At 46.0% G+C, this 72,089-nt stretch overlaps 1 protein-coding gene across 1 annotated transcript; it reads left to right on the top strand.

Annotated features, from left to right (window-relative positions):
* Nucleotides 1–32,645: 32,645 nt before the first annotated feature.
* On the top strand, nt 32,646–37,809 carry LOC103654070 (UPF0481 protein At3g47200). Its single transcript, XM_008680872.2, has 3 exons — nt 32,646–32,737; nt 35,846–35,962; nt 36,068–37,809. The coding sequence occupies exons 1-3, from the start codon at nt 32,692–32,694 to the stop codon at nt 37,597–37,599; spliced, it is 1,695 nt and encodes a 564-aa protein (XP_008679094.1). The 5' UTR covers nt 32,646–32,691; the 3' UTR covers nt 37,600–37,809.
* Nucleotides 37,810–72,089: the final 34,280 nt, after the last annotated feature.

The following is a 72,089-nucleotide window of genomic DNA, read 5'->3' as shown; positions in this document are numbered from 1 at the left end:
AGATAACCTTGTTTAAATCTTCAATACTGGGGTGCTTAGTATTTTTAAACAGTGTCTAAGTGGGGTTTGAACTTCTACAAATTTTCTTAAGTTCAGCACAGAAGCATAACTAATTTTCTTCCTTTTAATAAGGTTTGACCAGTTTCTTTAATTAATTTCAAACTCTAAAATTTAAAATAGAAAGCATAGGGTTCAGTATTTTTATGTGATAGTTCATAATATTTTGAATCCAGTAAAATTGGTTTGGCTAAATTTGGTGGAATATTTCTCAAGATATGAAATCTCTAAGTTTTCTGCTGAATTTAAAAAGATTAATTAGAAATGGATAAAGGAAAAGGGGTTTTGCACTGGGGTCCCTGGCGAAAGGTTTTAAATGAATTACAGACAGGTACTCGGTTCACTATTCATCTGAGTCTATGACTCTGCAGAAAACCCCCTAGGGTTTCACGAAATCGAACCCGCGATCCTTCCCCTAATGGAACAGTGATCGCGGCGGAGAATAGGGCTGAGGGGCTTACCGGTGGCGAGGTTGCTCCGGTGAGGGGTCGGGTGAGGTCCGGGAGTCTCTGGCGATCACGTCGAGGTACGGATCGTCGGCTGCGGTGGTCGAAGGAGGTCGGTCCACGTACGCAGGCGGGGGAGCTCGTCAGCGGCGAGGAATCCGGCCTAACCAGGGCGCGATAGATCAATTAAATGGCCAGGGAGCTTCACTAGAGATCAAGGAAGATGTGTGCGCGAGGAATTTGAGAATGGCTCACCGGATTGCTCGGTCTACACGCGGTCGCGGGCGACCGAAGTCCAGCGAAGGCGGTCTCGGGTCTCCGGTGAAGTTATGCTGGGTCCGAGAGCTTGGAAAGCTCCACGGGCTACTGGCGAAGCTATCCGAGTGACTGGCGCGGCTTGGAAGTGATTGGAGGGAGCTGGCCACGGTGGTCGATGCTCGGGTGGTGATGGCGGGCGGAGGGAGGCTCACCGGAGCTAAGGGAGGGGTGTCTGGCCAGCGAGGGTGAGCGCGGGGTGAGGTGAGGCACACCCGAGGGTGGTTTTAAAGGCGCGGGCGAGCGCGGCCGAGGGGAGGCTCTGACAAGCACTCGGGGCGTGCGCTGACGAGCGCCAGTGCGGGCTCTGGCGTCTGGCACAGCGTCGAGCACGAGGCAGCGCAGAGAGAGGTCGTGTTCAAGCGCGGATTGGCTCCAAATCTTGAGATTATGGCCATGATCCCGTTGAGATATCTCTTCCCCTGACATTCCATTGTCGCTTGTGTGTGGAGGCTTGCAGGTTTCGCTGACTGGATCAAGAGATATGGAGGGGTGAAGTTGGGTTTGTCTCACTACCAAACACAGAGAGAAGATCCCGGGTTTGACGTGTCCAGAGCACGCGTCCCGATGCCATCTTCTGGTATGAGGTAGAGGGGTTAGTTAGACACATTTTTGTCAATGGGAGCTTAGAGTTTTGAGATGGAGATCAAGGTGAACGCGCTCGGTTTTGGTTCAAAGGCTGAAAATTCAGAAATCTGAATTTCAGATTTTCCCATTAAACCTCCACTTGAGTGGCTTGTTTGGAGTTTTTAACAAACTATTTTGGCCAAACTTTTATAATCTTTATTGTAGCTTAGTTAGTGTGTTTCAATTTTTATAATTGGCCTAAGCCATGATTTCATGTTTTTCATGGTCTTTCATCCCTTTTCTCCCTCTCTACTTAAATGGCTTATTTAGGGTTGGTATTAGGGTTTCAACATTTTTCCCTTTTTTTGAAAACCTCATTTGTTTTAGACATGATTCTTTAGATGTAACTTAGTGGACCTTTTATTCTTAAGTTGATTTGATGCTTCTTGCTCAATTTGGCTTACATGAAATGATGGTACTTGAGCTAGTACTGAGAAGAACCCTAGGTGACACTGGGGTGTCACAGCCTTCCCCCTTAAAGGAATCTCATCCCGAGATTCAGGTCGAAGTCCTCCCGGGGTGAAGCAAAGGGTGAGACTTACTTGAAGTGGGTGCTTTATTTATTTGTTAAAGTTCTTCTTGGTAAACTGCTCTTCGAATGTCATTATCTTTGCAACTTCAGAAGGAAGTCCTTTTAATTCTTGTCTTACAATTAACTCTCTTTATATTAAGATCATTTTTCTGAAATTTAGATTCGAAGGGTAGGAGGAGGGGTTGGGCATGATCACGTACCAATTTCCTTAGGTAGGCAATCGGGGAAGTTGGAACGCAGATATTCCTCCGTCTCCCAAGTAGCCTCTTCTTCTGAGTGATTACTCCATTGGATTTTATACATCTTGATCGATTTAGCCCGAGTTGATCTTTCTTTACAATCCAGAACCTTGGAAGGGTACTCTTGGTACGATAGATCTGGCTCTATCTCCAATTCTGGTTCTGCTATGATCTCAGTCGGCAATCGAACACACTTCTTTAGTTGGGATACATGGAATACATTGTGGATGGCAGACATTTTTAGAGGTAACTTCAATTTGTATGCCACGGGTCCACATGCTTCTATGATCTCATAAGGTCCAATGTAACGAGGGGCTAACTTGCCTTTGTTTCTGAATCTCTACACTCCCTTGGTGGGTGATACCTTCAAATATACAAAATCTCCCACCTCGAACTGGAGAGGTTTCCTTCTCTTATCATGGTAACTCTTCTGCCTGGCCTGAGCAGCTTCTAGATTCTTCCTGATTAGTTTGACCTTCCTTTCAGCTTCAGTCACTAAGTAAGGTTCGAAAACTTCTCTTTCTCCAGGCTGAGACCAATTGAGGGGTGTTCGACACCTTCTTCCATATAGAGCTTCAAAGGGTGCCATCTTTAGGCTAGATTGACAACTGTTATTATAAGCAAACTCTGCCAAGGAGAGGTGCTTATCCCAGTTCTTGCCACAATCGATCGCACAAGCCCTCAGCATATCTTCAAGAATTTGATTTACCCTCTCGGTCTGACCATTAGTCTGCGGGTGGTAAGCTAAACTTCTGATTAGCTTGGTTCCCAAAGACTCTTGCAGTTGTTCCCAAAATCTGGCAACAAATTGGGCTCCTCGGTCAGAGATAATGGTCCGGGGCAATCCGTGCAAACACACGATTCTGTCAATGTACAACTCTGCATACTTTTGAGCCTTATCAGTGGTGTGCACTGGAAGAAAATGTGCCACTTTCGTCAATCGGTCCACAATAACCCAAATTGAATCATGATGACGAGAGGTGTTGGGCAGACCCACATTGAAATCCATGCTGATGTCATCCCATTTCCACGAAGGTATGGATAGGGGTTGCAAAGCTCCAGCTGATTTCAAATGGCTTACCTTTATCCTCTGACAGGTGTCACATTCTGATACATATTGGGCTATCTCCCTCTTCATTCTGGTCCACCAATACAAGGGCTTCAGATCATGGTACATTTTGGTGCTCCCTGGATGCATGGAGAATTTGGAGAGATGGGCCTCATCCAAGATTTTCTTCTTGAGATCCTTATTTTTAGGAACCACCAATCTGCTTTCAAACCACAATATACCCTTTCCATCTTGGCGGAAACATTTATACTTCTCGGTCTTCTGATGGAGGTTCTCCTTAATAATTTGCACTCCCTTGTCACTGAGCTGGGCCATGATGATCTGGTCTTGCAAAGTTGGCTCAACGGAAATGTGAGACAAAGCACCAGAAGGAATCACTTCAATCTTCATTTTGCTCAACTCATCACACACGGTGTTAAAGCGAGAATCCATCCTAACACAGTTGCATTGCAATTTCCGACTCAAGGCATCTGCCACTATATTGGCCTTTCCTGGGTGATAATGTACCTCCAGGTCATAGTCCTTGATCAGCTCTAGCCATCTTCTCTGCCTCATGTTGAGATCAGCCTGAGTAAATATGTACTTAAGGCTCTTATGATCAGTGAAGATGTTGCAGTGGGTTCCCATCAAATAGTGTCTCCACATTTTCAATGCATGGACCACGGCTGCTAACTCCAGGTCATGAGTGGGATAATTTTGCTCATGAGGCCTGAGTGCTCTTGATGCGTAAGCAATGACTCGGTTGTCTTGCATCAAGACACAACCCAGTCCAGTGCCAGAGGCATCACAATACACATCAAATGGCTTGCTGCTGTCGGGTTGCGCTAACACCGGTGCGGTGGTCAGATGTTGCCTTAATGTATGGAAGGCATCTTCGCACTTCTGACCCCAAACAAACTTGGCTTCTTTCTTTAGCAATTCAGTTATGGGCTTCGCAATTCGAGAGAAATCCGGAATGAATCTTCGGTAATAACCAGCCAATCCCAGAAAACTTCGAATCTGACGGACAGTCGTTGGTGGCTTCCAGTTCATCACCTCTTGCACTTTATCAGGATCAACAGCTATGCCTGCCTGAGAGATAGTGTGACCCAAGAATTTGATTTCCTTCAGCCAAAAATCACATTTTGACAATTTGGCATAAAGACGATGCTCTCGCAGACGTTGAAGCACTACATGCAAATGACAGACATGCTCTTCTTCGTTCTTCGAGTACACCAAGATATCATCGATGAAAACCACTACGAATTTGTCCAGTTCAGGCATGAAAACAGAATTCATCAGATACATGAAATATACTGGTGCATTGGTCAGCCCAAATGACATCACCAAGAATTCATACAACCCATATCTGGTTGAGAAGGCGGTCTCCGGAATATCACTTGCTCGTATCTTGATCTGATGATAGCCGGAGCGAAAGTCTATCTTGGAAAACACTTTGGCTCCGACCAACTGATCGAAAAGAACATCAATACGAGGCAATGGATATTTGTTCTTGATAGTTACTGCATTAAGTGGGCGGTAATCTATGCACAGCCTCAAGCTTTCATCCTTCTTCTTTACAAACAAGGCTGGACATCCCCAAGGCGAAGTACTTGGGCGAATAAAACCTTTGTCCAACAATTCTTGCAATTGTTTCTTTAATTCTGCCAACTCAGCGGGTGGCATCTGGTAAGGCCTCTTGGAAATAGGCGCCATTCCCGGTTGCAACTCGATGGCAAATTCGATGTCCCGGTCTGGGGGCATTCCTGGTAATTCATTAGGAAAAACATCTGCATACTCACAGACCACTGGAATCTTCTTCACAAGTGACTCCATCATAGCAAAAGCACATGATTGAGTAGAATCTTAGCGGGGTAGATACAACAAAAGGTCTTCGGATGTAGGAGAACGGATCTCCAGAGCTCTGGCAGCTACATCCAACACTACTCGGTGTTGAGTCATCCAGTCGGCTCCGAGAATGATGTCCATACCCTCTAATCCCAAAATTAGGAGTGTGGTTTTGAAGATTCTACTTCCCATTGAGATAGGCACACTTCGGTTTAATTGGTTGGTTGCATTTTTACCTCCAGGTGTGGCTATCATGAATGACCCTTTTGTATGATAGAAAGGCAATTGACATTTAGCACTGAACTTCTGGCTAATGAAACTACGAGATGCACCAGAATCAAACAAAATTAATGCAGGTTGATTAAAAACTTAAAAGATATCAGTCATGATGGGGCTCCCTCAGGTAACTCCTCCAGAGTAGTGAGGTTGAGCTTCCCTTGCCTGACTTGCACCTTCTGCTTTCTTCCCTTGTCTTGATTTGGTGCTGGCATCTGCCTCTGCTGATTTCTTGGGCAATTCTTGGCATAGTGGCCCACATTGCCACAAGTGAAGCACTTGTTCCCATTACCCTAGTGGAACTGCTGCTGCTGCGGAGGCTGATTGTTCTTTGGAGCGGGAGCTAGAAAACGAGTGGGTGTCGGCTGCTGCTGCTTAGGAGGCCTGATCACCCATCTACCTACCTGCTGCTGAAATCCCCTGCTCTGGTTGTGAGAAACAATCCTGAACCTCTGGGCCTGAGTGGATGGTGTTGCCATTGGTGTCTTTCTCTTCTTCTCTGCCCGGTGAGCTACAATATAGTCCTCCTGGGAGATGGCCAGGTTGACCAACTCATTGAAGCTATCAGCCCAGACAGTGTTGAGACACTCACACAACTTGGTATTGAGACCCCTGCGGAAGCGGTCTCTCTTCTTCTCATCGGAATCGTCATGATATCCTGCGTACTGGCACAAGTCGTTGAAGGCCTGAGCATACTGCAATACCGTGCGGGTTCCTTGATTGAGTGCCAGAAATTCATTTAACTTGCGATCAAGAATTCTAGCTGGGATATGGTGCCCTCTGAAAGCAGTCTTGAATTCCTCCCAAGACACTTCATGACCAGCAGGTAGCATAGCACGGAAGTGGTCCCACCAAGTCCGAGCAGGGCCGCGAAGCTGCTACGCGGCGAAGCGGGCCTAGGTATCATCAGGGCAGTCTCCTGTGAGGAGGGGAAACTTGGACTCCACAACGCGTAACCACACGTTAGCGTCCAACGGATCCTCTGCCTTGGTGAACAAGGGCGGCTGCATGCTCAGGAACTCCTGGTAGGTTGCCGCTGCCGGAGGTCGCTGTGGCTGGCCTCCACCATGCCGCTGAGGGTGGGGCTGGCGCTGCAAAAGCTGTCCCAGAATCTTGTTCTGTTGGGCCATCAACTCCTGCACTGTGGGAGCTGGAGGAGGTGGCGGGGGAACTTGCTCGTTTTGCCCGCGACGCTGCCTAGCTGCCATCTGAAAATAGAGATTGTCGCCATTGTTATCCCAATTCACAATTTCGAATGATATGTTATTATCTCATATGGAAAGAAATTGTCATAATCATAATATTAGGTTCGATTGAAGATAACATGGTTACAAACGTCCCACAGATCTCAAAAGTTCACAAGGGTTACGTCATTTAGGGGAAAGTACCCGTAAGCCTAGTCCAAAATCTGTCATTACTAAGCTTGCGTAGGTTTCTATCCGCCTAAAGCGTCAAAAGACTGATCAACCCTAAGTGGTGGAAGCGACACTGGATGCGGGTGAAGGGGGCATCGCGGAGGCAGTCACATTGGTACCAGGGGCTGGTCCTAACTCCTCAGGAGCCTATTCTCCCTCGCTTCCGACCTCATTGGCCTCCATCTCTAGGTGGTGCATGTCTAGGTGGTCATTAGCTTCTTCAAGTTCCCGCTGCACATCATGGAGCTGGTTCTCCAAGACATCAGTAGTGTTGTCTCGGATCTCCACCTGCTGCTCCAAGGTGGTGATGCGCTGGCTCAGCCTTTCCACCTGTAGGTCCTTCTCCACCAACTCGGAGGACAAGTCGACCACAAAGTCTTCTCGGCTGTCGAGGGTGAGCTTGGTGGTTTGAGCGAGGTTAGCAAGATGTGCCATAGCGTCGCTCTGTAGGGCCTGAAGGCGGTACAGCGCACTCATGCACTGAACAGTGACCCTCCCAACCAAGTCAGGATACATCGCCCATATGTCCTTCACATGGCTCACACGGTTGGACCACATGGGTCATCCTTCTTCTCAACAGGGAAGAGTCCCAATGGGTGCATCACCATCTCCAGGGGATGGTAGCCACAGAAAGTCGTCAGAGTCTTCATGGCTGCTGCTTGAGTGGTATCGTCTGTCCTGAATCCAATCGTCTCAGAGTCAAGAGAACACCAACCCGGCTGAAGGGGATGAGCCTCCAAAGTCAGCCTGACTCAGCAACATGGTACCAGATGCTCCTCGTACAGCTGCATCGTGTACAAAGGGGGCGTAGGGTAATCGGCGGAGTTAAGCACTTCCCACAAGATGGAAGGAAAGCCATCATGAGAAAGGAAGTCAGAGCTGAAACGAGTGTCTCCTCCACTGGTGGGGGTGGGTGAAGTCATCTGCGGAAGGGTATCAGATGTAAATATTATGGTGGAAGAGGGAAAATAAAAGAACCTGGGTGGTTTAAGAGGAAGCGTGTTAGCTAATTTTTTTTACTTCTTTAGTGTCTAATCCCTTTTATTTAGTTTTTTTGTGATGCATGCATGATGAAAATAACGTCTCCTCTCCGAAATAAAGGGTGCTCCTAGGGCATCCTTTAAAAAGCTAAGGACTGGCCCATAGGGCCTACTTACTTAGCCACCTAATTCTCCCTCTATTCCTAAGGCCTTTCGTCCTAAGTCTAGCAGTCTAGTCCTGACGATTCATACTAGTTTCTAAGCAAGCTTTAGATTTTTGAAAATTGGTATTCATGGTTTATTGTGCTTCTCTGTGGTGGTATTTGCTCCGATACCAGCTGTGGCAGAACCGCCCGAATTATTCCAGCTTAAGTGCCCAAGTCACGCCTCAAGGGGCGCAACACATTTAAATCGGAATAACCTGTCAGTCCCTCAGATCTAGTCTGATAAAGCCACTTAACCAGGATCAAATACCATAATCTCACTCGAAGGTGAGTCACAGAAGAAATACAATAAAATAGGAAACCTCAAATTAAAGTACTGGAGTTATTACATAAACCGGAGTTTTCAAGTAGCTGATATAAGTTCACAAAATAAAATGCAGTGGATAATCGATATCGTCGATAGCGAGGAATTGGGCAAGGCCTAGCCCACTACTCCTCCTGCTCCTCTCCTGCCGGAGTAGCATTCCACTCCACCGTCCAACCCGGTGGCAGGGTTGTAGGCCAAGTCACACCATCAACCATAACCTGAAGCGTACCTGCAAAAATTATGCCACAAGCAAGGCTGAGTATACTAATACTCAGCTAGACTTACCCGGTGTGAGGAAACTACTCCTCTACCTCTAGACCATGCAGTTGTTTGGTTGAGGGGTTTGGTTTGCCAAAAGCACTAGCTGAATCTAAAATCAATTTTTAGCTTTTCAAATTCTAGCATCGTTATCTTAGCTATGTTTGCTCCTTCTAAGCATACATGGTAACAAGCATTTAGTACAATCAACAAGTTATCTCATGTAATCCTCATTTCACTTCTTACTCAATGTAGTACAAGGGGTTAAGCAGTCTCATTAGCTGCGAGAAGCAGACGATTCGAATCGAGTTTAAACCTTGCAAGGTAAACCTAAACACGCGACATGTAAGGGCACTCCATCCCCACACACGTCAACTGTCCCCATCGATTCCTCGTTCGAGGCCAGGGCTCATCGCCTTGGCATACAGTGCTCCACTGACCCCGGCTGCCGCCGTGCAGTGACTGCACTTGTACCCACCATAGCTAGCATGGAAGACCCAGTCTCAGGACAAGTGAGGGGAAAAGTTCACGCCCGGCTTCACTCAGGTACTAGGTTTACCGGTTACTATATTTCCCGACATGTGTTTAGTACGTTCAAACGCTTGACTCAGGTATCCACACATTAATCCTTAATTCCCTTTCCCGTCTCATGGAAGAGGCATCCACCCTAGATCCAAGTCCATAGACCATCATAGATCATGTTATCAAGATGAACACAATCAATTCCTGACCTCGCGCGAGTGCTAGAAAAAACACTCGACTTCTACCGAGATCCTGATTAGCATAGCAGCTACTCGACCTAGCATACTAGTATCCATCTCAAAAAGAAATCCTGAGTTCATGCAACTAGGTTTTCAGGCAACTCCTACAATTAAGTGCACAGTACAAGCCTACAAACATTAAGTGTAGTAAAATAGCATATATAACGGTTATGCATAAAACCGGGTCTTGCCTTCAATTGCTGGGGCTGCGGGGAGATCCTCGATGGCAGTCTCGGGAGCTTGCTCCTGGTCTTCCTCGTGGACAGCTCCTTGCTCGGGGATGAGCACGTACTCTCCGTCAGAAAGATTGCAATCTAATGAATGCAATGAGTAAGATACATGCATGGCATGATATGCAATTTAGCAATTAAACTTTGATGGTGAATGATCAAATTAATAAGGTAGAGCTTAACCTTACTACTAAAGGTTTTTGTGGTACACTTAGCAAATTAGGGTCAAGCTTGGTTAAGCCAAATGGGTAAGTTTATTTTGATGTTCTACTGATTTCTCTTTAATGTAGTAGTGAGAGTTTAGTAAGGTTTCTAGCTGAAATCATTAGAGTGAGATTTATTATTCTCTCTCGTCCTTTTTATTTCTTTTATGCTTTTAAGGTGGGTTTGAACTACAAGATAGCTTAATAAATTTCCACAAATTATGCAAAATTACAGTGGCTTCTTACTGGTGTATAAGTCTCTGTCTCAAAATTTGGGGTTTAAAAAGTGAGTGGTTTTCTCTTTATAAAATTATTAAATATTAGGGCAGAGGGGGTGTTTTGAACTACAACCTTCTTTTAACAGGGGGTTATTTTCCAAGACTTATTTTTGCTGGCATCTAGATGTTCTAACATAACCTTGAACAAATTTTCAGCCACTAATGCTCATTAGTTATTTTACTATGATTTTCTAAAGTTTCTAGCCAAAGGGTGCTTTCTACTACCACTATATTTGAAAAATATCAAACAACAGATTTCTAATTTTTCCTACCTTCTTCTTTGTGCAAGAGCAATCATTCTAAATTTTGGTATCTTTTTGCTTAAGGGAAAGGTGGTAGGAATTTCTTGAACTAAATGGTCTTTTTCATGAAGTATTGGCAATGGGTATTACTTGTAGCTTTCAATTGGGTTTTGCATTTTTCTTGGTGGCCTACTTCATTATTAATCTAGTAAAATTTATTTGCCCACTGTTGCACACTTTTTGGCTTGCTTATGATTTAATTGAAATATGGCTTAATATCAAGTTATATTTGTTTACCCTACTTAAAATGATGGACTGGGGTGTTTATCATTTTTGTAGTGGTGTCCTAGTGGTTACAAGTCCACTGGATTTTTCTTAACAATTTTGAAAATATTTTCATAATTCTAATAATTGTTTTTCTAGTTTGATTAGTGCTTAATAAAACATTTCACCTTGAATTAGTTCTGGATTGGGGTTCCTTTTATTTTTCCTAGGTTCTTTATTACTTAAGTGGACTAGGAAAAATATTTGCATCCACTGTTCATTATTTTCCAATACCTTTCTTATTTTCTTAAGTTTTGGGCAAAAATGGCTTTTAACAGAAAACCTTGTTTAAATCTTCAATACTGGGGTGCTTAGTATTTTTAAACAGTGTTTAAGTGGGGTTTGAACTTCTACAAATTTTCTTAAGTTCAGCACAGAAGCATAACTAATTTTCTTCCTTTTAATAAGATTTGGCCAGTTTCTTTAATTAATTTCAAACTCTAAAATTTAAAACAGAAAGCATGGGGTTCAGTATTTTTATGTGATCATTCATAATATTTTGAATCCAGTAAAATTGGTTTGGCTAAATTTGGTGGAATATTTCTCAAGATATGAAATCTCTAAGTTTTCTGCTGAATTTAAAAAGATTAATTAGAAATGGATAAAGGAAAAGGGGTTTTGCACTGGGGTCCCTGGCGAAAGGTTTTAAATGAATTACAGACAGGTCCTCGGTTCACTATTCAACCGAGTCTATGACTTTGCAGAAAACCCCCTAGGGTTTCACGAAATCGAACCCGCGATCCTTCCCCTAATGGAACAGTGACCGCGGCGGAGAATAGGGCGGAGGGGCTTACCGACGGCAAGGTTGCTCCGATGAGGGGTCCGGTGAGGTCTGGGAGTCTCTGGCGATCACGTCGAGGTACGGATCGTTGGCTGCGGTGGTCGGAGGAGGTCGGTCCACGTGCGCAGGCGGGGGAGTTCGTCGGCGGCGAGGAATCTGGCCTAACTATGGCGCGATAGATCAATTAAATGGGTCAGGGAGCTTCACCAGAGATCAAGGAAGATGTGTGTGCAAGGAATTTGAGAATGGCTCACCGGATTGCTCGGTCTACACGCGGCCGCGGGCGACCAAAGTCCGGCGAAGGCGATCTCGAGTCTCCGGTGAAGTTCTGCCGGGTCCAAGAGCTTGGAAAGCTCCACGGGCTACTGGCGAAGCTATCCGAGTGACTGGCGCAGCTTGGAAGTGATTGGAGGGAGCTGGCCATGGTGGCCGAGGCTCGGGTGGTGATGGCGGGCGGAGGGAGGCTCGCCGGAGCTAAGGGAGGGGTGTCTGGCCAGCGAGGGTGAGCGCGGGGTGAGGTGAGGCGCGCCCAGAGGTGGTTTTAAAGGAGCGGGCAAGCGCGGCCGAGGGGAGGCTCTGACAAGCGCTCGGGGCGTGCGCGGGCGAGTGCCAGTGCGCGCTCTAGCGTCTGGCACAACGTCGAGCACGAGGCAGCGCATAGAGAGGTCGTGTTCAAGCGCGGATTAGCTCCAAATCTTTGAGATTATGGCCATGATCCCGTTGAGAGATCTCTTCCCCTGACATTCCATTGTCGCTTGTGTGTGGAGGCTTGCAGGTTTCGCTAACTGGATCAAGAGATATGGAGGGGTGAAGTTGGGTTTGTCTCACTGCCGAACACAGAGAGAAGATCCCGGGTTTGACGTGTCCAGAGCACGCGTCCCGATGCCATCTTCTGGTATGAGGTAGAGGGGTTAGTTAGACACATTTTTGTCAATGGGAGCTTAGAGTTTTGAGATGGAGATCAAGGTGAACGCGCTCGGTTTTGGTTCAAAGGCTGAAAATTCAGAAATCTGAATTTCAGATTTTCCCATTAAACCTCCACTTGAGTGGCTTGTTTAGAGTTTTTAACAAACTATTTTGGCCAAACTTTTATAATCTTTATTGTAGCTTAGTTAGTGTGTTTCAATTTTTATAATTGGCCTAAGCCATGATTTCATGTTTTTCATGGTCTTTCATCCCTTTTCTCCCTCTCTACTTAAATGGCTTATTTAGGGTTGGTATTAGGGTTTCAACATTTTTTCCTTTTTTTGAAAACCTCATTTGTTTTAGACATGATTCTTTAGATGTAACTTAGTGGATCTTTTATTCTTAAGTTGATTTGGTGCTTCTTGCTCAATTTGGCTTACATGAAATGATGGTACTTGAGCTAGTACTGAGAAGAACCCTAGGTGACACTAGGGTGTCACAATAGACCTCAGCAGTTCACGCGAGAGACGTCTAGCCCTTCTGTTGGTATATCTCAAATATATCTTTGAAATCTAGCCACACCATATAAGGCCATTGTAGAAGTGACAATCTTGTGTGAGCGCACCAAAATAGGTCCTATTAGTGGTTTTCCCTTTCATGTACCAGTCATGGAATCTATGTATTTGAGTTGGAAATTCTTTTATTTCTTATGGACGGACTAGAGGCTTACCATACTGGTAAGTTTCCATGTGAATTGTTGAGATGGAAAATTTTTCTCTGTAGATTTTTTATATGCTTTACTCAACATGCCCTCATAGTTAGAGATATATTGTTTCTTTAATTTCTCTCCCATATTATATTTTTGAAATGCTACGAATTTTAACTCCATCAGTCATATCACATGCAGACTTGGCCAATGAGTCACTGTGTACGCGCTTGCTTTTGTTCTAGCTTGGCTTTATGCGCATTAGATTTTTAGCGGGTGGTTGCATAGGTCAAGGTTCATTTTTTTCTTGTTAAAGCAGGTGAAGGGCTCTTTTTTACAAAGTGGTGGAGAGGGTAAGGGGTTGTTCATATGCGCATTAGACTGTCCGAGGGAAAGACTTGAACGACGGGAGACCTCAACCTAAGTGGTAAGATGGGTCATTGTGCCATAGATAGATAGTAGATTAGATGGAAAGTTTGGCTAGGAAGTGCTTATCACTTTAGGTCCATAGGACTATATAATGTAATAGTTTGCAATGATAATAAACAGAAGACATTCATTCACCAAGCAGTGTATGCTTCTCGTATCCTCATCACATCGCCACCATTTCCCAAGGGTTTTTCCAAGGTAAGTGCCATGTTGCTCGGATGCGTTCTTTAGTAGATCGTGATAGGGCAGTACAGTGTCACCACTTTACCCCAGTATGTCTTGTACTAAGTGTTGTTATTAGCAAGATCTGTTAGTTATCATATGTAGTTTCAATATATTTCTATCTTTAAGCTTCATGTTACTAGATCGATTTTACACCACCAAATGTGTATTCCTTGATCTGTTGCTACACTCCATGACATGCAAGCTGCAACATGTGCATGCATCAACTTGGGAGATTGATACACATCTGGTTCCCTATCTTACATGCTTAGTCTCATTGTTTACTTAGGATGAACTTCTTTAAAGGTCATAATCCATGTTCATGTGTATGATCATTAGCTCTAAGTGGTGGATGTTCCTAGGATCACCACCATGATACATGTTGTAGATTAGATCTAGGATATTACTATAGATGGTTTACTATTTATCTAGCCCTAGATTTGATTAACATCGTGGTTAATATTGGTGATCTTTTGGTCCGTTATCGTGCCTTTGGCTATGCACGTAGCCTCAATGGCGGATATAGAATAGAAATTCAAGGGGGCCCAAGAAGACCACATAACAAAATTAAGCAGGACAGTAAAAACTAGTGTTTCATAGAATTCAAGCTTCATATCAATATACGATACAAGTTTAAAGAAGGAAACTATATGAACAAAAGAAGCAAACATATCGCTAAATTCTTGTTGACTAAGACAATTGCTTCCTTCTAGTTTTGAGACATTGAAATCATCGAATAATGATATCCTCATCCATGGATTTGAAGATCTCATCATCATTCGTCGAATAAAGATATGATCATCAATTTGTCTTCTTAATGCTAGATCTACAACTATTTCATAGATTAAATGTCCTTCTAACGCTTGGTTTTTCTAAATTTGTTGTTGCGCAATAGGTGTATCATTCAATTAGTATTGTCCTGACCACCTGTAGTGGAACCCCTTAAAAGAGGTTGAAAAGATCTCCTCATTTATCTAAAAGAGGAGTGATAATCATCAACTACTTATCTAATCTCCATTTCACAATTAAAAGGGAATATTCCAATCTAATTCAATTATTTAATCTCATGCTTAATCTCTCAACCGAATAAAAACAACAGTCACTGCATTGAAATCGTGAGTACCTTGTCGATGTTGATCTTCTCCAAGGGCAAGGTGCTGGGAAGGGGGCAAGGTCAGGCGAAGTCGTAGACTGAGTGCCAGGGCTCGCTAATTCACTAAGCTTGACGGTCATTAGGGGATTGTCATGTGTAATACGCCAAAATGATATTTTGGGTGAATTAAGAAATATTACCACAAGATTTGAATAAGTATGTTTTTGAAACAAGAAATTAAAATAAAAGATCCACATGTGATTGAAATTACCCTTAGATGGGTTATATTTATATATTCTCTAAAAGAATTAGTTAAATCGTACCTTAATAAAGATTAGACATTGGAAACATTTTCTATCAAAACAAATGGATGTGAACTTTTGAATATACTTTTAATGTAACTACACATTCTATTGATACTTGATTTCAATCCACTGAAGGTACCAAAAATCAAGGCAACACAAGTTAAATATTTGGACCTTTTTTCCTTTGGCTTAACACCCCTTCGAAGTGTTAGCATAAAGGACGAATGTTTTCAAAAGGAGAAGTAAATAAAACAATAATGTAGAGTATAGTATGGGACTCATCTCGTGTGCCTTAGCATTTTTATTCCATCTTTCATTATATCAAATGAGTTTAAAAGCATACCATCAACTCAACACAAGGTGGCACGAAGGCTCTTAGAAGGCTAAGTGACTCAAAGCTATGGCCCTCGAAAAAAGGTATCATCTATACATGGCACTGTTCATCTATTTATAGGGAAAACGAATCTCCTTCGTACAAAATTACAATCATGCTCCTCATAGTTTTACATACATTATTTACAAACGACATCAGGGCAACATTGTATTTCCTTCTTTCTTTGGTGTGCAAGTCTCGGCCTTTGGCGTGTGAAAGCCTCTCCATGCCGAAGCTTATAGCTTCGAGTTTTATCCTTTTTAACTGTGTGTTATGAACGAAGCTTTCTCCCTTACGCTGCTTCGGCTATTCTTCGGAGGAGGCTTAGCTTCGTCTGCTATTTAGAAGTTGAGGGTGATGGGCGAGAACCTTTTTAGCGACTCATGCCGCTTCGTGACCATTTCTCAGTATAAAAACAGTCGAGCGGGTGGGTGTGGATCACATTTACTGCCCTCAGCTACCTGCTGCCGAAAGTTCTATGCCTCCAAAGCTTCCCATCCATCACTACTTCGGAAGCCAACTTCGGCGAAGTCATCTTAGATAAATTTCGGTCCACTCAAATGGCTAGGATTCAGACCAGCGCAAAACTAATCACACCTACCTCTTCGGAGGCATGCCAGGATACACTGCCCATCTCTGAAGCTATGAGGGCTTCATCATCGTTAAGCCTGCTCCATAGCTTTCTATGGACAAACCTTCGAAACCAAGCTATATTGACATTGACCACTCCACTTTGAGGGAGATAGACCTACAATCAATGAAGAAGCTTGGTTATTTTAGCAGTAAAGTCAATGTGCGCCTCCCTAGGAATGAGGTGAACACGATGCTAGGAAAAGACAAAGTTGTTGTATACAAGAGCTTTTTCAAGGCAGGACTTCGACTTCCAATGTACAAGATGATTGCAAAGATACTGCAACGTTATGAGGTATACATGCATCAATTGACTCTGAATGCCATAGTTCGCCTTAGCGTTTTCATTTGGGTTGTACGAAGCCAAGGGGTCGCACGGATGTTGATGCCTTCTGCATTGTGCATGATTTGCACTATCAAACAAAGGCCAAGGGTCATACATGCCTTCACAATAACTTTGCATGCTACAACTTCGTGTACCATAGGATACAACTAGGCTAGTCCTCGCATATCGAACCAGGTGGCATGGGGACATGACAAAAGAGTGGTTTTACACTGAAGTTCATTTTGCACAACGCAAAGACTTCAAGAGCATGCCTATGAGTCCCTTAAAGGTTAACTTCGGTCTAAAACGGCTGAAGTGTGAACTGAGCGAAGCTGCTACAGAGTGTTACAAATCCTTTGATACAATTGTTAAGAAGATTGGATCTCGAGATTTGATTCAAGAGACACTTGCTTATAACATTTATACAACTCGGACCGGGTGGAAACTATCGAAGGAGGTGAAGTCAAGGAATGAAGAACTTGTTACGCTAGCTTTTGATTTCGAGAAACAATCTTCATACAAAGCTCCCTCGACTGGATGGCTTAAACTAATAGAGAAAAAGTGCAATGAGATACGTGGAAATTACCTTACCAGAGAGCACGAAGATTTGTCCTCTATCTTCAGAAGCCAAAGGAAGCTTTGGCTTAATAGAGTCATGAATGCTATTGGGTTTGAGTACCCATACTATGAAAACCCCGATGTTAACACTGAAACTAGGGAAAAAGAAAAAAAGTTGCTAAAGGTACCCAAAAAATCTCGAAGAAGACTACAGATGATGATACAAAGAATTATGAGTCAGATGGCGATGAAGAGTCATCTTCGAGCCCCTAAAAGAAGAAAGCCAAGACTTCAAAAAAATTTGTCGCTACGCAAGGGCAAGGGAAAGGGAGTGCTATGACCACCTCTTCTAGGGGCTGCACACGGTGTCACACCCGGGTTTTAGGGGGCCAAAACCCAGGCGCAAAATAGTCACCAAGTGTGCTAGGATCAAGTCTCACACATATGATGACTCATGGTACTGAAACGAATGTCACATCTTTAATAAAACGGAGTTCTGTACAAAATAATTAAATAATTACAACATACGAAGACAACGATCCAGCAACCACAGTTGACTGGGAGACGATGACCTAGACCACTCACGAACTCATCACGTCATCCTTCATGCGCCTCATCCTATGGTACCTGTTCTTGACCTGGGGGAATGTGAGTACAACAAGGGTGAGCTCACATACGTTCATTGCTCAACAGGTTGTGGGGAATAATGTGCATGAACTCACCAAAGGTGGGAGCTCATGTGAAGTGTAAGGCTTACCAAAGGAGATGGTTAAAGTTGAGCATTGCTTTTAAAGTTGGTCAAAAATTTATTAGCAGTTACTAAGTAAAAGTAGATACCAACCCAAATAAATAAGAGATCATGATTAATAATAACACCCACGATGCAATGCAAATGATAAATTAAGTTTAATTCCATAGATTAATCATGTGAGGGTCCAAGCTGCTCATGACCGTGAGCACGGCTGATATACCAGTTTTACACTCTGCAGAGGTTGCACATCTTTAGCCACAAGTCGTTTTACACATTTGCCAAGGGATCGCGACTTTCCAATCATCTATCCCGAGGAGACGAGGCAGGGTACCACTACGAAGCCTTTATAAAGTTCCACTAGCTTTATAAAACCCGCTACGGTTTCTGAGAAGGGCAATATAGGAATCCCTCGTCCAAAAAGCCATTGCAGCATGATTGACCCGAGAACCTCCCTATACGCAGCTCCTCTACCGCCCTTGCCCCTTTCGGGTAAGGTAGTCTTCCACTAGTTTTCCTAATTAGCTCGCCAAGGGCGTCCCATACCACCCTTGTGGTAGCACTGTTTTCTTGGGTGGTCGTTCCATGTTCCAATTAACATAATGGTCTTGTCATGAACAATAATTAAAACAACAGTATAACTGGAACATGATCATAATATAACATTTATTTCCTAAAACCAGGTAGACCAGTAGCAAAACTACCCAACAATGCTTCTGTTTGCAAGGTAAGGGATAAATAATGCTAGGGAAACCGATTAGGTCTCATCAAATTAACTTGAGCATGTCACAGTGATTAACAGGAATATTATTAGGTAAATAAAAGTGATCAAGGGCACAACTTGGCTTAGACTCGAGATTCCCAGGTACCAAGTTGGTCTTCAGATTCTCGTAACCTCGCTGCTATTCCTAGCAATACAAACAAACACGGTATAAGCAAAATTAACATCACACCAAACATAAAAACAAACTGCATAATAATGTACAATTCATGTGTTGTGTATAACTTATGTAATTTATCCATCAAAGTTCATTCTACTTGGTTGAGAAAATTTTCCTTTAGTGTGGTATGAAATACTTGTAGAATTAACCCTCAAAACAGCGAAAGTTTATGAGCACTGACTAATTTGTGTCTTGTGATTGTTTCTACCACATTTATTTTCGTTTTTGAGCCAACAATATCTTGTTTTCTACTTCTAATTTTCCATTTAGTCCTAGATGTGTGGAAATTACAAGACATTTTCTTTGTACTAAAGACAAATCAAGATGTTACAGCCTTTCACATGTTTTTTTGTCTATTCCCTTTTACAAACATCGTCGATGTAGCTATAATCGTTGTACCTTTTAAGTTAATTTAACTATTCAGCAAAACATCTTCATTTCCTTTGGTAGGGGGAGCAAATTTGGGGAGAGACACACTCAGAGACACACTCGAGCTAGGTGAAATAATTACTGGATTTCTATGGTCATCAAGGGAATGAGTTTACTTCCAGTGTAATTTCACGAAACTCTGAATTTCGCAAGGTTCTAAAGTCAAGAGGACCCTTATTTCTATCTTTGAAAATTACATGTGTTGTATAACGAAAGATTGTTTCTGTATAGCCCCAAGAACCTATAGAAAACCCATATAGGCCTTCATCATCAACGTTTGTTAACCTGGCTATAGTTCAAGAGAAGATACATGTATTTTCAAAAACATATATAGAAATCTGTATGGTATTGATAGTTGAAATGTAGTGTTAAAATAGCTAGATTAAAATAACAAAAAATATGTATGGCTTAGATCACAATTGGATTACGAAACTTTTTCTCGTAACAATATAACACCATTTGTGCATATGTTATCATTGCATTTCATATGTTCTCGTTGACGGGCTCTTACTTAATCAACATCAAAACAGATACTCATATCATAAAAAAATAGTTATTTTTGTTACTCCAACAGCTTCTCCATAATCCTCCCAAAGATTTCAGGCCCAGTATCCACAACCTCCTCCCCTCGTATTTTCATGTGTTCCATCCTTTCCAATCCCTTCGCGCACGCATCCAGACTGCTGTGTTTGCATTTTCCCGTGCGCATTGGTAGTTTGGTGGAGGCAGATAACACTGGCGACGTACAGGCGCAGCACAAATTTTGTTCGCTTTTGTGAACAGCAAGGCCGACCCAATAAAACAAACTCAATCAAACAGCCCTGGAGCAATCAGATTTTTTTTTTTGCCTAGTCCTCAATTTCCACTTTTTTGTTTAGAAGAATTGTTGGATTACAGGTTCCGCTCCTAAAATTTTTAGCCTGACCTGGTTAAACCAGTTTTTTGGTAGAAATTTTGTAACATCTTGCTCTAACTTTTAATAAAGGAGATTAAGAACCTCCTAGCGGAGCCTATTATACGTGTCGTACATTTTTTCTGTCAAGTTCACTCATAGTTCGCTTTTGTTATTCTAACTACTGTTCATCGAGAATGACGGCTACGAAAACATACGCGTGCAAACGAGTCTCCTGTACGACTTGGGCAATCGGTTTGTTAGGTTCGATTTTTCGGGTGTTAGAAAACTTCGGTCTTAGATTTTGAGAAATAGATAACCGATCGGTGCTTAGCCGAACAAAAAAACCGACATCTTCGGTTTTCGGTGTTTCGGTTTATACCAAAGTACACCGGAGTTCACTGCATCGGGTAAATAATGGGGACCAAAACATCTTATGTATTTGCATGGCTTAGACACAAGCAACAGCGGCCCATCAAATTGATTAAACAAACAAGTGAGCTATGGACTGTAGCAGAATGCATTAATGATTCAAAGGTTACCAGCACGCCCCTGGTTTAGGTTACCAGCATGCCCAGCAAAAAAGAAAAATGCAGAGAGTTTGATGGGCCAAGGTGAGCTATGCACTGAGGGCTTGTTTGGAAGTGAAGTTTTTCTATGGTTTTTAAGAAATACCATAGTATTCATTAATACTCTAGTATTCTAGACCAAAAGTTATTTGAGAGATCAGTGAAAAACAGAGTTTTCAATACCTTGGTTTTGCCAAAACCATGGTAATTCTGGAGTATTCTATACACAGCTCAAGACCAAAGTTTCATGTTCTGCCTGCGCTGACGCTCATTTTTTCTCATCCCGGCGTGTGTTTACTGTTCTTTTGTCTCATTACCCAACTGTCTTATTAGCAGCAATAGCAGATGCAAAAAACGCTTTGAATAATATCAGATTGTGTATTCGCTGAAAAATTGTATTCGCTCGAACCAATTTTATTTGTTTGGCAATGGTTGTAGCGATTTGGTTTGAAGTGCAGTCCGGGAGGCCGTGACAAAGTTGTAGTTAGTATTTGAATTTGAACTTGTCTCTAGCAAAAAAATGTGCTACCAAACAGTGCTATGTATCAAGAAATACTTTGATTTTACTCTGGTTTTGCTGAAACCATAGTATTATGCCGTAACATATTGTATATCATGGTACTGAAATACTGCAGTACTAGAAAACTCCACTCCCAAACACGCCTAGAGTCGTCGAATTTTTGAAGCAAAGCCTCCGCAGTTGATATCCACCCGGCAGATTGTGTGATCTAGTCAAAGGCTTAACATAATTCATAGAATAATTATACTAACAAGTATCTTATTTTTCGAAAGTCTATCTCGAAAGAACCTCCAGATTGAACGTGCTTAGCCTAGAGCAATTTTGTGATGGATGACCGATCGGAAAGTTTTTTCAGGTGCACACGAATGAGGACAAAGTGCGCACAAAAGACTCGGGTTAGTTTGTGGGAAAGATATATGATCTTAGAAAGGTGTCACGAGTAAGTACCGCCGGTTCAGGAGTCGACAGGGTGTTACAGCAGTTTCATACACCCCTGGCTGCAGGACTTCGGTGGTTCAGGGTTCGGTTCCTCGCACTCTGTAAACCGGCACCGACACCGAAAACCAATTTACGACGTGAAAATAACAACCGACACCAAACTGAAAAACTAAAAAACAAAATTTCAGTTCGGCTCGATCGGTTCGGTGTTCGGTTCACGGTTTAGAAGTGCCCAGCCCTATCCTGTACATTTATATCATGATCCAATCACAAATGTAATTATAGTTTGTCAAGTTTTTTTTATAAAACTACACGAGCTGCTAATGGAAAGATTTAAATATTAAATATAACCTACAGTTGGATCATAATCTAAATAAAAAAAAACTCCCTAAGACCTACTTGCACAACACTCATTCGTACAAACAAAATGGAATTGCAATGCTAGTGTAAACAACGGCCCCTGGAAATCAGATTTTTAGGAACGGCATGAGAAATGCATTTCTATAGCTTACCGGTGGTTTTGAATAGGACTGGAAACGAGCTGAGTCGGTTCGACTTGATTCGGTGCAGCTTGGTGGCTGACCGAGCTTGGCTCGCCCAGTTCACAAGCTGTGGAGATAGGCTCGGTTCGGCTCGAAGATAGTTCGTGAGCCACACCCTGATATATATAATTGCATTATATAGTAAATTATTAGTATATAAATATAAAATATATAGATATCATTCATCATTATGGATAATATAAATTATAAATTGTCATATATCTATCATGAAACGTTAAGAAACAAACTGACTATGTATATAATTATCTAATATCCATAATTATTCTACATATTAAGTAATTTGGCACAGCTCGCGAGCCGCTCCGAGCTCGAGCCGGCTCGCGGGCCTCGAGCTTATTTTCCAACCATAGTTGTCGGCGTTTCGAGACAGGGGGGTCCCTAAGCCGACGAGTGAGTGTGCTGCGTGCCCCAGCCCAGATGGGTCGAGTGCGTGGGCGAGCGCGAAGGGGGGAGAGGCGAGGTGGCCGGAGCCGAGCGTGAGAGAGGTGGAAGTCCCGCGGCCTTCGTGTTCGTCCCGCGCCCAGGTCGGGTGCGCTTGCAGTAGGGGGTTACAAGCGTCCACGCGGGTGAGGGAAGCGAGCGGCCCCAAGAGAGCGCCTGTCCCGTCCTCGGTCCCGCGCGGCCAACCTTCTCTAAGAAGGCCCTGGTCCTCCCTTTTATAGTCGTAAGGAGAGGATCCAGGTGTACAATGGGGGGTGTAGCAGAGTGCTACGTGTCTAGCGGAGAGAGAGCTAGCGCCCTAGGTACATGCCAATGTGGCAGCCGGAGAGGTCTTGGCACCTTGCTGGCGTGATGTCGTGGCTGTCGGAGGTGCGACGGAGCCTGGCGGAGGGACAGCTGTTAGAGCGGTCGAGTCCTTGCTGACGTCGCCCTGCTTCCGTAAGAGAGCTAGGGGCCGCCGTCGTCACAGAGCTTGTGGAGTGCCATCATTGCCCATCCGGCGGAGCTGGCCGGATGGGACGCCGGTCTTGTTCTCCGTAACCCGAGTCGATTCGGGGTAGGACGATGATGGCGCTTCCTGTTGACGTGGCGGGCCTGTGCCCTAGGCAGGGTGACGTGGGGGCTCCTCCGAAGCCGAGGTTGAGTCTGTCTTCTGTTGCCGAGGCCGAGTCCGAGCCATGGGGTCGGGCGAGGCGGAGGTCGTTCGGCCGAGGCCAGGGCGGAGTCCGAGCCCTGGGGTCGGGCGAGGCGGAGTTTCGTCGTCTTCCGAGTCTTAGCCCGAGTCCGAGCCCTGGGGTCGGGCGGAGCGGAGTTCGCCGTCTTCCGGGTCTTAGCCCGAGTCCGAGCCCTGGGGTCGGGCGGAGCGGAGTTCACCGTCTTCCGGGTCTTAGCCCGAGTCCGAGCCCTGGGGTCGGGCGGAGCGGAGTTCGCCGTCTTCCGGGTCTTAGCCCGAGTCCGAGCCCTGGGGTCGGGCGGAGCGGAGTTCGCCGTCTTCCGGGTCTTAGCCCGAGTCCGAGCCCTGGGGTCGGGCGGAGCGGAGTTCGCCGTCTTCCGGGTCTTAGCCCGAGTCCGAGCCCTGGGGTCGGGCGGAGCGGAGTTCGCCGTGGCGCCTTTGGCAAGGCCTGACTGCCTGTCAGACTCACTCTGTCGAGTGGCACCGCAGTCGGAGTGGCGCAGGCGGCGCTGTCCTTCTGTCAGACTGGTCAGTGGAGCGGTGGAGTGACGGCGGTCACTTCGGCTCTGCCGGGGGGGCGCGTGTCAGGATAAAGGTGTCAGGCCACCTTTGCGTTAAATGCTCCTGCAACTTGGTCAGTCGGTGTGGCGATTTAGTCAGGGTTGCTTCTGAGCGAAGCCAAGGCCTCGGGCGAGCCGGTGATGTGTCCGCCGTAAAAAGGGGGGCCTCGGGCGAGACGGAAGTCTCTCGAGGTCGGCTGCCCTTGGCCGAGGCTAGGCTCGGGTGAAGCGTGATCGAGTCACTCGTGTGGACTGATCCCTGACTTAATCGTACCCATCAGGCCTTTGCAGCTTTATGCTGATGGGGGTTACCAGCTAAGAATTAGGCGTCTTGAGGGTACCCCTAATTATGGTCCCCGACAGTAGCCCCCGAGCCTCGAAGGGAGTGTTAGCACTCGCTTGGAGGCTTTCGTCGCACTTTTTTGCAAGGGGACCAGCCTTTCTCGGTTGCATTTTGTTCCGGTGGGTGCGCGCGAGCGCACCCGCCGGGTGTAGCCCCCGAGGCCTCGGAGGAGTGGTTACACTCCTTCGAGGTCTTAATACCTTGCGTAATGCTTTGGCTGGTCTGGTCGTTCCCTCATGCGAACTGGCCGTAGCCCGGGTGCACGGTCGGGGCCCAAGCTCTCGGGCTGGTATGTTGACGCTGTCAACAGTTTGGCCGGAGCCGGTTTTTGCGAGAGCAGCCCCCGAGCCTCTGCACAGGGCGAGAGGACGATCAGGGACAGACTCGACTTTTTACATACGCCCCTACGTCGCCTTTCCGCAAGGAGGAGGGGGGGAGTGCGCCATGTTACCCTCGATGGGCACCGAACATGGTGTCTCCGGTGAGCTGCAAGCGGGTAATCCGAGTGGACGTCCGTGCCCCGTTCGTTGGGGGTCGGCTAGGGGCCCAGAGGCACGCCCAAAAGTACTTGCGGGTGATTTGCCGGACCTGGTCCCCTGGCGACGGGGTCCGAGGGCTCGATGCCTCCCTCCAATGGGATTCCGTTACAAGATCGTTCCCGCTGGTCTCAGAAATGTCCTAGGGTACCTCGGGAGCGCAGCCCGAGCCTCGGTTATGTATCGAACGTACCCCTGGTCATCCCTCGCTCGGTGTCTGAGGCGACTGTGAACCCTTCGGGGGCCAGCCTTCGAACCCCTGATCAGTAATGGGCGCGGAGCCCGAGTAGCCTGAGGCGGCCATGGAACCCTTCAGGGGGCTGGCCTTCGAACCCCTGACCAGTAGTGGGTGTCGGGCCCACGCGATCTGAGGCGACTGTTGAACCCTTCGGAGGGCCAGTCTTCGAACCCCTGATCAGTAGGGGGGGCTCGGAGCCCGGTTCCTTCGCGGAGAAGGATCCTTTTCGGGGTATCCCCCTTTCCCGGTCCCTGTTGCAAGAGATAGAGAAAGAGGAAAAAGGAAAAGGATACGAAATCGAACGACGTGGCGTAACTTTTCTGACGCGTTTATTACGGCGAAGGTGAAGCGTTGCGCGCTCCTCCCGTCAGAGGCGCCGCCTGTCCCGCCGTGGAGTTAATGCGATGGGGCGAGTAGTTGGCGGGGCGGCCGTTGCGCGTGCGTGATCCGTTTGAGGAACGGGTCACGGGTGCACCGTCTTCACACCGTGGGAGGAGGCTCTCTTGCTGTCCCAGGATGAGACGTGAGCCTGGCTGACGACGTGACTGCTGCGCCCGCCCGCCTGCCACCGCCATTACTGCCGGCCCACTTTCGGTCGCTTTGACCAACGCGCCAGGCTGGCGCTGCTGGGTCGCCTCGAGTCACGGCATAGGCTCCGCAACCGAAGAGGCGCGACGGTGGCCCAAGTGGCGGTGCGGTTGCCTGCATGCAGCAACTGGCGCGCCGGTTGCTTGACGCGTGGGCCTGGGCTTCCAAGCTGTCGTGTCAGAAGTCGGAGAAGCGCGTCCACCTGGCGCGGTTGCATGCCGCCTGCATGGCTGCCCGCCCCTTCCGCCCGTTGGTCTGGGCAAAAGTGGGGGGTCGCTCGTAACCGCTGGGCGGTCGTGCGCACCACGCGCGGCGGTTTGGCTTCTTCTGCCCTGAGCCGGTTTGCATGACATGCGGGACCCAGCCCCCGAGTCGCAGGGGAGGGTCTTGGAGCGTGTTGGAGAAGACTCAGCCCGCGGCGTCTGGGGGCGCACGTAGGGAGAGTTGCCTTTAAAAGGAGGGAGACTCCTTTCAGAAGGCAACCGTGTCTTCTTCCTCCCTTATGCGTCGTGTCTTTCCATCTTCCAAGCCCCCGGATGGGGGGTATCCGCCGCCTTTCCGCCTCCTCGTTGGAGGAACGCAACTCCATGGGAGTTGGTACCTCTCAGCCATCGTTCGGCTTCAAGGATTTTCATCAGCCGGCCCGGCCGCACCCCTACGCCGGCGATCACCCAGGATGGTGACCACCAGTTTCTGGGTGGGGAAGAGCAAGCCGGGCTGCGATCTTGGTCCCACCCTCAGCTTCAAGGATGTTCATCATCCTCGCTGAGGTGGGGGCCACGCTGAGCCGGCGCCCTACCTCCCGCGCGGGTCCGCGGGTCACCCTTTTCCGCGGCGTTCGGGGGCGGAGGCGCTCGCTGGCCCAGCGGACGGCGTGGACTTAGACAACGTGGGGCTGATCGACGGCGGGCGTCGTCACCCCCAGCGTGTCGGAGTCGTCGGCCGGGCTTCCGGCGGCCCCTCCTGCCGGAGGGCGACCGCCGTACCGCGTGCACGGGAGGACCACCCACGATGTCGCGCGTTGTTAGGGTGGCGTTCGTGTTCTGGGGTGGTCCTGCTTTTGCACTGGGACGACACCCTCGCGCAGAGGCCGGTGCCCCACTCGTCCGGGAGGATTTGAGTGGGGATCTGCCGGGGGCTGGTGTCCCCTGCCATCGGCGCCGAGGCGGAGGCGGCTCGAGAAGTCCTCGTCGCCGACGGGATCACTGCCACCACCCGCGTCCCGGGCCATCGCGCCGGCGTACTTGTCCTCGCCCCTCGAGCGTCGACGGGGGCGAGAACAAGATCGCAGCAACGCCGGTCCACTGTCGCCATAGTCAGAACGGGCGGCGGCGAGCCGCTCGTCAGTCTTCTATTGCTCCGCAGGCCTTCCCCATGGAGTGGGGTCGTTCGTACCTGCGGAGGGGGAACCGGAGTTCCGTTCGTAATGGCACTTCGAATGCCGGTGAGTTTGTTCATTGCGGCTGTCGGGGCCTGAACATGTATGTAATTTCGGCACGGAGCCGTGTTTTTTCCTCATTTTCGAGCGCTAAGTCTCGCCTGTTGATTATCTGAACCGCTTTACCAGGCATGAGTCGCCCCGTGTCAAGGTGACGAGTGAGGTATCCGTATCCCGGAGGCGTAGGAGTCCCTCGGCTCGGTCAGCCTTGGCTGCTTACGTGTACTCCGTCGTTTCCAGGATCCGCTTTCCGAAGTAGTCAAGAAGCACAAAAGTAATCCTGCTAAAAAGAGATCCTTTTTCGAGGAAAAATTCGACGCAGAGGGGGTCTCCCCCCTTTTAGCCCCCGAGGGAGGGTCGGGCTTTGCCGAGGCTAGGCCGACCCTTCCTTGACGACTAAACTTTGCGTAGGTGCGAGGTATATGAACAACTTGGAAACATCTTAAGGGTAGAAGCGACGTAGCTGTTTGATGTTCCAAGCGTTGCCGTAGATCTCGCCTTGATTGTTGGCCAGCTTGTATGTTCCGGGCTTCAGAACTTTGGCGATGACGAATGGCCCTTCCCAGGGGGGCGTGAGCTTGTGCCTCCCTCGGGCGTCTTGCCGCAGCCGAAGCACCAGATCGCCCACCTGGAGGTCTCGGGACCGGACCCCTCGGGCGTGGTAGCGTCGCAGGGACTGCTGGTACCGCGCCGAGTGTAGTAAGGCCCTGTCCCGAGCCTCCTCCAGCTGGTCCAGCGATTCTTCTCGGCTAGCTTGGTTGCTTTGATCGGTGTAGGCCCTCGTCCTCGGGGAGCCGTATTCCAGGTCAGTGGGCAAGATAGCTTCAGCCCCGTAGACCAGGAAAAACGGCGTGAAACCCGTGGCACGACTCGGCGTCGTCCTTAGGCTCCAGACCACCGAGGGGAGTTCCTTCATCCACCGCTTGCCGAACTTGTTGAGGTCGTTGTAGATCCGAGGCTTGAGCCCTTGTAGAATCATGCCGTTGGCACGCTCTACTTGCCCATTCGACATGGGATGAGCCACGGCGGCCCAGTCCACCCGGATATGGTGATCCTCGCAAAAATCCACGAATTTTTTGCCGGTGAACTGGGTGCCGTTGTCGGTGATGATGGAGTTCGGGACCCCGAAGCGATGGATGATGTTGGTGAAGAACGCCACCGCCTGCTCGGACCTGATGCTGTTCAGAGGTCGGACCTCGATCCACTTGGAGAATTTGTCGATGGCGACCAGCAGGTGCGTGTAGCCCCCGGGCGCCTTCTGCAAGGGACCGACGAGGTCCAGACCCCATACAGCGAAGGGCCAGGTGATGGGTATTGTCTGCAGAGCCTGAGCGGGCAGGTGGGTCTGCTTCGCATAGAATTGGCACCCTTCGCAGGTGCGGACAATTCTAGTGGCGTCATCCACCGCCGTTGGCCAGTAGAAGCCTTGCCGGAAAGCATTCCCGACAAGGGCTTGGGGCGCTGCGTGGTGGCCGCAAGCCCCCGAGTGTATTTCTTGCAGCAGTTCCCGACCTTCGACGATGGAGATGCATCGCTGGAGGATGCCCGAGGGGCTGCGATGGTAGAGCTCCTCTTCATCGCCCAGCAAGACGAACGACTTGGCGCGTCGCGCTACCCGCCGAGCCTCGACTTGGTCGGGGGGTAGCTCTCCTCGACGGAGATATTGCAGGTATGGGGCCTGCCAATCTCGATCTGGCGTGGCCCCGCTCTGCTCTTCCTCGACGTCCAGTGCCTCGCCCTCGGGGGCCGAGGGTACCTCGGGCTGTGCCGAGGGTGCCTCGGGCTGAGCCGAGGGTACCTCGGGCTCGGGCGCGTCGTCGATCTTGACGGAGGGTTGATGCAGATCCCGAGAGAAGACGTCCGGGGGGACCGTCGTTCGCCCCGAGGCTATTTTAGCCAGCTCGTCTGCGGTTTCGTTGTAGCGCCGAGCGATGTGGTTGAGCTCGAGCCCGAAGAACTTGTCTTCCAGGCACCGAGGGATATCCCTGCCTTCGGGAGGCGGTGCTCTCGGCCCGTCGGGCCGCAGCGCCTTCCAAGAGATTCTTGAGCTCTCCCTGGATTCGCCGACCCTCGGTGGTTGATGGCTCCGGCATCGCGCGGAGGAGCATCGCTGCGGCTGCCAGGTTCTGACCAACCCCGCTAGATGCGGGCGGCGGCCTGACCCCGGCATCGTTGGCGACGCGGTGCTGGAGACCTTGGGGCAGGTGACGTATTTCTCCGGCCAGGGGTTGGCCCGCCCATACCTGCCCGACGTCCCGACGGATCGGCTCAAGCGCTCCTGTTCCCTTGTTGAGCCTGGCCTGCGCCTCGCGGACTTGCTCGAGTTGTGGGTCGTAACCCCCCGCCGGAGCGGGGACCACAGCTAGCTCCCGTGGGATGTCGGCGCGAGGCACCGGCCTAGGAAGATCACCGTCCTCCGGCATGCCGAGATGGTTGCCTTCGGAGGGATCCCCTAGCTCGATGTGGAAACATTCGCGGCTTGGGCCGCAGCTCTCGTTGCCAAGGCTGCGGCTTCCGTCGGAACAGTCGGAGAGGCAGTAGTCGCATGCGGTCATGAAGTCCCGCACGGCACTGGGGTTGCCAAGTCCGGAGAAATCCCAACAGATGCTGGGATCGTCATCTTCCTCGGACCCAGAGGGCCCGTAGGTCGAGACGTCCGTCAGCCGGTCCCAAGGCGACCGCATACGAAACCCCAGTGGGGTTGCACTCGCCTCAATGAGAGCGCCCGCCAAAGCGAGGTCGTTTGGCGGGTTGAGGCCGAGTCGAAATGACGCAAGATGGGAGTTAGTCGGTACCTTTTGGTCGACGAGGAGCGACGTAGTCACATCGGGGACTGGTTGCACCGTCATCTCAGGTACAAGGGCGACGTCCTGCAGGCTTTCCGCGAGCGCGCCGGCGTCGTCTTCTTGCTCGGGGTCAGCGTGTCGCGGGGGGACGGCGCCTGCCTCCGTCTTGAACGCGAGGTCGACGTCCGGCGTGCCTTCCGTCGGGGCGCCGGGGGCGTCGATTCGCTCGACGGCCAACGAAGCGCGGCCTCCCGTTTGGCCTTGATGGCCCCGCCTCCTCCTCCGTTGGCGGGGGAGAGAACGGAGCGAGCTCGAATGTTGCTCTTCCACCACGCGGGGAAGATGTCGTCGATTCCGCCGCCGGCGGGCGGGTTGCTGGCCGCCATTGTCGTTGTCGCGCGGCGGTGGAAGGAGTATCATGTCATAGCTGCCATCGAAGGACATGAACTCAAGAGTCCCGAAACGAAGCACCGTCCCGGGTCGGAGAGGTTGCTGGAGACTGCCCATCTGGAGCTTGACGGGGAGCTGTTCGTCAGCACGCAGCAGGCCCCTACCTGGCGCGCCAACTGTCGGCGTTTCGAGACAGGGGGGTCCCTAAGCCGACGAGTGAGTGTGCTGCGTGCCCCAGCCCAGATGGGTCGAGCGCGTGGGCGAGCGCGAAGGGGGGAGAGGCGAGGTGGCCGGAGCCGAGCGTGAGAGAGGTGGAAGTCCCGCGGCCTTCGTGTTCGTCCCGCGCCCAGGTCGGGTGCGCTTGCAGTAGGGGGTTACAAGCGTCCACGCGGGTGAGGGAAGCGAGCGGCCCCAAGAGAGCGCCTGTCCCGTCCTCGGTCCCGCGCGGCCAACCTTCTCTAAGAAGGCCCTGGTCCTCCCTTTTATAGTCGTAAGGAGAGGATCCAGGTGTACAATGGGGGGTGTAGCAGAGTGCTACGTGTCTAGCGGAGAGAGAGCTAGCGCCCTAGGTACATGCCAATGTGGCAGCCGGAGAGGTCTTGGCACCTTGCTGGCGTGATGTCGTGGCTGTCGGAGGTGCGACGGAGCCTGGCGGAGGGACAGCTGTTAGAGCGGTCGAGTCCTTGCTGACGTCGCCCTGCTTCCGTAAGAGAGCTGGGGGCCGCCGTCGTCACAGAGCTTGTGGAGTGCCATCATTGCCCATCCGGCGGAGCTGGCCGGATGGGACGCCGGTCTTGTTCTCCGTAACCCGAGTCGATTCGGGGTAGGACGATGATGGCGCTTCCTGTTGACGTGGCGGGCCTGTGCCCTAGGCAGGGTGACGTGGGGGCTCCTCCGAAGCCGAGGTTGAGTCTGTCTTCTGTTGCCGAGGCCGAGTCCGAGCCATGGGGTCGGGCGAGGCGGAGGTCGTTCGGCCGAGGCCAGGGCGGAGTCCGAGCCCTGGGGTCGGGCGAGGCGGAGTTTCGTCGTCTTCCGAGTCTTAGCCCGAGTCCGAGCCCTGGGGTCGGGCGGAGCGGAGTTCGCCGTCTTCCGGGTCTTAGCCCGAGTCCGAGCCCTGGGGTCGGGCGGAGCGGAGTTCGCCGTCTTCCGGGTCTTAGCCCGAGTCCGAGCCCTGGGGTCGGGCGGAGCGGAGTTCGCTGTCTTCCGGGTCTTAGCCCGAGTCCGAGCCCTGGGGTCGGGCGGAGCGGAGTTCGCTGTCTTCCGGGTCTTAGCCCGAGTCCGAGCCCTGGGGTCGGGCGGAGCGGAGTTCGCCGTCTTCCGGGTCTTAGCCCGAGTCCGAGCCCTGGGGTCGGGCGGAGCGGAGTTCGCCGTGGCGCCTTTGGCAAGGCCTGACTGCCTGTCAGACTCACTCTGTCGAGTGGCACCGCAGTCGGAGTGGCGCAGGCGGCGCTGTCCTTCTGTCAGACTGGTCAGTGGAGCGGTGGAGTGACGACGGTCACTTCGGCTCTGCCGGGGGGGCGCGTGTCAGGATAAAGGTGTCAGGCCACCTTTGCGTTAAATGCTCCTACAACTTGGTCAGTCGGTGTGGCGATTTAGTCAGGGTTGCTTCTGAGCGAAGCCAAGGCCTCGGGCGAGCCGGTGATGTGTCCGCCGTAAAAAGGGGGGCCTCGGGCGAGACGAAAGTCTCTCGAGGTCGGCTGCCCTTGGCCGAGGCTAGGCTCGGGTGAAGCGTGATCGAGTCACTCGTGTGGACTGATCCCTGACTTAATCGTACCCATCAGGCCTTTGCAGCTTTATGCTGATGGGGGTTACCAGCTGAGAATTAGGCGTCTTGAGGGTACCCCTAATTATGGTCCCCGACAATAGTGGCAAAAACCACCGTCTAGAATTGTACTTGGCCTCATCTAAGGGTTTGTTTGAAAGAAAATAAATTGGAGGGGGCTGAAATCTTCTTTCTATTCAAAATTGAATAGAAAGAAGATTTGAACCCCTCAAACCTTCGAGATCTTTTTGTTCCTAAACAAGTCCTGAAAATCGATTCAATTGTAGCTATAATTGTTCGCATCGCATCCTCCTTTAGAGCATTTCCGATAATAAACTCTAAAATAGAGTCCTAAAATTTGAAATAAAAATCATATTTAGAGTGTTATGGGTCTCAAAAGAAGTTTTAACTTCAATAGTTGACCTTCAATAATGCTATTTAAGAAATAAATCATATTATTAGGAAATAAATGGTTGGAGATTAAGAGAACAAGAATAGAGCTCTAGTATATGAAGTACTATATTTAGGATCCGAGAGACCAAGCTCTCTAATCGTTTGATGAAATTTTATAAAATAGGGCTTTGAAAGAGAGTTTTATAGTTCTAAGCTATATATTTAAAATAGGGCCATGTTTAAAGTATCTTTTTGGAGATGCTAGCTCTGTCCTCTAAAAAACAAAGACCCGTCGTGTCGTAGAAAAAAGATATTTCAGAGCTTACGTGCCAACGACGGTAATAATCAATTCTTTGGCCAGTTGCCGGGCGTACACACACGGAAGGAACCTATTTCACATGAGCCCATCGTGTGTATGTATATATATATGCACCCCTATGCATACCTTCTGCCATGATACATTGATGCTACACATGCTCCCTGGCCACTCCTCATTTTCAGGATTATGACGTCCTCTGTAGCAGGAACAATGGATATTGAGATGCCTTTAGGTAATGTGTAATCCATTCAATTCGATCCATTATACTTCCCCTCCTCAGTATATATTTTCCACATTTCATTGTTGATGTTAGAAGAGATGTATGAAATAAGCAGAGGTGGCCAGGTGGGCATTCCTAAACGTGTGAGACTATCGTATGACCAACCGTTTGAGACATCTTATGCCATCTAAAGTCTAAGAAGTTGTACCGTTAAATATGTGATTAGACTATAAGTCCTTTAACTTTTTTTTTCTCTTCTACAGATATACTCATACCCATAACTAATACCCATAACTAGAGATATCAATGGAGAATTTCTCATCGGAGAATAGGTCTTCATCCTGGGGAGAATTTTCTCTATCCCCGCAAATGTCATTGCGGATGATTTTTCTTTCTCATCCCCATCACCACCAGAGAATTATTTCTTATTTGGTTTGTGAAATGGAATAAGTTGATCCATCATCATTTCATTATTCATAAGCTCATAATTAGTAATAATGTGGGTAATGAGTTCATTCCTCTAAATTTGTGGAATGGACTCAGATACATTACCTCATATAGAATGGATTGATTCTTCCAACCAAACACCAACCTTAATCTCTATGGAGATTCTCCATCCCCTCGTAAACTTAAAAATCACATAAAAGTAATAATAGATTAACAACAATCACCTTAGAAAACCCACCGATTTATATTAAAAGGTGTTAAATTATCAATAGACCTACATATATCTAGTAAATTATAGATACACTTGATAAATTAATGCAAGATTGATACAAGAAATAGCTTCGTGGGATGGGGATGGATCCTTGTCCCGCAAAACAGATGGGGAGAGTTTTTCCAAAAAAAAATTCTGTATGGACTAATTTTTCTCTCTCCATCCTTTAGTGGAGGAATTTCTCATGGAGAATCAGGAATTTAATCTCTATTAATTACGATCTCTACATATAACTTGAAGTCCTACCAATTATATATATATATTGACTCCAAGGTATCCAATAGTTATAGGAAACCTCAGTCGGTCCTTGCACCGCACCCAATTCTTCATCAAGCGCATGAATCCGTGCCCTGCATCCCCCCACGAGCTGCATGTTAGAAAGTTGTATAAATACCTATACTATGCATCATACTTGATGTTAAAGTTCTAATATGGGCCCAACCAACATCCCCATGAAAAAATAGGTGTGGTTTTATGGTAAGTACGATTTGTGGCGAAAATTAGGGGTGGTTTGATCATGCACGCATGCGGGATCTGATTTTATGGCAAGGATGATTTTTATAGCAAATATAGTTTGTTTATTGGTTCCATGTCCGAAAATTATGGTATGCATAAGAAACTAGCATGTGGTACACTGGCGGTCGCATCTTTAGGTTCAAGTGTAAAAACCTTCAGTTTTAAGAGTAAAAATCCTTAGTTATGAGTGTAAAATACCCAGCTAACGTGAGAGATGTTGATGTGTTGTTTTTATGATAAAAAAATCATCACGTTGGATCATAAAATAGTGCTAGATATAGCGTAAATATTGATTCACTCCGAGTCAACAACCCCACATCCATATGACCACCGTAAACCAAAGGATTTGATTATTAGAGTTGATTAGGGGATTTGTTTCCTTATGGCAGTCATAGACACAATAGATCAAGGGTTTTATTTTTCACTATGCACGCAAAAATATGACATGTGGTATATTAATGGTACACACACTCCAGGTTCAAGCATAAAAATCTTCAGTTCTAAGCATAAACATCCTCGGTTTGGACCGTAAATACCAAGCCAACCTAAGAACCATTAATAACTCTGATGTGTTGTATTCATCATCGTAAAAATCCTTAGTTTTGAGCATAAACATCCTCGGTTTTGATCGTAAATACCGAGCCAACCTGAGATACATTAATAACTCTGATGTGTTGTATTCATCATCGTAAAAATCCTCAAGTTTGAGCATATATAGTGTTTCGATATAGCAGAAATGTTGATACACTCCCAACCAACAACTCCTCACATCCATGCAGCCACCATAAACTAGGGATTTGATTAGGCGAGTTAATTAGGGGATTTACTTAGGGGAGTTTATTAGGGAATTCAATTTTTATGGCAGTCACAGACACCACAGATCAAGAGATTTCCTTTTCAATGTGCACGCGAAAAATATGACAATGTGATACACTGGTGGATGAACTCCATGTTCGAACATAAAATCCTTCAGTTTTTAGAGTAAATAGTGAATGTCGTTTACATAAAACACAATAATCAAAGGCATAACATGGATTGGAGAAGGACGTCGCTGGAGAACGCTGCCGAGACCACAAGATTGAAGGAGGTTGACATGGGGGGCGCCTGAACCGCGCCGGATTGAAGGATGTCACACGTGACCGCCGTCGCGCGCACCTTGCGCCTTGCGTGGTTGCCGCTCGATCCTTGCGTCTCGTGGGGCGCCGCCACCGCTTGTGTGTCGGGGGGCGCCGTCGCTGTCACGGGTCGGAGTGTGCCGCCGCCACTGGACCGCCTCGGGGGAACCGTCGCCGCTCGCGCTAAAAAACTAATCTCTAACAGTCAGGGCTGTTTTTATAGACGTCCGGGGCCTGGATTGGCTTGAGAACTTGAGGTGGTGTGGCTGAATCGGATAATAGCATTGGGCGGATTCACCTAACTATTGAAAGCACGGGGCTCAAATGTAGAAATTACATTTATATATGTATGTATAACTCTGATTCTTTTATTGATGAAATTACTTTTGACGATAAATATAGCCGCATATGTCGTAAATTGTCGGACAAATTTTTTTAGCCAAAATTTGAACGAATTTTAACTCGAAGAAACCTTATTGGAGTTATATTTCGGATCATTCGTATAGTAGTATTCCAATATGAAATATTTTAAAATTTTGCGTAGATCTGTTTTATCAGACATAAAAACTTTTTTTTTTGAAAAAGTAGCAGGCGGAGCACTGCTAATTCATATAAGATTGGACAAGAGATTCAGCCATACAGCAAAGTTGTAGGCTTACATGGTTATCAGACAGAAAAACTACGTGGTTATTACTTTGTAGCTTAAGGCTGTCTGCAACAGATAGATCAACGGTTACTATTTTGATCATTTGTGACTCCAATATTTGGCAGGCAACAACCTGTGGAGCGAGAACATGGGTGTCGATGAAGATAATGAAGCTATCACCCGAGCCAACAAAGAAATCAGTGCAGAGCCTACTCCACTTGATCAGGACAGCGAGTCGACAGGTAAAGATTCATCTCTCCCTAAGTAAACTTTGACTGCCTTACATACACTTCTACGAAAAATAGTACGTGAGTGCATGCATGCGTATGCATCCTTCCATCCATCAGAGCAAGCGGAGGATGTCGTGGACTTGACGGAGCTGAAAGAGAAGGTGATTGGGGCTGTTCCTTTTCCTCCACAGCGCCTCGACGGCTGGATGCAGCAATGGCCAACCATCTACGTGGTCCCCGGCGACCTAGCCGCCGGAAAAACGGACCCCTACGCCCCCGCCACCGTCTGCTTCGGGCCGCTCTTCGGTCCGGCGAGGCGTGTGACGGACGGCATGGCGAAGCTGGAGCGCTACAAATTGTGCTGTCTTCGCAAGCTCATCGTGGGGCGCAGCCCTAGCCCTGCAGGAACTGGAACCCGACCTGCAGAGCCAGCCGTGTGGAAGCCGGAGGTGCACGAACCGATGCTTCGCAGTTGCGTGGACGCGATGACAAGACTGCTCCCGAGAATTCGTGCTTCCTACAGCATCGCCTCATCTATGGACACCATCGCTGGCGACGAAAACACCGTGCGAGAAGTCAAGATGCTGCTCTACCCCAACCCCGAGGTCGCCGCCGTCATGGGATCAACTCTGGCTGAGAACATGCTGCTGGACGGCTGCTTCATCCTCCACCGCCTGCTCAAGATGGCAAGCAGAGCAGCAGGGAAACGCTACGACGACGACGACGATGACTGGACCCAGGTGTTTGGTCGGCGCGGGGTATGGGCGCTTGTCACGCGCGACCTGCTGCTGCTCCACAACCAAATCCCCTTGTTTGTCATCAAGGCTCTGCTGAAGCAGCTTAAGGGTCCAGCTGATATCGAAGACGACGACGTCCTCGTGGACGGCGGCCTTCAGCTCTTCAGCTCGCTCCATCCTCGGAGGAGGCTGCAGCCCTCGCCGGACGACTCGCTCCGCCTCCGCCTCCGCGACGCGCACCACCTCCTGCACCTCTTCTACCTGTCCATCACCAACATCCCGACGCAGTCATCAGCCTCAGCGTCGCCGGACAAGAAGCTTCCACCGGAGCTCACGCAGTGGGTGCCGTGCGCCAAGGAGCTGGAGGACGCAGGCGTGAGATTCCGGGCGAGGAAGGACGGCACCGCGACGGGCTTCCTGGACATCAGGTTCTCCGCCGTCGGCGTCCTGGAGATCCCGCCGCTGCAGCTCTACGACTACAGCGAGCCTCTGTTCCGGAACCTAATCGCGTTCGAGCAGACCTACCCGGACACGCCGGGCCACGTCACCGCCTACGCCATCTTCATGGACTGCCTCGTCAAGACATCCGACGACATGCGACTCCTCCACAGCCGCGGGATACTGCTCAACCACATGAGCGGCGACAGGGAGGCGGCCACGGGGTTCTTCAGCGGCATCTGCGCCGGAGCGCACGCCTCGGCCGACCGGAACTATCTCGCCCCACTCATGGACGAGGTGGTCAGGTACCAGAGTGGAAGGTGGCCCCAGTGGCGTGCCGCGCTGCTGCGGGACTACTTCGGAAACCCGTGGGCGGTCATCGCGTTTGTTGCGGCGGCGATCGTGCTCGCGCTTACCATGCTGCAGACCTTCTACACTCTCTACGCCTACTACCAGCCACCCAAGCAGTCCTAGCTAGCAACTCGTGATACACTGATTGATTGATCGCTCGCACCATGTGTTTAATTCGTTACTGGTATCGTACGTGCTCATACATTGTAACCGAAAAAATAAATAAGAATATATTTGGCAGGGCTCTGAACTCCTATAAAAATGGCTTCAACTTCAGCTTCTATGCAACCGTAGGAGCCAATGTCTTTTTAACAAATCGTTTGACAAAACAAATTCTTCTGTAAGACAATCTTATACCAAATTGTACACTTAACTTTTGTGATGTGCTGGCGACATCGGGCGCGGGACAGCAGGACTGAGCACCATGCGGCGGGTAGAGGAGACTAACGTGCGTGCCTTTTGTGACGAATGTCCCGTGACAATGAAAATTATTGATGTATTTTTTTGTGGTAAGACAATCTTATAACAAATTTAGGCTAGTGTGACTAATAGCAATGTGAAGGACCGATGAGGCGACCAGAGAAGGTGAATAGAGCCAATCAAATTTTGCTGAAAAGAACTAAAATTGTACACTTAACTTTAATTGAGATAAAGAAATCGTTCAAACCAAAAGCGTATCAGCCAACCAGTGATCTCATGATTTGAAAATATTCCTAAGACTCAGACGAGACCAATAAAATGAATGGATCACAAATCGTGCCGAAAAATCCGAATTGGCCCAAAACAGTGTCGCTAGTCAGTGTTGTTTTCAGCAGCTCGAAATTCAGTTTTCGAATGCGAAACTAGACCAAACAGACTTCAATTGAGCTGAAATTTAATACACACCTTTACAAATGAGTTTCCAAGGCCTACACAAATTTTGAACTTAAACGGATTTGTAAATCAATCGCAGATCAGAAAATTCGAAACTTAGGGTTTTGTTGGGGTTTTACCTTTTTCATCAAAACGACTTCGGATCAATCCACAACAAAAAAAAAACTATGCAAACCAGAGGTTCTTAGTGGTCTAAGGATTAAATCAAACCTAGAGAGAAACCCCAAAACAATCTCTAACTCAAGAAATCAAGGATTCTTCAAAAATCCAAAGAAAACAAGGAAACGAGCGTAGAGACGAAATCAAATCAAAAAGTTTAGCACATACAAAACTGAGCACGCGATTCGACAAACCCTGTGGATGGATCTGGCCACCCTTTCTTTGATTGATGCGATGAAGAATACAAGAGCACAAACGACGGGTTCAAAGCATTTGTGGGTCTTTGGTTAAACTAGGGAACGAAAGCTAGGGATTTCTAAACAAGAGACTAATATGTAAGCCAAAGAGATGGCTGAAACAATTAGCTCACTTTTCTATTTATAGACGGTTATTACTACTTCCTAAAGTACCCTTAGATACATAGAGCCTATTCATTCAGCGGGGGCAAAATGGACCAACTACTGAGATTTTGATCTTACGGCCATGCGCTCCACACAAAGTTGTTTCGTCTTGACCCACCCTTTGCGATGACACCACGTGCTGCCTTCGATTCCCACCAAATTCGCCACCGCCGAGTTTTCATGCCCAAGCTCAGTAAGACCCACCATCTGTAGCACTAGGTGGTTTTCCGAGGCTCAACCTCCAAACCGCAGCGAGTAGCGCACCACATACACGTTACCCACATCCTGAACATGTGTCTTGCCCCCATCCTCGACCGCACTAACGACACGATCTGCTCCGCCACGTGCTCGTGCGAGTGCATTCTCCATGTGTCAGCCACCACGGTTAGTCATCTAGCGACTCTGGTCACTTGATCAAGTCCTAGCACTCGTCCTTCATTGTTTCCAGCCCATCGACACGAACCCGTATGACCTTCACCTTCGCCCTCGACCACCGTCCTTGTGCTCCACACCTGCACACCACAAGACGACAGACATGGTTGCACAACGCATAATAACTCACGCCTACATTAGTCCACGACTCAACCCGAAACACTATCCATTGACAATCACTTATTATCAACCCAAACTATAAGGGACAAATCAATCTTGTGTTCGCACAATGGAAAATATCATAAATCTAGCCAATTGATCGTATCATGACAAACATCTTCCTATCTAAAGGCACCAACAATAAATATCATAAATATATGGCAATCCTATATCGTCATAAGATATTATAGGTATGTGCCCGTGTGTTGCAATGGCGTACAAAATATTCCACGAAATATGAGTGTTAGAGCAACTCCAACAAATGTCTCAAACATGCTCGTTTGTTATCTAGGAAGTGGAAGTGAAATCAAATCTTGTAAAAGCAAGCAAAACAAAAAGACTTCATGTCACAAGATACCGCTTAAATTGAAAGAATATATGTTTTTAGCATTATTCTTATAACATATCATACCATTTCGACAACTTTAAACTTCTTAATATTGTAAAAAATTAGAGGTGAGTTTTAGCAGATTAAAAGGTGATATCAAATTATTATTTTGATAGCTTTAAACTTTTTGATACTGTAATAAAAACCAGAGGTCAATTTGAGCAGATTAAAAGGTGATGTCAAATTACCATTTTCATTTTGGGACTACATGTTATGTCTTTGATCTTGGCCACCGTGGTCTCTTCACCCTTCTTGGCAGTCTTTGTATTCTTTAGCTGATACATGTATCTGCTCGGCACCTCCCGGCACGCCTGCTTGATGATTTTGTACCTGACAAACAATAGTCACATTACCTTGTCACATATAACACGATGTTCTTGAAATAAGAAGTTGTTTGTGTGTGGTTGTAAACTTGCTTGCAAAAAAACATGTGAAGCTTTGTAGGGATGTCACAATCTGTTCAGCCAGAGATTCTATACTGCTACGAGTCTACGACAAGACAAACACATGCTCAACACTAAACTTGATTCGATTTCCCTTTCCATCTCCAGCTACACCTCATTGCAAAGAATCTGATAAAAGAAACAAAAATCAAACAATCCCAAACGACCAGGCTAGTTGCCTCCCTAAACCGAAAGCATTTACAGTTTACAGGCATGGTGACCGATCTGCGCTCGCGCACGCACGCATGCGGGTTGTTTCCGCCCAGCCGCGCACCATTTTGGCAACCCAAAACCCTCTCTGGGACTCGCTGAGGGCATCGTACGCCATCGCAAATGAGGCTCTGGACCTTGAGGAAGACAACCTTGCGGATGACACAAATGACGACACCCACTTCTTCTTCCTCCTCTCCTTCCTCTCCCCCTCGGCACGTCCGGGTTCTCTTGCCCGGGTCTCTTGTCGTGGAAAGATGTCAATGGGCGTAACACTTCTTAGCTGCTTGAAGTCTGTAATGGATTAACATTCAATAAATTCAACTTGAGAATGTTTTGAGAGATTCTGTAGTGGTTTTGTTCATCATGACTTGCATACATGCAACCTAACAAGGGGACCAGTCCTAGGTGTAGAGTAGATGTGTAGTTAGTGGTGTGCCACTAATTTGAAATGGGGAAAAGAAGATTCAGGCGCCTAATAATTAGTGCAAATGATTGATTACTCATGCTGCATGTATGATTATGTAGTGAGGCATATATTTGTTTAAGTGCGTGGCTAGAATGTCGTATGGGACATCGATTCTACTTATCTTAAAGTATTGACTGATAATGACCTCTGATTTTGAGCGAGAAATATAAAACATAGATACAGAACTGGATAGGAAATGATCTAGCACTCAAATATACGTGCCCATAGTTAGTGCCCGTGCGTTGCGACAGAATTAAATATTAATATAAAACATAGATACAGAACTATAATATGTAAAATCTGTGTGACAAAATATCACCAAAATACTAATATTATATTGACGTTATAAATATGTAATATTATTATAGCATCTCCACTTATTAAATTCACACTTTCTTGTAATTCATGTATTTGAAATTACATATATCATCAGAGAACTCATCAGCACCTTCATGCAATTCTTCATCTATGATATTCTAATGATGATCCTCTGCAGCTTCGCAATGTATTTCAAGAGTGTTCATATTCAGTCGGGAGTGTACAATGACCATAATCTCTTCCAAACAAGGGAAGAGGAACCTTTTATTCAACTGCATGCAAAATTCAAACGACTTAGTTGTATGTCACATTGTCTAGCGTAACAATCCAATTAGGAGTATCATAATAACGTTTAGAAATTACTTTTGTTACAAGGCTAATGTGAATCCAAACTATATTGCTTAAAGACAGGAGTAATATGATGCAATGAACCATTGAAACCAATTTGTATATTGCCCTTGCTTAACGCTACAAGACATAATTAGTACGAAAGAATAGAATTGAAGGAGAAATATAACTAAAAACATGATTATTCGACATAGCATAGTGAAAGGATCACGATGCCCAAGAGGGGGTGAATTGGGCTTTTCTAAAAATAACACTAATTAAAACCTAAACAAGAGCCCAACTTCGCCCCAACAACTAGCACTAAGAGAATAATACTAGAAATACAATAATGCTAAGACAATACTTCAAATACTTGCTAAACAAATACACAATGTAAAATGCTTAAATTAAGTGCATAATGTAAAGCAAGGTTTAGAAGACTCCTCCAATTTTTCCCGAGGTATCGAAGAGTCGGCACTCTCCATTAGTCCTCGTTGGAGCACCCGCGCAAGGGTATCGCTCCCCCTTGGTCCTCGCAAGAACCAAGTGCTCACTACGAAATGATCCTTTGCCACTCCGGCGTGGTGGATCCCTCACGACCGCTTACAAACTTGAGTCGGGTCACCAACAAGATCTCCACGGTGATCACCGAGCTCCCAACGCCACCAAGCCGTCTAGGTGATGCCGATCACCAAGAGTAACAAGCCATAGACTTTCGCTTGACCAAGAGAAGCCTAATGCAAGTGGTGTGTGCTCTAGGTGGCTCTCGCTAGCGCTAATGAGGTCCAAATGCAGGATTAAGATTCTCTAATCACCTCACTAGTCTTTTGGTGCTTGCAATGGTCTACCAATGTGCAGGAATAAATGTGGGCAGCAAGACATTGAATATGGTGGGTGGAGGGGGTATAAATAGCCCTCACCCACCAACTAGCTGTTACCTGCAATGTTCTGCGCATGGGCGCACCGGACAGTCCGGTGCGCCACCGGTGCGCCACCGGTGCGCCACTGGTGCACCAACGGTCGACTCCAACGGCTAGTTCTGACAGCTAGCCGTTGGGCAGATGGCACATCGGACAGTGAATCACTGTCCGGTGCGCACCGGACGGTCCGATACGCTGTCCGGTGCGCCACTAAAATTCAATTTGCGAACAGCGCGCTCTCGGGTTTCTGCTCGGGGGAAGACCCTTCCCCGGGCCAACCTGGCCCCACCTAACAGAGGGTGCACCGGACAGTCCGGTGCCCCAAAACCAGAAACCCTAAATTCTATTTTCTATTGTTTTTCAAATCAGTTTTCGTTCTAACTTGTGACTATGTTCTAAAGTGTCACCTAGCACTAAATATGCACCAACACTACACTAGAACTCTCTTGGTCAAACTACTCATCGACAACCCCTCTTTATAGTACGGCTAAAACAAATAAAAGACCTAACTATGTCACGAGTGTCCGCAACTCCTTGACACTCGGACTACGTAGACCTTCACTTTTTGTTTCATCGCTTTAGCCGTCGCTTTGAGTTCTTATCTCCGGGATTGTTTTCACCGTTGTAGTACATCTACCTGTAATGCGACCTAACTTACCATTTGTCTCTACAAAACACACGTTAGTCACATATAATATTACGTTGTCATTAATCACTAAAACCAACCAGGGGCCTAGATGCTTTCAATCTCCCCCTTTTTGGTGATTGATGACAACCTACAAGATTTGTGAGAGTAGTTTGTTTTTGAAATTTCTGTCAATAGAGAAGATGGTTAGTTGTACTCAATAATCTTTGACAGAAAAAGTGTGTAACATAATAGTAAGAATGAGCGCATACACATCGTAAGTTTCTTGTTCATATAAAAGTGAAATCAAATCGATGAACAAGAACTGGAAGACTGGTGATAATATATAAGGTGAAAACATAATACACACACAGTCAACATAAGCATCGAGAGTATATAATAGAGTTTGTGAGCCAAAATCATCATACAAAAGTGGGGCTAGTACAGAGAGTATCAAGCACATAAATTACATGAAAATGACTCTCTACTAACTCCCTAACTCCCCCTAACTCTCACAACTCTCAATATCTCTCCCCCTTTGGCGTCAAACACCAAAAGGGAACCCGAACCTACAGACCAGAAGAGGAAGGAGGTGGCGAGGGCGCATTCGGTCGCGGTCGTGGCAGAAGAGCAAACGCCAGCTGAGGGTTAGAGTCAGTCTTGGATCCAGGATCTGCCGTAGAAGCTGGAGCTGGTACTGACTCGGACTGAGGCTGTGCTGTAGGAGCTACCGGAGCTAAAGAGGTCACAGACACCACCACAGCAGCAGTGGTAACAGCAGGAGCTGGTGGCATTGGCGGCTGAGTGCTGATGGAGCTGATGACCGGCGACGATAAAACCAGGGTGACCGGTCGGAGCGGAGAGGAAGAAGGACCAACTGCAGGGAGAGGGGGTCCTGCCTGAATGGCTGGCACAACAGCCGTCTGAAGAGCTAGAGGGGGAGCAGACTGAACAGGAGGGATCTGAACACCGGTATGCTGAAGAATGTGAATCATGAAAGCCCGTTGTTCAGCCCTATCTGCCAAAAGCTGCTGCTGCAGAGTGTCCTGTCTGTCCTGAATAGTCTGAAAGAGGGAGAGAGCATCATCTTGGACATCTGTTGTTGGGCCGCTGCCTGACGAGCTTGAAGAATCGCAGCCAGAGCAAGGTCAACTGTAGAAGGGGCGGCATGAACAGCACTGGAACTCCCTGCCTCGTGATCATGTGAGTGGGGAGGCGGAGGCGGAATCCCAAAGTCATCATCATCATCATGACCCGCTGTACCCTGAGTCTCATACTGATGGTAGGTCGTATCCTCTGCCTGAGAGTCTGTCACTGGATCTGGTGCTGGCACTAGGTCCTCAGGGGCTGGACGATAAGAGCCAAAGAGGAGGCGAGAGGCCTCAAGAGTGCCCTGGAACTGTGGTGGCCGAATCAGCTGAGCGAAGATGTGGCAGACATAGTGAAAGTCGCCTAGAGGGGGGTGAATAGGCAAATCTAAAATTTATAAACTTTAAGCACAACTACAAGCTGGGGTTAGCGTTAGAAATAAAATCGAGTCCAAAATAGAGGGCGAAAACAAATCACAAGCAAATGAAGAGTGTGACACGGTGATTTGTTTTACCGAGGTTTGGTTCTTGCAAACCTACTCCCCGTTGAGGTGGTCACAAAGACCGGGTCTCTTTGAACCCTTTCCCTCTCTCAAACGGTCACCTAGACCGAGTGAGCTTTTCTCCTTAATCAATGGGTCACTTAGACCCCTACAAGGACCACCACAACTTGGTGTCTCTTGCTTTGATTACAAAGGGGTTGAGAACAAGAATGGGGAAGAAGAAAAGCGATCCAAGAACAAGAGCTCAAAGAACACGAGCAAAAACTCTCTCTCTAGTCACTATTTGTTTAGAGTGGACTTGGGACTTGGAGAGACTTTGATTCTATTGAATTTGTGTCTTGTATTGATTGCACTAGCTCTTGTATTGAATGTGTAGTCTGAAAAACTTGGATGCCTTGAAGTGTGGTGGTTGGGGGGTATTTATAGCCCCAACCACCAAAATATCCGTTGGGGAAGGCTGCTGTCGATGGGCGCACCGGACAGTCCGGTGCGCCAGCCATGTCACCCAACCGTTAAGGTTCTGACAGTTTCGACCATTGGAGCTCTGACATCTTGGGGCACCGGACACACTGTTCACTGTCTGGTGCGCCTTCTGGCGTTGCTCTGACTCTGCGCGCGCTGTCCGCGCACTGTTCACTGTTCACTGTTCACTTTTGCAGACGACCGTTGGCGCAGTAGCCGTTGCTCCGCTTGGCACACCGGACAGTCCGGTGAATTATAGCGGAGTGGCTTTTCCAGAAACCTGAAGCTGAGGAGTTCAAAGTGATTCTCCCTGGTGCACCGGACACTGTCCGGTGGCACACCGGACAGTCTGGTGTGCCAGACCAGGGCAGCCTTCGGTTGGTTTTTCTCATTTCTTTTTGAACCCTATCTTTAACTTTTTATTGGTTTGTGTTGAACCTTTGGCACCTGTAGAACATGTAATCTAGAGCAAACTAGTTAGTCCAATCATTTGTGTTGGGCATTTCAACCACCAAAATCATTTAGGAAAAGGTTTGACCCTATTTCCCTTTCAATCTCCCCCTTTTTGGTGATTGATGCCAACACAAACCAAAGCAAATATATAAGTGTAGAATTGAACTAGTTTGCGTAAGGTAAGTGCAAAGGTTGCTTGGAATTAAGCCAATATATTATTTCTACTAGATATGTATGGATAGCTTTCTTCTTATTTAACATTTTAGACCATGCTTGCACCACTAGTTTTGTTTTTGCAAATTCTTTGTAAAATTCTTTTCAAAAACCGTTTGCAAATAGTCAAAGGTATATGAATAAGATTGCAAGAAGCATTTTCATGATTTGAAATTTTCTCCCCTGTTTCAAATGCTTTTCCTTTGACTTAAACAAAACTCCCCCTTAATGAAATTCTCCTCTTAGTGTTCAAGAGGGTTTTAGATACTCAATTTTTGAAAGTGGTTATACCAATTTGAAATATATCAAAAATACCATACCAATTGAAAACTTCTTTAAAAAACTTTTGAAATTGGTGGTGGTGCGGTCCTTTTGCTTTGGGCTAATACTTTCTCCCCCTTTGGCATGAATCGCCAAAAACGGATACTTTGTGAGTGAAATATAAGCCCTTATACTTTCTCTCCCCCTTTGGCAAACAATATATGAGTGAAAGATTATACCAATGTGGAGAGATAGCGGAATACCAGCAAAGAGGAATTAATACTGATGGAGTTGAGCGGAAGCGTCGTCTTTGCCGAATACTCCATTTCCCTTTCAATTCTATGACTAAGCATAAGAATACACTTGAAAACACATTAGTCATAGACATAAAAGAGATATGATCAAAGGTATATAAGTGAACTATGTGTGTAAAATATCAATCAAAATTCCGAAAATCAAGAATGTTTAGCTCGTGCCTAAGTTTGGTAAAGGTTTTCTCATCTAATGGCTTGGTAAAGATATCAGCTAATTGTTCTTTGGTGCTAACATAAGAAATCTCGATACCCCCCTTTGTTGGTGATCCCTCAAAAAGTAATACCGAATGGCTATGTGCTTAGTGCGGCTGTGTTCAACGGGATTATCCGCCATGCGGATTGCACTCTCATTATCACATAGGAGAGGGACTTTGCTAAATTTGTAGCCATAGTCCCTAAGGGTTTGCCTCATCCAAAGCAATTGCGCGCAACAATGGCCTGCAGCAATATACTCGGCTTCGGTGGTTGAAAGAGCTACTGAGTTTTATTTCTTTGAAGCCCAAGACACCAGGGATCTTCCCAAGAACTGACAAGTCCCTGATGTGCTCTTTCTATCAATTTTACACCCTGCCCAATCAGCATCTGAATATCCTATTAAATCAAAAGTGGATCCCTTGGGGTACCAAAGACCAAACTTAGGTGTATGAACTAAATATCTCAAGATTCGTTTCACGGCCCTAAGGTGAACTTCCTTAGGATCGGCTTGGAATCTTGCACACATGCATACAAAAAGCATAATATCTGGTCGAGATGCACATAAATAGAGTAGAGATCCTATCATCGACCGGTATACCTTTTGATCTACGGATTTAACTCACGTGTCTAGGTCGAGATGCCCATTGGTTCCCATGGGTGTCTTGATGGGCTTGACATCCTTCATTCCAAACTTGGTAAGTATATCTTGAATGTACTTGGTTTGGCTGATAAAGGTGCCCTCTTGGAGTTGCTTCACTTGAAATCCTAAGAAATACTTCAACTCCCCCATCATAGACATCTCGAATTTTTGAATCATAATCCTACTAAACTCTTCACAAGTAGATTTGTTAGTAGACCCAAATATGATATCATCAACATAAATTTGGCATACAAACAAATCATTTGCAATAGTTTTAGTAAAGAGAGTAGGATCGGCTTTACCGACTTTGAAACCATTAGTGATAAGGAAGTCTCTTAGGCATTCATACCATGCTCTTGGGGCTTGGTTGAGCCCATAAAGCGCCTTAGAGAGTTTATACACATGGTTAGGGTACTCACTGTCTTCAAAGCCGGGAGGTTGCTCAACAGAGACCTCTTCCTTGATTGGTCCATTGAGGAAGGCACTTTTCACGTCCATTTGATAAAGCTTAAAGCCATGGTAAGTAGCATAGGCAAGTAATATACGAATTGACTCAAGCCTAGCTACGAGTGCATAGGTTTCACCGAAATCCAAACCTTCAACTTGTGAATATCCCTTGGCCACAAGTCGGGCTTTGTTCCTTGTCACCACACCATGCTCATCTTGTTTGTTGCGGAAAATCCACTTGGTTCCTACAACATTTTGGTTAGGACGTGGAACTAAATGCCATACCTCATTCCTTGTGAAGTTGTTGAGTTCCTCTTGCATTGCCAACACCCAATCCGAATCTCTTAATGCATCTTCTACCCTGTATGGCTCAATAGAAGACACAAAAGAGTAATGTTCACAAAAATGTGCGACACGAGATCGAGTTGTTACCCCCTTATGAATATCGCCGAGGATGGAGTTCACGGGGTGATCTCGTTGTATCGCTTGGTGGACTCTTGTGTGTGGCGGTCTTTGATCCTGTTCGTCTTCCTTGTCTTGATCATTGTCATCTCCCCCTTGATCATTGTCCTCCTCTTGAGGTGGCTCATCCTCTTGATCTTCAACCTCATTGTCTTGAGCCTGGTCCTCATCTTGGGTTGGTGGAGATGCTTGCATGGAAGATGATGGTTGATCTTGTGCTTGTGGAGGCTCTTCGGATTCCTTTGGACACACATCCCCAATGGACATGTTCCTTAGTGCAACGCACGGAGCCTCTTCATCATCTCGCTCATCAAGATCAACTTGCTCTACTTGAGAGCCGTTAGTCTCATCAAACACAATGTCACAAGAAACTTCAACTAACCCAGTGGATTTGTTGAAGACTCTATATGCCCTTGTGTTTGAGTCATAACCAAGTAAAAAGCCTTCTACAGCCTTAGGAGCAAATTTAGATTTTCTACCTCTTTTAACAAGAATAAAGCATTTGCTACCAAAGACTCTAAAATATGAAACATTGGGCTTTTTACCGGTGAGGAGTTCATATGATGTCTTCTTGAGGATTCGGTGAAGGTAGAGCCGGTTGATGGAGTAGGAGGCGGTGTTAATCGCCTCGGCCCAAAACCGGTCCGATGTCTTGTACTCATCAAGCATGGTCCTCGCCATGTCAAGTATAGTTCTATTCTTCCTCTCCACTACACCATTTTGTTGAGGTGTGTAGGGAGAAGAGAACTCATGCTTGATGCCCTCCTCCTCAAGGAAGCCTTCAATTTGAGAGTTCTTGAACTCCGTCCCATTGTCGCTTCTAATCTTTTTGATCCTTAAGCCGAACTCATTTTGAGCTCTTCTCAAGAATCCCTTTAAGGTCTCTTGGGTTTGAGATTTTTCCTGCGAAAAGAACACCCAAGTGAAGCGAGAATAATCATCCACGATTACAAGACAATAATTACTCCCGCCGATGCTTATGTAAGCGATCGGGCCGAATAGATCCATGTGGAGTAGCTCAAGCGGCCTGTCGGTCGTCATGATGTTCTTGTGTGGATGATGGCCACCAACTTGCTTCCCTGCTTGACATGCGCTGCAAACCCTGTCTTTCTCAAAATGAACATTTGTTAGTCCCAAAATGTGTTCTCCCTTTAGAAGCTTGTGAAGATTCTTCATCCCAACATGGGCTAGTCGGCGATGCCAGAGCCAACACATGTTAGTCTTAGCAATTAAGCAAGTATCAAGTTCAGCTCTATTAAAATCAACTAAGTATAGCTGACCCTCTAATACTCCCTTAAATGCTATTGAATCATCACTTCTTCTAAAGACAGTAACACCTATATCCGTAAAAAGACAGTTGTAGCCCATTTTGCATAATTGAGAAACTGAAAGCAAGTTATAATCTAAAGAATCTACAAGAAAAATATTGGAAATGGAATGGTCAGGTGATATAGCAATTTTACCAAGTCCTTTGACCAAACCTTGATTTCCATCCCCGAATGTGATAGCTCTTTGGGGATCATCGTTTTTCTCGTAGGAGGAGAACATCCTTTTCTCCCCAGTCATGTGGTTTGTGCACTGTTGGGACTATGCTTCGTCGCCGAAGGTCTTGTAGGAAGAAGTAGCTTCGGCTGAAGCTGTCCGCAGGAGATGACCGAAGGTTCCTCTTCATGAAGTTTCGGAATTACAAACCGACTTAAAAGTAGAATGACCTTTTAGTCCATAAATGTTTGGGTCGCTGTTGTAATCCCTTATGAGGGGCATAATTGTAATTCTCCACAGGCTGTGTCCCATGCCTATAAATAGTGAACAGTATTCCCTTACTGTTCACGGATTCATGTATTTGCAATTGCATCATACGGGAACCAATCTTTGTCAAGGCAGAGGTATAATTGTATTCAACACTTAAATATACTGAATGGATTTAATACGGTTCGTTTATGATTCATTTACCTTAGATACTCCATATTTTATGTCATCTTATAGAATCTGTTAGAATTCAATTACGAAGATTTAACCTTCGTAATTGCATTTTCATCAACCTTCGTCCAAGGCCCATTAATCCCCAAGGGAATAATGCTTCGTTGGACGAAGAACATTAACATTTAACATTTTATGTTGCCTTGTTCTTAATTCATAGCATTTGAGAACAAGTCCCCAACATTGGCGCCCACCTCCGGTGAACTCACTTCCACTTTTTTGAGCTGATGGCTTCGTTCAACGATCAAGCTGGAGCTGCTTCGGCTCCGAAGCTGGTGCTCCCGATAACAGGTGGTTCGTGCTCAGAACCAGCCAACAAAAAGCAGAAGAAAGAGGCGCAGAGAAGGGTACAACATGTTGGAGTGCAGGGACCCTTCATCAAGTCAAGATGGTCACACATTCCAATCACCTTCTCCCAAGAGGATCTTCAGCTCAAGGATTTTCCTCATAACGATGCTATGGTTATTTCTTGCGTTATCAAAGGATTTCTGGTCCACAATGTTTTGGTTGATACAGGCAGTGCAGCTGATATTATATTTGCTAAGGCCTTCAGACAAATGCAAGAACCAGAAGATAAGATTCATGATGCTACACACCCTCTCTGTGGCTTCGGAGGAAGACAGATTGTAGCATTGGGCAAGATCACCATGCCGGTGACCTTCGGATTCATCAACAACACCAGAACTGAGCAAGTTGTGTTTGACATTGTTGACATGGAATACCCTTATAATGCAATTATTGGTCGTGGCACCCTCAATGCTTTCGAAGCAATTCTTCATCCTGCTTACCTTTGCATGAAGATACCTTCGGATCAAGGACCCATTGCTATTCATGGAAGTCAGGAAGCTGCCAGAAAGGCCGAGGGAAGCTGGACTGACTCAAAAGCAATCCATAATATAGATGGAGCTGAAGCTTGTGAACAGTACAAATTCAGAAGGGAGAAAGCAGCTTCGGTAGATCAGCCGAAGCCCATGCTCTTATGTGAGGACATAGCAGAGCAGAAGGTACTGTTGGGTTGCCAATTATCCGAAGAACAGGAGAAAACTTTGATAAGGTTTTTGTTCAACAACAAAGATGTTTTTGCATGGTCAGCCAATGATCTTTGCGGAGTTAACAGAGATGTTATTGAACACTCGCTCAATGTTGATCCATCCTTCAGACCCAGAAAGCAGAGGCTTCGGAAAATGTCTGATGACAAGGCCGAAGGTGCTCGGAATGAAGTCAAAAGACTCCTCAATGCAGGAGTTATCAGAGAAGTAAAGTACCCAGAATGGCTAGCTAACACTGTTATGGTAAAAAAGGCCAATGGCAAATGGCGAATGTGTATCGATTTGACGGATCTCAACAAGGCCTGCCCAAAGGACGAATTCCCATTGCCAAGGATAGACTCCTTAGTTGATGCAGCAGCTTCGTCAGAGCTTATGAGTCTTCTCGATTGTTATTCAGGCTATCATCAAATTTGGATGAAGAAGGAGGATGAGCCGAAGACCAGTTTCATAACCCCTAGTGGAACATATTGTTACCTTCGGATGCCTGAGGGGCTCAAGAACGCTGGAGGAAGTTTCAGCAGAATGACTGCGAAGGTTCTCCAGTCTCAGATAGGCAGAAATGTGCTAACTTATGTTGATGATATCATTGTAAAAAGCACGAAACAGGAAAATCACATTGCTGATTTGCAGGAGACCTTCGCCAGTTTTAGACAAGCTGGTCTAAAGTTGAATCCAGAAAAATGTGTCTTCGGAGTAAAGAAGGGGAAATTTCTTGGATGCTTGGTTTCAACAAAGGGAATTGAAGCTAATCCAAGTAAAATTGAAGCTATACTTCGGATGGAGCCACCTAGTACAAAAAAGGGGGCCCAAAGATTGACAGGGAGGCTGGCATCTCTCAACAGATTCATATCCAGATCAGCAGAGAGAAATTTACCATTCTTCGAAGTGCTGAAATTAGCCGAAGTCTTTCAATGGGGACCAAGCCAACAAAAAGCCTTCGAGGAACTGAAGCAATATTTGATAGATTTAACAACATTAACTCCACCAACACCAGGGGCTCCTTTGTTATTATATGTGGCAGCTTCGCACTCAGCGGTAAGTGCAGCACTTGTCCAGGAGAAGCTTGATGGCCAAGTCAAGAAGCAGGTCCCAGTGTATTTTGTATCTGAAGTTCTTAGTATATCAAAGAAAAACTATACAGAGTTGGAGAAGGTGTTATATGCTGTTTTAATGGCATCCAGGAAGCTTCGGCATTACTTTCAAGCATACAATATTGTTGTTCCTTCTTCGCAGCCGTTGAAGGATATTATGAGAAATAGAGAAGCTACTGGACGGATTGGAAAATGGGCTGCAGAGCTCAATGAATTTTGCATTGATTATGTGCATAGATCTTCGATCCAGTCTCAGGCGTTGGCGGATTTCATTGCCGACTGGACGCCAGGGGCTCAGGATGAAGAAACAAATAAAGATGCCGAAGTATGGACAGTATTTTGCGATGGGTCTTGGGGAACCTTCGGAGCAGGAGCAGCCGCTGTGTTGGTTTCACCATCCAAAGTTAAAACTTGTTATGCGGCAAGACTCGATTTTAGCTGTACAAACAATATTACTGAGTACGAAGCCCTGCTTTTGGGCCTTCGGAAGTTAAAAGCAATGGGAATCAGAAGGGCCATTCTTAAAACTGATTCCCAGGTTGTTTCGGGTCATATCGACAAGAGTTGTAAAGCTAAATATCCGAAGCTTGAAAAATATCTAGACACGGTTCGAAGGATTGAGGCTTCCTTCGAAGGATTTTCTGTCAAAAACATCCCTCGAGGGCAAAATGAGCATGCTGATTTGCTAGCTAAGTCAGCAGCACAGGGGCTGCCCTTACCTTCGGATGTGTTCTTCGAAACAATAAAAGCACCTTCAGTGGAACTTCTTGAAAGAGCAGTCCTTAATATATCTCCTGTTTATAGTGAAGACTGGAGAACTGAGATCATCTCTTACCTTCAGGGTAACTTCCTTTCAGATGACGAAACTTATAACAGGAGGATAGAGGCAAGAGCTCGTCCATATGTCATGATAGAAGGGGAGTTGTACAAGCATGGAGTTTGTGCTCCATTACTCAAGTGTTTATCTAGAGCCGAAGGCATAGAATTGATGAAAGAAATACATGCAGGCCTGTGTGGATCTCACATTGGATCTAGGCCGTTACTTGGAAAAGTTTTTCGTCAAGGGTTTTATTGGCCGAAGGCAGCTTCGGATGCAGCGGAATTAGTTCAAAAGTGCGAAGGTTGTCAGAAATGTGCAAGAGATCAAAAACAACCTTCGTCCTTAACTCAGCTCATACAACCCATTTGGCCATTGCAAAGGTGGGGCCTTGACTTGTTAGGTCCGTTACCACCGGCCCAAGGGAACTTAAGATATGTTGTAGTGGCTGTGGAATATTTTTCTAAATGGATTGAGGCAAAGCCTTTAGCCACAATAACTTCGGCCACCATTCAAAAGTTTTTCTGGCAGAATATTGTTTGTCGTTTCGGAGTACCAAAGGCCATCACTGTAGATAATGGAACACAGTTCGACTCCGAAGCTTTCAGAGAATTCTGTGATCAAATTGGCACGAAGATCCATTTTGCATCAGTCAGGCATCCGGAGTCAAATGGACTCGTTGAAAGAGCCAATGGCATTATAATGACAGGAATAATGAAGTTAATCTTCAATCAACCCAGGGGAAAGTGGCCAGATCAATTAATCAAAGTAGTATGGAGCCACAACACAACAACATCAAGGTCAACAGGCTTTACTCCATTCAAATTATTGTTTGGTGACGAAGCAATAACTCCGGAGGAAGCTAAAACTGGATCAATAAGAGTAGTAGCGTCGGCAGAATCAGATTCTGAAGCTGTTTATTCTGTGGAAAAAGATGCTTTAGAAGGGATCAGGCTTCAAGCTGTGGAGAACATCAATAAGTATCAAGCCGAAACAATCAAATGGCGTGATAGAAAGGTTCGGCTAAAGAATATTGAGCCAGGACATTTGGTGCTTCGCAGAGTGGCTAACCCAGATACAGTGGGCAAGTTGCAGCTGAAATGGGAAGGACCTTTTTTGGTAATATCTTCGTCAAGACCCGGTTCATACAGATTGAAGGATATGGACGGCAACGACATTCCTAGATCTTGGAATGCGGATGAGCTTCGGCGATATTATGTATAACCTGATGTAATTTTTTATTTTTTCTTTCATGGCACCCTTTTCCTTTCTAAAGGGGGAGAAAGGTTTTTAATGGGGCCATCACATGTAATTTCCTTTTTTAGCTCTATAAGAGCAAAATCCCCCAAAGATGTAAATGTAAAAGTTGAGAACGCACCATCGGGTGCCGAAAAGAAACAGGAAAGAAGCTCCAAAGTCGTTCCTAAGGGAATGCAGAGCTTACAGCGAAAAATCAACGCTGATTCCGCCGAAAGTAAAAGGCGAAGAAGCTCCAAAGTCGTTCCTAAGGGAATGCAGAGCTTACAGCGAAAAGTCAACGCTGATTCCGCCGAAAGTAAAAGGCGAAGAAGCTCCAAAGTCGTTCCTAAGGGAATGCAGAGCTTACAGCGAAAAGTCAGCGCTGATATGTGATTGTTTCTAAGGAAATAACGGTTGTGATTATGGTTTCGGATATGTGTTTGGACATTTATTTGCATTACATCATAACATTTGCATTCATAAACATTCATCCAGGCATATGTAGGATAACCATCATCATAGCATAAGTGGTAGCTTCGGCAAAAAGGAAAAAACTGTCTTTTGTACTTCGTCGTGTACGAAAACAAGAGCTTCGGAAAAAAGGAAAAGTTGTTTTTTATGCTTCGCTGTGTACGAAAAGAAGGGAAGGTGTTTTTTCGCCTTCAGCTCAAAAAGATAATTTCGTCCACATCAAAGCATCTCATACATTAATGGAGGGGTAAGAGCATATTACAAGTCTACTTCTACTGATCTTCATGGAGCCTCAGCTTCGGCGTCATACTCTTTAAGCACCAGTCTCGGCTTCGTCATCCTACATGAATTAAGTTGTTGGGGGTCAAAACCAAGTTTGAAGGAAAAGGTAAACACAAGGTATGATTTCTTACTGGTTCAAGATGACTCCGAGCTTCGTCTCCAGCCTTTTCTCGCCCGCCTTTTGTCCATATCATCTTTACAAATCTATTAGAAATGCTTCGGGCGAGGTCAGGAATATCATCTAAAATTGATGGTGATAGAGTGAAATTGGGTCTATTGACAATTTTTCCATGATCGCAGCCAGCTTTTAGGAAAGCTGCAGCAGTGCCCCGAGAAGCTACCCAGGCACAGAAGTCACCGTGCCCGGCTATAACTTCGTCAAGCTCATCAATTTCACCCTCAATATGTTCGAAGGTCTTTGGTAAATCTTCAGCTGACGGGGTGAATTTCTCACTGCTAGCTCCAACTGAGTGGAAAATTTTTCTCAGTCGCTGAATACATTTGTTGCTAAATTCCAAACATTTGTCTTGAAGGCTTGCCAATAATTTTTTCAAATCTGAATTTTGTTGGACTTCGGCTTCAAGTTTCGCATTAAGTTCTTGCTTTTCTTGTTCAAACTGTTCGGATTGGCAGAGAAGTTTCGTATTCAATTCTGTTATTTTAGCTTCGGCTTCTGCCAATAAGCCTTCAGTTGCCTGAAGCTCGAAGTTCTTCTTTTCAATAGTAGCTGATTGCTCTTTTATTTTGCTCTCTAAATTTTCAATTATAACCTCGTGTTTTTTGTCTTCCAGATCTTGCTGCATTTTCAAAGCCTTGCTCAATAGCATACTCTGCACGTAAACAATCTTTGTTAGACATGTCTTCATTATTAAAAACAATAAAAGTCAAGGGAAAAGTAGTTCACCTTGAAATTGGAATAAAATAAACTACCAACGATATGTTGTCGTCGGTAGCGGCTAATGTCCGTTTCTAGCTTCGGAAAACCGATACTCTTTGATAGAGTACCAATAACCTTAGCTCCAGTTTGATCCCGGATACAGTCTAATTTTTCATCGTCAATACCCCCGAAGAGGAGTGCTCCTGGTTTATATCCGCAAGATTTGGCATACTCTTTAAGCTCTTCTATTTCGGTTTTTGACAATTTTTCTCCAACTAAATTTCGAAACATGAAGGCTTCGTCCTCTGAAGCTTCGTCAGCAATTTCCTTTTCTTTCCCAGACACTGCGGCCATGGTCTCTTCGGCGGCAGTAGTAGCTTCTTCTGTGGCTATGTCTAGCAGCATTTTGTCGATGTGTTCGATTGTGCTTTCCAAGTTCAAATCTTCAGTTGAGGTAGCTTCGGCAGCCGCGACCTCCGAAGGTGTGATTTCAATATTTATTTCCTCAAACGCTGGTATCTTCTGAGCTGAAGCTCTCGGTGGTGTCTTGTCAATGATTTCTGTCACTGTGATGATTCTTTGCTTCTTTGTTTTAGTTGCTTTCTTTGTTTTTTCGGGCTCCTTTTCCTTCTGAAAAAACTTTGTCAGTTGAGGCCCCAATGGACTTAGCTTCGCAGGCAGGGATTCAGTCATTACCTTCAAAATCTCTTCCACTTCGGTGGCAGAGCGTGATGCGGGAGTCTCCTCTTCGTCGGATGCTTTTTGCTTCGGAGATGATACTTTCCTCTTCTTCGGAATTTTCTTCTTTTTTGGTGGTTCTTTCTCATCTTCATTTAAGGCTTCGGCTACCCTTTTCCTTTTCCGGCCTCCGACACCTTTATTCAGATTTTCGTAGTCAGGGTATTCAAAACCCAAGGCGTCCAGCACTCGATTCAGTCTTCGCTTCGGACGGGTGCCGAAGGCCGCAGTCATCAACTGATCTTCTTTTTTGGAGTAATTGCCGAGTATTTCATTGCACATTATTTCAATTGTATCCAGCCACTCTTGGCAAGGTGTTTTAAAGTATTTCTTAAACTTGTAATAGTAAGATAACCGCACAAGTTTCCCTTCTTTCTTCTCCCCCTCTAGCTTCGACATTTCCCATTCTTTTGAACTAGGAAAAACCCTGAAAGCCAAAAACTCTTGAACCAGGTCTCTTGTACTGATATGCTCTGCAATAATTCTGAATTCATCCAACGCTTGTTGGGTTGGACCTTCTGGTGTCATGTTGCAATGAGGTCGGGTTTCTCCGAAGATTAGTTCAAGCGGACTCTGCACAAGCTTCTCCTTGTCGTCATCAACCTTGACATAGAACCACTCCGACTTCCAGCCTGCTGCCCATTTGCTTCGGTAGCTGATTACAGGAAACTTTGTGGTTTTCCGATAAGCAAAATTATAGCAACCAAAGTTATCATGCAATCCATCTTTTCTAGCCTTCGTCTGGTAGTGCAGCTCATGAACTCGACAAAAGATGTCCGCAAACGGCTCCACCGCCTGGCTTCGGAGGGCCCAGATATAAACACTAAGCCTAACGATAGCGTTAGGAGTCAACTGATGAAAGTAGATACCAAACCTCTTCAATACCTCTGCAATAATCTCATGCAGGGGGAATCTTAATCCAGCCTTTAAAAAGCTCTTGAAAATGACTATTTCATCCTTCTCCGGCTTTGGGGTAGTTTCTTCCCCCCCGAAGCGTAGTAGCTTCTTCTGACTTTCACTGAAATAACCCGACTTTACCATCTTGGAGAGATCAACCTTCGAAACAGTTGACTTTCCGAAGTCCAAGTGGCTGGGCTTACTTGGCATGGCAATACGATAATCATCTTCGGGATCAGTTTCCTCAATGTTTTCTTCTTCTGCTTCGGCAGTTGCTTGTTCTGCTTCAGCAGTGGGGATTTCTTCCGAAGTTACCAGTCCGGATCGTTGCATCGCTTCGGAGATGGGAATGGTCTCCGAACCTTCAGCTTCGCCTCCTTCACGCTCAACCCTAGCGGTAGAACGCACTCTGGCCATTTAATTCTGAATTTGTGGGAATTAAATACTTTTTCTTCCGAAGTTTTTTCTTCTGACGAAGCAGGCTTCAAGCTGGAGCTTCGTTTGATTTCGAGAGTCAAGCTTCGGCTATGATTAAAAATTTTGGCAGCAAAACAGTGCAAATAGCAATGAATGATGTGGTAACTTCACACCTACTCGTCTGTTTATATAGTGCTGCAGGTAAGAAGGCGAAGCGCCAGGATTTTTACACCAGGCGGACAGCCGCTTGCACTTACTGCGCGGTGGACCACAGAGATCAAACAGTAACTCTGCAAGGTGGGACCGCTACGCGCTCGGAAACTGAATCGTTTCTCGACAACGAGCTCAGGGAAGGTGTTTTTCGGACCTTCGGCTTCCCGAAGCTTAAGAGACTTTTTTCACGGATCAAGCTCGTTACGAAAAACGATCTAGCGCCGCGAAAGGGGCTACTGTTGGGACTATGCTTCGTCGCCGAAGGTCTTGTAGGAAGAAGTAGCTTCGGCTGAAGCTGTCCGCAGGAGATGACCGAAGGTTCCTCTTCATGAAGTTTCGGAATTACAAACCGACTTAAAAGTAGAATGACCTTTTAGTCCATAAATGTTTGGGTCGCTGTTGTAATCCCTTATGAGGGGCATAATTGTAATTCTCCATAGGCTGTGTCCCGTGCCTATAAATAGTGAACAGTATTCCCTTACTGTTCACGGATTCATGTATTTGCAATTGCATCATACGGGAACCAATCTTTGTCAAGGCAGAGGTATAATTGTATTCAACACTTAAATATACTGAATGGATTTAATACGGTTCGTTTATGATTCATTTACCTTTGATACTCCATATTTTATGTCATCTTATACAATCTGTTAGAATTCAATTACGAAGATTTAACCTTCGTAATTGCATTTTCATCAACCTTCGTCCAAGGCCCATTAATCCCCAAGGGAATAATGCTTCGTTGGACGAAGAACATTAACATTTAACATTTTATGTTGCCTTGTTCTTAATTCATAGCATTTGAGAACAAGTCCCCAACATGCACCCGCTATCAATGATCCAACTTGAGCCCCCAGATGCATAAACCTACAAAACAAGTTTAGGCCTTGTTCTTAGGTACCCAAACGGTCTTGGATCCTTTCACATTAGAAACAAGCACCTTGGGTACCCAAACACAAGTCTTTGACCCCTTGTGTTTGCCCCCAACATATTTGGCAACTACTTTGCCTGATTTGTTAGTTAAAACATATGATGCATCAAAAGTCTTAAATGAAACATTGGGTTCATTTGATGCAATAGGAGATTTCTTTTTAGGCATTTTAACATGTGTAGAGTGCCTAGAGCTAGAAGCTTCATTCTTATAAATAAAAGCATGGTGAGAAATAGAATGAGTCTTCTTAGCATGAATTCTCCTAATCTTGTGCTCGGGATAACCAGCAGGGTATAAAATGTAACCCTCATTATCCTGAGCCATGGGAGCCTTGCCCTTAACAAAGTTAGACAATTTCTTAGGGGCATTAAGCTTGACATTGTCTCCCTGTTGGAAGCCAATGCCATCCTTAATGCCAGAGCGTCTTCCATTATAGAGCATACTTCTAGCAAATTTAAATTTTTCATTTTCTAAGTCATGCTCATTAATTTTAGCACTAAGTTGAGCTATGTGATCATTTTGCTGTTTAATTAAGGCTAGGTGATCATGGATAGCATCAACATTAATGTCTCTACATCTAGTACAAATAGTAACATGATCAACACTAGATGTAGAGGGTTTGCATGCATTTAATTCATCAATCTTAGCATGTAACATTGCATTCTCATTTCTAAGATTGGAAATAGAAACATTGCAAACATTTAAATCTTTAGCCTTAGAAATTAATTTATCATTCTCAATCTTAAGGCAAGAAATTTATTCATTTAACTTGTCAATCTTAGCAATCAAACTAGCATTATCATTTTTAATGTTGACAAGAGAATCATCACAAACATTTGTTTTCTCAACCTTAGCAATTAATTTGGCATTTTCAATTCTAAGGTTAGAGACAGTGTCATGGCAAATGCTAAGCTCACTAGTTAATTTTTCACATTTTTCTACTTCCTGAGCATAAGCATTTTTCACCTTAACATGCTTCTTATTTTCCTTAATAAGGAAGTCCTCTTGGCTATCCAGGAGTTCATCCTTCTCATGAATAGCACCTATTAATTCATTTAATTTTTCCTTTTGTTGCATGTTTAGGTTAGCAAAAAGGGCAAGCAAATTATCTTCATCATCACTAGAGCTACGCTCATTACTAGATGTTGCATATTTAGTGGAAGCTCTAGATTTTACCTTCTTTTTGCCGTCCTTTGCCATGAGGCACTTGTGGCTGACGTTGGGGAAGAGGAGACCCTTGTTGACGGCGATGTTGGCGGCGTCCTCGTCGGAGGAGGAGTCGGTGGAGCTCTCATCGGAGTCCCACTCCCGACATATATGGGCATCGCCGCCCTTCTTCTTGTAGTACTTCTTCTTCTCCTTCCTTCTTCCCTTCTTGTCGTCGCCCCTGTCACTATCACTTGATAATGGACATTTAGCAATAAAATGACCGGGCTTACCACACTTGTAGAAAACTTTCTTGGAGCGGGACTTGTAATCTTCCCCCCTCCTTTGCTTGAGGATTTGGCGGAAGCTCTTGATGATGAGCGCCATTTCCTCGTTGTCGAGCTTGGAGGCGTCGATGGGGAGCCTACTTGATGTAGACTCTTCTTTCTTCTCCTCTGTTGCTTTGAAGGCAACGGGTTGCACCTCGGGTGTGGAGGTGGCGCCTCACTCGATGATTTGTTTGGAGCCTTTGATCATCAATTCAAAGCTCACAAACTTTCCTATAACTTCCTCGGGAGACATTAGCTTATATCTAGGATCACCACGAATTAATTGAACTTGTGTAGGATTAAGAAAAACAAGTGATCTTAGATTAACCTTGACCATTTCATGGTCATCCCATTTTGTGCTCTCGAGGTTGTGCACTTGGTTCACCAAGGTTTTCAGCCAGTTGTACATAGCTTGTGGCTCCTCCCCTTGGTTGAGCATGAATCGACCGAGCTCCCCCTAGATCGTTTCCCTCTTGGTGATCTTGGTCAACTCATCTCCTTCGTGTGCAGTCTTGAGTACGTCCCAAATCTCTTTGGCACTCTTCAACCCTTGCACTTTATTATACTCCTCTCGACTTAAAGAGGCGAGGAGTATAGTAGTTGCTTGGGAGTCAAAGTGCCGGATTTGGGCAACCTCGTCCGAGTCATAATCTTCATCCCCTACGGATGGTACCTGTGCTCCAAACTCAATAATATCCCAAATACTAGCGTGGAGTGAGGTTAGATGGTGCCTCATTTTATCACTCCACATACTATAATCTTCACCTTCAAAAACCGGTGGTTTGCCTAATGGCATAGAAAGTAATGGAGTGCGTTTAGGAATGCGAGGATAGCGTAGGGGATCTTACTAAACTTCTTGCGCTCATGGCGCTTAGAAGTGACGGACGCGGCGTCGGATCCGGATGTAGAGGGCGATGAAGAGTCGGTCTCGTAGTAGACTACTTTCTTCATTTTCTTCTTCTTTTCGCCACTCTTGTGCGTCTTGATGCATGAAGGGGATCCCTCCTTCTTTTTGTTGCCGGACTCCTTCGATGGAGCCTTCCCGTGGCTTGTAGCCTTCGCGGGGCTTGTAGGCTTGTCACCGCCGGTCACCATTTCCTTCTTGGCGTGTTCTCCCAACATCACTTCGAGCGGTTAGGCTCTAATGAAGTACTGGGCTCCGATACCAATTGAAAGTCGCCTAGAGGGGGGGGGGTGAATAGGCAAATCTGAAATTTATAAACTTTAAGCACAACTACAAGCCGGGGTTAGCATTAGAAATAAAATCGAGTCCAAAAGAGAGGGCGAAAACAAATCACAAGCAAATGAAGAGTGTGACACGATGATTTGTTTTACCGAGGTTTGGTTCTTGCAAACCTACTCCCCGTTGAGGTGGTCACAAAGACCGGGTCTCTTTCAACACTTTCCCTCTCTCAAACGGTCACCTAGACCGAGTGAGCTTTTCTCCTTAATCAACGGGTCACTTAGACCCCTACAAGGACCACCACAACTTGGTGTCTCTTGCTTTGATTACAAAGGGGTTGAGAACAAGAATGGGGAAGAAGAAAAGCGATCCAAGAACAAGAGCTCAAAGAACACGAGCAAAAACTCTCTCTCTAATCACTATTTGTTTAGAGTGGACTTGGGACTTGGAGAGGCTTTGATTCTATTGAATTTGTGTCTTGTATTGATTGCACTAGCTCTTGTATTGAATGTGTAGTCTGAAAAACTTGGATGCCTTGAAGTGTGGTGGTTGGGGGGTATTTATAGCCCCAACCACCAAAATGGCCGTTGGGGAAGGCTGCTGTCGATGGGTGCACCGGACAGTTCGGTGCGCCACCGGACATTGTCCGGTGCGCCAGCCACGTCACCCAACCGTTAGGGTTCTGACGGTTTCGACCGTTGGAGCTCTGACATCTTGGGGCACCGGACAGTCCGGTGCCGCACCGGACATCCACTGTTCACTGTCCGGTGTGCCTTCTGGCGCTGCTCTGACTCTGCGCGCGCTGTCCGTGCACTGTTCATGTTCACTATTCACTTTTGCAGACGACCGTTGGCGAAGTAGCCGTTGCTCCGCTTGGCACACCGGACAGTCCGGTGCTACACCGGACAGTCCGGTGAAATATAGCGGAGTGGCTTTTCCAGAAACCCGAAGCTGAGGAGTTCGGAGTGATTCTCCCTGGTGCACCGGACACTGTTCGGTGGTGCACCGGACAGTCCGGTGCGCCAGACCAGGGCAGCCTTCGGTTGGTTTTGCTCTTTTCTTTTTGAACCCTATCTTTAACTTTTTATTGGTTTGTGTTGAACCTTTGGCACCTGTAGAACATATAATCTAGAGCAAACTAGTTAGTCCAATTATTTGTGTTGGGCATTTCAACCACCAAAATCATTTAGGAAAAGGTTTGACCCTATTTCCCTTTTAGATAGTGAGCATATGGCAGCTGACGCCGGGCACAAAGTCCATCCAACACGGTGTCCTCTATCTCACAAATGAGGAAGTCCACGACATCAAACTCGGAGTGAGAGATCAAAGCACCGAGGAGCCAGAGCTGAATATGAGTAGCAGCCTCCCTGTAACCCAGCCGTGGCAGAAGCGTCCGTCTCATGAGCTGATATAGGTACTTGGCCGCTGTAGTGAAATCTGCCGGAGAACGTCGCGACCCATCTGAGAAGGGCGGGCGGAACAAAGCCATGACATGAGCTATACCAGGAGCAACTCCGCCATGAGGGCGACGAGGAGGATCAGAGGTGACGTAGCACAGGCTATGAAGACGAGTCGATGACTCATTGAATCCAAACAGCTGGCGAATCTGGCTGGCATGAAGTGTAACATCCTCGCGATCAAAGAGAAACCTCATCCACTGGTGATCAGGGTCGATCCATACAGAAGCATAGAAACCTCGGACCCATTCCTCAACATATCTGTCGCTGGTAGTCAAAAGAGTGATAAGTCCAGGCAGATATGAGAGGTGTACCTCAGAGTCAGCACCGGCGGCGAGCAGAAACGCAGGAAGATCCAAAAGCCGGTGCAGTCGCAGAGCAATCTGTGCAGACATCTGTGCTCTGTAGAAAGACTCCTGTATCCTGGTGCTGAATAGATCTGCCGCTGCAGGGTCTCTCTGAGCTGGTAGCCAAGTCTCCATGGGTACGTGTCTAAACCGACGTACCCGTGCCGCTGTAGCACGCTGAAGATCAAACAACCTGGGATCCGCAGCTAGTGGTCGCACCTCAGTCTCATCTCGCTCCCGGAAGCGGGCAGGTGGGATAGGTGGAGGAGCAGAAAGGGGAGCAGAAGGAGCAGTGGAAGCTGGAGTAGTGGAGGTGGTAGTTATGGCTGAGGTGGTGGATGGCGCAGGAGTGACTGGAGCAAGCGAAGTGGGTGGTGGAGTGGTAGCAGTGGCGGGAGTGGTAGGAGCGGAGGAGCGAGGCCGAGAGGCATGACGACGAACTCGGTAAGCAATCTGATCTGAAGAAATCCGCAGCTAATCACCTCTCTTAGCCTGCTCAGCGGCTGCTGCTGCTGCTAGAGCTGCTGGGGCTGTTCTATCCAAACGCCGCTTCTTGTGGCCTTCCTACTGCTCCAAGTAAACAGTCTTCCCCTTGACCTGCCTGAAGGGGCGAGGAGGGTCCTCATCATCTCCTCCCCCTGGTGCCGGCACATTCTTCGTGCGCGGCATCCTGACCTGACGACTGCACATGAGAGAGAGAGAAGCTAAGCACAAGTCGATAACAGCCGATAGGATGACAAAAGAGCGGATAGCTACCTGGAAATCTCACACGAGAGGGAGAGAAACCAGGCAGGACAGGAGACGGCTCACGGGCAGGCGAGGTCACTGAAATGACAGAAGAGGTGAGCATGTATTAGTCACATAGTCATAAGTATATGAAATGTGAATAAATACATACACAGAGTGTTATGGCATAGAAATCGAGAGGTGTGGCGATCGAGAGGTCAAACGACGCGAAAACGACGTTTGAACGAGAAATAGTGGCATAGGAGGTTTGAAATTTGAATTGAGGCATGAAATGATGTGGAATTGAGCCGATACTTCACGAATAGGTTTATATGGCTAAATATGAGTGAAGTGTGCGCTTGGTTTGATTTTAGGCGAAGAAAATGGAATTTGGGCACTCGGCTCGGAATCGATCGCTAAAAACGGGGAATTGTGTAAAATTGAAGCCTGGGATATCAGATTGGCGTGAGATTTTGCGAATGTGTTACTGGAGATATTGTTAAGGTGCCTGAAAAGTTTGGGTTCAATCGGAGCAATTTTGGCTGGTTTTGGCATTTTGCTGAGCACGTGGCGTGCGGTGGATTAGGTTTTTGGAGAAATGCTCATTTGAGAAAGTGAAGCCCTCCCTAAGGAGCTAGGAACCTGCATGGGGATTCAAAGGAGCACTAGGAACACAGCCAACCATTTGGATTCACAGTATTCGGAATGGATTTGATTTGAATTCAAAGGGTGGAAAGAAGTTAACCCTCACTGCTCAACAGAAGAACAGAAAGGGGAAAGACAGATGATTAGCTTTACTAGGGAAGGGTGAGGGAGGCCGAGCCCTGGCAGGAGCAGACCTCGCCGGAGATGGTCTGGAGCACGGCGGCGGTGAGGAAGGGGAAGGGGAGATCGCCAGGCACAGAGAAGAGAACAGAGAGATGAGAGGAAGAGTGGGCCTCTGGCTCGGTCTAGGGCTGGAGGCCGATTTTTTAAAACGCATTATGGGCGCACCAGACAGTCTACAATGCCTGTCCGGTGCACACCAGACAGCGCACAGTAGCTATCCGGTGAACCACCGGACAGCGCACAGGAAAAGGAGTTCTTGCGCGCGCGGCCGGTGCACCGGACAGTGCACAGTGCAGTGTCCGGTGTACACCAGACTGTCCGGTGAGCCCAGACAGAGAGAATTTTGAAATTTTTCAAATTTTCTATCTAGTTTCCAACCAAACCAAATCCCAACTTATATTCACACAAAATAACACTTGTTGGGACAGGTATTGGCACCCTCATATATTTTCTCATAATTTTAAAAATATTTTGCCATAGGCTAGATAATTTTTAGAGAAAATAGGCAAATGGTGAGATTTGCATTTTAGCTTTGCACTAGGGGTTTTCATGAAAGATTTGAGTTTTGAATACTCCCCCTAAGTGTAGTGCCTCATGCATATCTCAATAATCAACAATTGCATAGTAAGTAGGAAATTAAGTGCTAAAAGTTTAAACCTAAGACTTGTCATGTTTGAGCCCGAGTTAAGCTTTTTCACTCGCTTTGTTGGCGGTTATCTTAACTTGGTTTGACAAGCCCTAGATGCAACACAAGAAATTTAAATATGCAATGCAAGCTTGACAACACCATTTGAGATCTTAAATAAAATTTCTGAGATCAAGTACATTTAATTCATTCCTCAACAGGCAAAAGCGGGTTTTATCAAGTGGCTTAGTTAAAATATCTGCTAATTGATCTTCCGACCTCACTACTTCTAAAATGATATCTCCTTTAGCAACATGATCTCTAAGGAAGTGATGACGAGTATCAATGTGCTTGGTGCGAGAGTGTTGTACAGGGTTATTAGCAATTTTAACAGCATTCTCATTGTCACACAACAAAGGTACCTTTTCTAGAACTACGCCATAGTCTAGAAGAGTTTGTTTCATATATAAAATTTGTGTGCAACAAGCACCCACGGCAATGTATTCCGCTTCGGTGGTTGACAAGGCAACACTATTTTGCTTTTTGGATGTCCATGATACTAGTGATCTCCCAAGCAAATGGCACCCCAGAAGTACTTTTTCAATCAATTTTGCAACCGGCATAATCCGAATCGGAATAGCTAATTAAGTCAAAAGTAGCTCCTTTGGGTGTGCCCGAGATACCTAAGAATTCTTTTAACAGCGCGAAGATGAGCTTTCTTAGGATTTGATTGAAATCTTGCACACATGCAGACACTAAACATGATATCGGGCCTAGATGCAGTAAGGTACAATAAACTACCAATCATAGAACGGTAGAGAGTTTGATTAACCGGGTTACCTCCCTCATCTAGGTCGAGATGTCCATTTGTTGGCATAGGTGTCTTGATTGGTTTGCACTTCTCCATATTGAACCTTTTCAACAAGTCTTTGGTATACTTCTCTTGTGAGAGGAAGTTACCATCTTTCATTTGCTTGACTTGAAAGCCAAGGAAGTACATCAGCTCACCAATCATTGACATCTCGAACTCCTTCGACATCAACTCACCAAATTCCTTGCAATGATAGTCATTTGTCGAGCCAAAGATTATGTCATCAACATATACTTGACAAATGAAAATATCACCGTTATGTTTCTTTGTGAATAGAGTTGTGTCGACGGTCCCGATCTTGAAGCCCTTTTCGATGAGGAAGTCGCGAAGACACTCATACCAAGCCCTTGGAGCTTGCTTTAATCCATATAGCGCCTTGGACAACCTGTAAGCATGGTTAGGATATCTAGGGTCTTCAAACCCGGGTGGTTGCTCAACATATACAAGTTCATTTATGAAGCCATTTAAAAATGCACTTTTTACATCCATTTGATAAAGCTTAATATCATAGCATGATGCATATGCGAGTAGGATACGGATGGCTTCCAGTCGAGCAACCGGTGCAAAGGTCTCTCCAAAATCTAAGCCTTCAACTTGAGAGAATCCCTTTGCAACAAGTCTTGCCTTGTTTCTTACAATCACGCCTTGATCATCTTGTTTGTTTCTGAACACCCATTTTGTTCCAATGATTCTTGCATCTTGTGGGGGCTTCTCCAGGGTCCAAACTTGGTTACGAGTGAAGTTGTTAAGTTCTTCATGCATGACGCTCACCCAGTCCAGATCCTGTAGCGCCTCATCTATACATGTAGGCTCAACACAAGAAACAAAGGAGTGATGTTCAATAAAAGAAGCATGTCTATGTGATCGAGTAATAACCCCTTGTGAAGGACTCCCAATGATTTGGTCTTTTAGGTGTGCTTGAAGTAGTGATGAGTTTCTCCTGTCAACCACTTGGGAAGAAGATCCTGGAGCATCAACATCTTCGGCTTGTACCCTTGCTTGTTCATGAGATACAAATGTATCTTCATTTGCATGCCTCTCATCTTTTTCATCATCTTGTGGTACATTTGATGAAGAAGGCCTGTCAATGTTTTGCACCTCTTCTTCATCTTCTTTTGGTTTGATGGCTCCAATTGGCATGTTCTTCATGGCTTCCCTAAGTGGCTCATCACCTACATCATCAAGATTTTCAAGTGCTCCTTGGGAGCCATTAGTCTCATCAAATTCCACATCATATGTTTCTTCTACCACGCTAGTGGCATGATTGAATACTCGATATGCTTTGGACTTTGATGAATAACCCAATAGAAAACCAATATCACAACGTCTTTGAAACTTCCCTAGGTGATGGCGTTTCTTGTAAATATAGCATTTGCATCCAAACACCCGGAAGAAGGAGACGTCTGGCTTTTTCCCATTTAGTAGTTCATAGGGAGTCTTCGCAAGCAGCCGATGAGGAAATAGCCTGTTTGATGCATAACATGCAGTGTTGACAGCTTCGGCCCAAAACCTCTCTGGTGTGTTATACTCATCAATCATTGTTCTTGCAAGTGTGATCAAGGTCCTGTTTTTCCTTTCAACAACTCCATTTTGTTGAGGTGTATATGTTGCAGATACTTCATGCTTGATCCCAATCTCATCACAGTATTCATGAATGTTGGTGTTGTCAAATTCTTTACCATTATCACTTCTAATCTTCTTGATCTTGCAATCAAAATCATTTTGAGCTTTCTTGGCAAACTTCTTGAATATAGATGCAACTTCAGATTTATCATGGAGAAAGAACACCCAAGTGTATCTTGAGAAATCATCAACTATCACTAGACAGTAGAGGTTGCCACCAGCACTTACATAGTTTGTAGGTCCAAATAAATCCATATGAAGTAGTTCCAGTGGCCTTGATGTTGACATGAAAGCTTTTGTAGGATGTGTGTTAGCAACTTGTTTCCCAGCTTGACATGCACTGCAAGGCTTGTCCTTTTCAGATATAACATCCTTTAATCCTCTAACCATGTCCTTCTTTAATACTTTCTTGAGTGTGCTCATTCCAACATGTGCAAGCCTCCTATGCCAAAGCCATCCAAGTCATGCTTTGGTAAAGAGGCAAGTTCTTAAGTCTACATCTTCAGAGGTGAAATCCACTAAGTAGAGATTGTTGTATCTAAATCCTTTGAACACCATTGATTCATCATCCATTTTTGATACAATAACCTCTGTTGGAGTGAATAAGCATTGAAGTCCAAGATCACAGAGTTGACCCACTGATAATAAGTTGAAGCTCAAAGGTGCAACTAAGAGAACATTTGAAATTGATAGATCATTTGAAATTGCCACCTTGCCAAGTCCTTGAACTTTCCCTTTTGAATTATCCCCAAATGTGATTTTGTCTTGTCCATCAACATTCTCATCAAGTGAGGTGAACATCCGTGGGTTGCCTGTCATATGTTGTGTGCATCCACTGTCAATAACCCAATGGCTCCCACCGGTCTTGTAGTTCACCTACATCCACAGACAAATCAAGCTTGAGTTTTGAGGGCCCTATATTGCATAGGACCAGTGACTCTCTCAATCAAGGACTTTGCAACCCAAATTTGTTTAGGTCTACTCTTGCTTGGTGGACCTAGGAATGTAACTTTGACCTTTCCATTTGCTACTTTTCTTAGAACATAATGAGCATTGAAGGCAAATGGTCTTGAGTGCTTAGGCAAGGGAGTTGGTGGTTTGGCTTTGCAGTTCTGCAAAGTGACCTTCTTTTCCACACTCAAAGCATTTGATAGGCTTATGAGTATGCTTTGGCTTGTATTGAGTAGTAGCTTTCTTTTGCACAAAAGAATTGTATCCAATACCACTCTTGTTGTTTTTCATGATAGTGTTCATGAGCAATTCATTCTGGAGGTATTGGCCCTTGTTGAACTTTTGCACACTTGTTGCAAGATGTTCATTTTCACTCTTAAGTTTCTTGACTTCATTTTTAAGCCTTTCATTATCCACTGCCAACTCATTGTTGAAATCATTATTCTCAATGACAACCTTTCCTCTAGTAGTTGCATCAGTCAAGTATCTCTTCAATTTTTGGTTGTCTAATGTCAAGACTTCAACTTTTTCGGTCAGCTCATCATGTATACTAGTTTGATCTCCTTGACTCAAATCATCACATGAGGTTGCTACATCAATCTTAACAACAAGGTTAATAGCCTCATGTGTATTGCAAGATAAAAGTTCATTTTCAACAAGAAGATTATCATGATCAAATTTAATCTTAGTATAGTCTTCCTTGATTTTCACTAGTCTATCTTTCAACTCCCTGTTAGCTTCAGTTAACTTGTCACATTTATCCTTAGCATTTTTTAGGGAGGATGTGAGCTCATTTATAGTGGATGACATAGTTTTGTTTTCTTCTTTCATTTCATCACTAGCTTTCATAACTATGTCATATTTTGCATTCAAAGATTCATTTTCATTTTTCAACTTATCACATTTAGCTTTTGTCTTCCTAATGATTTGAGTGTATTCTTTAAGCAAGTCAGCTAGTTCATCATAGGAAGGTGAAGCAAATTCCTCATCACTATCATCAGTAATATCATTTTCATTTTGTACCTTCCGTTCACCTCTAGCCATGAGGCATAGGTGAGAAGTTGATGATGGCGATGGTGGTGGTGAAGAGAAGTCCCCAGCGATGGCGGCAACTTTCTCATCATTTTCTTCTTCACTTGAAGAAGATCCACTTGATGACTCAATGTCAGTGAGCCAGTCACCAACAATACACTACAAAACAAACCCCCTTATGGCAACGTATACCTAGCAACGTATAGTTATATGTGTTGGAAGTGATTAGGTTGCAACACTTGTTACATGTTGCAAGCCACATTCGTTAATAATAATGGTACTAGCAACGTTTAACATGCGTTGCAAACTGCATCCGTAGAGTAACTACGATCACGACAACGTTTACCATGCGTTGCAACCGTATGCGTAGAGTAATTTGAATGGTGGCAACATTTACATCTGTTGAGTAATTTTGGTACTGATGAGGCAATAATGAAACTGTGTTGTTTATTTTTTTAATGAAGCATAGTGGTATGATACTTAATTGTGCAAAAATATAGAATGAGAAATTGAACAACAAACATGTAGAATGTAACAAAAGGCAACCAACTCAAGTATGAAGTCCTTTTGGTCCACTTTTGTATTGGTGTTTTATTTTATTAAAATATTTGTTGCATCCTTTTTGTGATTTTACTTATCAAACACCCTCTAGCCATGTGAAAATAGTAGTTGCGATTTGTCAAGGCACTTAAAGTTATATATTTTTTGTAATTTTGTTTATTCGGCAAAAAAGAGCTTAAAGTTTTATATTTGTTTATTCGGCAAAAAAAGGCCTTCAGCAGCCTTGAACTCAAGACCAACTGTTCAACATTAACACCAGCTAACCAACAGACCCTAGTAGATTTGTATGTATGGATGGCACTTCAGTTTCTTATAACAATTCTTGCAATCCGCTCGGCCTCCCTAGATCCTTGGAAGACCAACAATTCCGCGCTGGATCCCAGAAATCCACGCTGGACTCGGCCTCCCTGGATCCCAGAAATCCGCGCCTCCATTTTCTGGCCGCGTCCGGCTGCGCCTGCCAAGCTCGCTGTGTCCATTTTCTGGCCACGCCCGGCGCCGCCTGCCAAGCCCGCCCACACGGCCACACCCAAGCACCTATAGGCCGCCAGCCACACCAACGCCCTGCTGGCCGCTGCGCACCACCGCCTCCTCAAAAGTCAGCGCGCGCCTTCTGTAGGACAGCGAGAGGAGACGAGGAATAGGATCGCGCCGGTGTCCCACAGTGAAGGACGTGATCCCCACGACTTCATTAAGGCCTACTCCCCGCCACAAGCGCTCAGGCAAGGTATCCCTCTCATTCCCCATGGAGATATTGGTGTGCTGTGTAGACATCATTATGTGCTGAAACTGACTACTCATTTACTCAATGGAGTTACCAATGTCTCAAAGATAGCTATCTATGAATTTTGGATCAATGTATTGTAGTTACGTTTGGAGAAATAAACATATGTAGATGAATGGTTGTATTTTGTTCCAGTGTCGGAATGGATATTGGCCTGGTCAAGCGTCTTCTGCGTTACTCTAAAGGTTCTGATCCATATCTAGCTGGTGTAGAGAAATTCCTTGAATTTGCATTTAAAGATAAACCTGAAGGTATCAAGATTTATTGTCCATGCCAGACATGTGTGCACACTACTGTTCAAACAAGGGATGACATGTATGGACATTTGGTGTGCAATGGGATACTTGAGAATTATGATGAATGGAATTTTCAAGGTAATGTTTCAG

Source organism: Zea mays, chromosome 4, assembly GCF_902167145.1.
Source record: "Zea mays cultivar B73 chromosome 4, Zm-B73-REFERENCE-NAM-5.0, whole genome shotgun sequence".
Lineage (NCBI taxonomy): Eukaryota > Viridiplantae > Streptophyta > Magnoliopsida > Poales > Poaceae > Zea > Zea mays.
This window is presented reverse-complemented; position numbering and strand designations above follow the sequence as displayed.

Coding starts and splice junctions, on each gene's coding strand:
- LOC103654070 (XM_008680872.2), top strand. CDS start 32,692: ATGACGTCCTCTGTAGCAGGAACAATGGATATTGAGATGCCTTTAG. Junction 32,738..35,845: donor GGATATTGAGATGCCTTTAG/GTAATGTGTAAT, acceptor AATATTTGGCAG/GCAACAACCTGTGGAGCGAG. Junction 35,963..36,067: donor TCAGGACAGCGAGTCGACAG/GTAAAGATTCAT, acceptor TCCATCCATCAG/AGCAAGCGGAGGATGTCGTG.